The sequence below is a fragment of the Pinus tabuliformis genome, chromosome 6 (assembly GCF_031772625.1).
Source record: "Pinus tabuliformis cultivar Carrire ecotype Pingquan chromosome 6, CPIR1, whole genome shotgun sequence".
Classification (NCBI taxonomy): Eukaryota; Viridiplantae; Streptophyta; class Pinopsida; order Pinales; family Pinaceae; genus Pinus; species Pinus tabuliformis.
The window spans coordinates 469,931,313-470,003,401 of NC_142292.1; positions in this window are offsets into that span (position 1 = coordinate 469,931,313).

The window sequence follows — 72,089 nt, forward strand, 5'->3', positions numbered from 1 at the left end:
GTTGGCAGTCAACTTGAAAGGAGTAACAGAACAAGATGTTGTTGTTAGACTTTTCCCTTATACCTTGCAAGGATCAGCAGGATCCTGGTATTTTTCTTTACCCTCTGGTTCCATTACTAGTTGGAACACTTGCCAAGAACATTTTCTTACTAAGTATGGAGATGATAGGTCTTTGGCTACACTAATAAACGATCTCTCCAATCTTAGGATAGAGCATAGGGAACCGATTAAGGAATTTAATGCCCGATTCAATAAACTCTTGAATAAAATCCCAACGGCCTCCAAACCAAGTGAGAAAATTCGAAGCGAATGGTATATAACCGCCCTACCTGCCAATATAGCTATTTTTGTAGACAGGGCTGGGAAACCTACTTTAGCTGAAAACATGAAAGAAGCACTTGCTGTGGAGAAACGCATTAATGCTCTAGAAAAGAAAGCTGCTCTGGAAGACAGAAAAGCCAAAAAAGTTTCTTTTAAAGATGATTCAAGGAAGAAAACCCCAAAAGATCCATAGGACATGGAGGGTCTGCAAAAGGTCCTCAAGACTTTGTCAAACGAAATGGTTGAAATCAAAAAACAGGTAACCGAAACCTCAACCAAAAGACCCTTTAGAAATTATAAGAAAACTGAATCAAAACCACCAAATGTTATATCAAATGCAGATTCAGATCTTGAAGAAGGAGAAGAAGAAACAGTTACACCTGCTGATGAAGAAGAGGAAGTTGTTGAATGTCATGGAATGTGGCATTTCATATTGCCTAACTCCGATACCGATAATGAAGAAGAAGCGTTTCCTGTCACTACTAGGAGTAAAAGTACCTCTGAACCTGTTCAGGCAACTTCAAAGAAAAGGAGTGCAGGTGCTGCTACAACAAAGGAAAAAGTATCTACAAAGAAGCCACCTGCAGCAGTTCCTCAAAACCAACCTTCAACCTCAAATACTCCTTCAACATCTAAAACTTTGGTAGTATCCGATTCAATGGATTACAATATTGTTGATGATATGAAGAAAACTAAGGCAAACATTACCATGTTTGAACTTAGCAAATTAAAACATCAGCAGAAATTGCTTCTCAAAGAATTAAATGCTGTTCCCACTTCACCTCTTCCCAGTGCTAAAGCTGCTAATGATACAGGTCAACCACCTTCTGGTATGGTCGAAGCTACTGATGCAGTCCTAATAGGAGATAGATCAAACTCTCATACTCCACCTTTCCTTCTAACCTATGAGATCTACAATAGAAACCTGCACAATTGTTTGATTGACTCAGGGGCATCTTCTAACATAATGCTAGCTTTAGTTTGTTCCAAACTGAACATTGAACCCCAGAAGTCTGCTATTCACATTGTACAGTTGGACAGGACTAAAGTACAGGTTTTGGGAGAGATTAATTCCGTAACTATCAGGTTATCTGCTGATCCCAGAATAGTACAAAGGATTGATATCCTAATAGCCGATATACCTGAATTTTATGGTTTGATCTTGAGTAGGGATTGGTCTGAAAAACTACATGGGTATATTTCTACTGATTGGTCACATATGTGGCTTCCCTATAAGGGTAAGCCAAATCAAATAAGGATCGATCGAGAAAAACATATGACCCATACAGTTACTGAGTTTGAGCAAGAAAACCAACCAATAGCATTTAATAACAACATTTTGGGGAATTATTCATCTGAGTCATTCTTTGGCAACTTCGCTGCCCAGCCATCCCCTTTCTTAGTAAACCATTTCACATCTCAGATTGAAAATTTTTCACAAACAGATAGGTCAAGATGTTTCAATGGTACTGAGAAAACTGTAAATAAATTTGCTAATACTTCTTTATTTTGGTCGTTATATTTCGATGGGTCCAAATCTAGTGAGGGCTCAAGAGCAAGATGTATTTGGATTAGCCCACAAGGGGAAAAAACAATGCTGTCCTGTAGGTTAGAATTTGAATGCACAAATAACACAACAGAATATGAAGCCTTAGTCCAAGGACTATATAAAGCCATCAGCCTCAAGGTCCAATATTTGAAAGTGTTCAGAGATTTTGAAATTATTATCAAACAGGTAAGGAATACAATTCATTGTATTTCCACCCATCTCAAGCATTATCAATCACTGACACAGGAACTTACCTCCCACTTTTTGGCATTCAATATTTCTTCTATTCCCAGGTCTCAAAATTCGGCAGCTGACCTGCTAGCCAATGTTGCCTCCAAGCTCCTACCTTCCGAAGACTACAGCCCAGATAGATTTTCAGTAGAATTGCTTTTTAGGCCATCAATTCCTGACAATGTTACTAACTGGAGAGTATTCAACCATGATGAAGATATTTTACAGTTCTTAACTTTCGAAAAGTCCTATAATGATCAAATCATCGAGGAAAACGAGCATGACCTTCAAATGAGGGGTAAACCTGAGGAAAATTCAATCCCTAAGCCTGTGGTGAAACTTGAGGATCTTTATGATATTAAAGACAGGTTTAAACCTGTGACTAATGCAAAGCTCCATAGTTCTACCCTAAGGTTTGAGTTGATAAACCTTGGCACTGAGCAAACTCCTCAAAACATTAATTTAGGATTAGGACTTTCCTTGGAAGAGAAGGAGGCATTCATTAGACTGTTAAGGAAGAATAAACAGGTTTTTGCTTGGAAATATGATGATTTAAAGACATATGATACATCCATCATCCAACATACCATTCCAATGCTTCCCGATCAGAAACCAATTCAGCAGAAGTTGAGGAAAATACATCCGAACTTAGAGAGTCAAATAAAATCTGAACTTAACAAACTCTTGAAAGCTAAGATTATTTTTCTCATTCGGCACTCAAACTGGGTCTCCAATATGGTGCCAGTCAGAAAGAAAAATGGCGACATTAGGATTTGTATTGATTTCAGAAATTTGAACAAGGCAAGCTTAAAAGACAATTTCCCATTACCTACTATGGAGCAGATACTCCAATCAGTAGCAGGCTCTGAGTTAATGTCCTTTCTAAACGGTTTCTCAGGATACCAAGTTCTGGTCCATCCTGATGACCAGCTTAAAACCACATTCAGAACAAAATGGGGAACATATGCGTATCAGAAAATGCCTTTCGGACTTATTAATGCAGGAGCGACGTTCCAAAGAGCGATGGATATAGCTTTTAGAGGGTTGATTAATAGAACAATAGTCGTCTATCTAGACAATATTACTGTATTTTCTAAGGAGAGGTCCAATCATTTGCATGATATAAATCAAATATTTCAACGCTGCAAAAGATATGGTATTTCTCTTAACCCTAAAAAATCTTTCTTCGCTCTTGACCAAGGAAAGCTCTTAGGCTTTATTGTGTCTAAAGATGGCATTTATATTGATCCTGACCGGATCAAAGAAATCTCTGAAATCCCTTTCCCTCATAATAAAAAATCCATGCAGTCATTTTTAGGCCAAATCAATTTTGTCAAAAGATTTGTTCCAGATTTTTCTCAAATTATTTTCCCACTTCAAACTATGATAAAGAAAAATTCAGTCTTTAAGTGGGGATCAGCAGAAAAAGAAGCGTTTGATTTAATCAAGCAATCAATAATCAATGCCCCAGCCTTAAATACTCCTATTTTTTCTAATCATTTTACATTGTATACTATCGCATCCAACTTGTCTTATGCAGCAGTACTCACACAACTCAATGATCATAATTTGGAAGCACCCATTTCATTTTATAGTTCAAATCTTCAGGGTGCTGAATTGAATTACTCTGAAGTAGAAAAACAAGCCTTTGCTGTATATAAAGCTGTCAAACATTACAGACCCTTCCTTTTAAAAACCCACACAAGAGTTATAGTTCCTTTTCCTGCAGTAAGGAAACTATTGATCTAAAAGGAACTAGGTGAAAAAAGGGCAAATTGGGTTACAACACTTCAAGAATATGACTTAGAAATTAAACCAGCAAATATTGTTAGAGGCCAAGGTTTTTGCAGGTTATTGGCAGGAGCATCCAACATTCCAGAATCAGGTGATACAAATCAAACCGAAGAAATCAACCAGATAAGTATTACTGATTCTGAGTCACAATATGCTGACTTAATCTTTTATTTGAAAAATGGATATGCACCTCCTAACCTGTCTTACAAAAACAAAAGGGCCATTAGATTGAAAGCAAAAAATTTCACAATTATTGATGATGTGCTTTTTAGGAAAAATTATGATTCAATCTTATTAAGATGCCTAGAAAAACCTGAAGCACAAAAGGTTTTGCAGGAATTACATGATGGACCAGCAGGAGGACATTTTGGAGCTGACACAACAGCCCATAAAATCATTCATGCTGGCTATTATTGGCCCACTCTGTTTAGAGATGCTCATGAATATGTAAGGAAATGCCAAAATTGTCAAACTTCTAGTGGAAGACAAAGAAAATCAGCTTTTCCTTTGCAGCCGGTCAACATTGAACAACCATTTGAGCAATGGGGATTGGATATCATTGGGGAAATTACTCCGCATTCTTCCAAACAACATAAGTATATCCTTACTGCTACTGATTATTTTACTAAGTGGGTTGAAGCAATTCCTTTGAAGACAACAAATTCTGAGGCAATCATTGAATTCATAGATCAATTCATCATTACCAGGTTTGGTGTCCCAAATGCTCTTGTTTTTGATAACGCATCTTATTTCTCAGGCAATGCTATGTTTGATTTCACTATTAAAAGAGGATTTAAATTAAAATATTCTGCTAATTACTATCCTCAGGGTAATGGCTTAGCAGAGTCTACAAATAAAAATCTGATTAAAATTATTAAGCGAACTATCGAACAGAACCATAAAACATGGCACAAATCCTTAATATTCGCACTATGGGCTGATAGGCTAACACAGAAGGCTTCCATAGGATCTTCTCCGTTTAACCTTGTGTATGGAAAAGAAGCAGTGTTACCAACAAATCTTGTTCTTCCTTCTCTAGCCTTAGTTCAGTTTATTGAGGAAAGCCCTTCCTCTTCTATTCAACTTAGACATGACCAAATTCTAAAATTAGAAGAGGAAAGGGAAAAAGCCAAGGTTATTCATGCAAAACATCAACAAATCATCAAGTCATCCTTTGATTCAGTATCATCCGGTTCAAAACAATTTCAAGTCGGTGATTTAGTTCTGAAATGGTACAAAGCCCATGAGGACAAGGGAAAACACACCAAGTTCCAGAAGATGTGGCTTGGGCCATTTCAGATCTGTGAGAAGATAGGCCATTCGACCTTCATATTACAAGATTTATCAGGTTTGAGAGATTCTCTCCCTGTTAATGGCCTTATCTTAAATAAATTCTTTAATTGAGGAGGTAACCCCTTCTCCTTTTTAGTTTAATAGAGTTTTGTAGTTTGTAGGACCATTAGAAAATAAAAGTTGTAAGGTATCTTCCATTGACCTTTGCTGTATTTAAAAGTTGCTCAACAGAAGTAGTGTAGATATTTACTTTTAAATAATAGAAGTCTTACATAAGGGGGATAAGTTCTAGGAAATTAGGTATAATTGCATTCCAAAATCACAATTCAATTTTTGTGAACCCTTCTCAAAGTTTAGAAGTATTGTAAATCATTTTATGTTTTCAGATTGGCCACAAAAGGGTTATCAATATCAAAACAGAAACTAATCCAACTTCAGCATCTTTAACTCTTACCTTGTCATCCATTTACTCTTAAGGAGAAAATTGTCCATCCCATTCACCAAAGTTTATGGTTACTCAGAGTGTAATTCTAAAATATCTGATATTAAAGATAAGAGGTCTTATTACAAGCCTACTTACCATGTTCATAGGGAAATAGTTTAACCGACATTACCAATACTGCATACCAAAATAGGGTAATGGCTTAGAATTATAAGACAAGGGGTCTCATCACGAGCCAGCTTGTTCGGTTAGATTACTACCAGTGAATGGCATTGTCAATAGCTGGCCACCAAACCTGGACAATGGCTTTTTTATCTTAGCAATAAAAGAAAATGAAAGGAAATACAAAATATGAAAACATGTTTTGAATTCATTATGTTAATCACACTCTTAAATGGATGGGACCATGGACAATAATAAGGTTTAAAGGTATCCCTGTCGAAACTATGAACGTTTGCTGGCAGCAGAGGCTCTACCTATGACAAAGAAGTCAATTTTAAAAGCTGATTGGGAAAGGTTCTCTGTTTTATCATTATAAACCAATAAACGCCAATTTAAAACTTAGAATGTATCTAATTTTAAACAAGAGAGGAAATTAACAAAGATAGATTCATTTTATTTAGAATGCATATATACCTAGTTATATTAGAATTTTCCCCTTTAATGAGAACTCTATTTTGAAAAAGTTTAAGTATTTCCATACTTATCAGAGATACCTGTTTCTTCCAGTGAATCGCCAATTGTTGTGCTCTACAACAACCCCCCATTTCATATCATTATTTATTTAGAAAAACTATCATATGAAATGGGTCCCTTTAGTTTTGATTGGTATCAATATTGTATTATTCAAAAAAGGTCCGAAAATAAAATGAAAAACATTATGAAAACCTTTTCGATAAACCCATTTTGATCTTAATAATACAAATAATCAATCTTTTATCATTGCGATAAAGCGATCGCAAGATCACATATCGCAATGACATAGGAAGCATACTTAAACGACCCATTGGTTTTCGCCGATGCGATATCGCTATCGGCTATCGGCAATATACTATGCATGTTCTTAAAGCGCCCCAGGTAATTCACCCTGATGCGATGCGATATCGCTATCGGTGATCGGCGATATGCTATCCATGTTTTCGTAGAATGCCAATACTCCCGATGCGATGCGATATCGCTATCGGCGATCGGGGATTTCAAAAGGTATCAATTTAAGAAGTTAAGTTTTCCCCGATTCCTGATTGCAATAAAGCGCCAATTTCAAAAAAGCCGTTAAAACAGAGGGATATTACGATCAATTCATATTAAAAGCTTGATCTGTCGAACAATGATTTACCTGCGCTCAACCGCCAAAACATCCAAGGCATGCTTAAACAAATCATTCGGCCGATTAATGATATGATGGGCATTTAAAGGATTGGCAGGTTTTAAACGGCCATTTAATGTAATAGAAAGTCCTGAAATCTTCCTCATAGATTGTATCCACAGCCACTTTAAAGGTTAATCCCTCATCACGCATTGATCAATTTACCTTTCTCATATTATTTTTTCATTACCAATTCTCTGTGTTACGTTTACTTTCACTCCTGTGAAGAATTCTTCCAAAGCAGAGAACTCAAATAGAATGGGGAAGAAGTCTAAGAAAACCACAGTCGCTTCCGCTGCGCGAGCCACAGGACAAGCCGTCACTGATCCAACAAATAAAAAGAAAGGATTGATATCTGATACTACATGTTCTGGTCTTGGCAGAACTACTTGGCAAAGTACCTACAATCTAATTGAAGCCGAAGAACCTAAAGTGACAACAGTACAAGCCTCTGCGGATTCAACTCAGAAATCTGATGGTACTTTGAAAGACTTAGCTGACTCCTTCCTTCATCGGATAACAGCTCGGGAACAAATTCTCCCATATACGGATGTAGTGCGATGGGCAATTGAGGAAATCCCGATCATGGACATAACCTTCTGCACCAGAGACGGGAGAATTTTCGGGTCATTCAAGGCTGATGATTTAAGGCAAATGTATCATTTGCCTGAGCCAGAGAAGAAGTACAACAAGGCGTTTTTGGAGAAATTCCGAAAAGAGAATGAAGTTGAATCCGAACCCATTCGGGATTGGAGACAAAATCCGGCAAAACACAAACATGAATCTTCGGTAAGTACTCGGTTGATTCCCTATGTTCTCCTTATTGTTATGCTGGAATAATGATGTGTAGATTGTGGGGGTTGCACGACTCTTCTAATTTCACTATAGAAATGGTTCCCTTGATGGAAGTGGCGTGTAACAGTGAAATAATGGATTGGGCCACTATTCTCTCAGATAAACTAGCAATAGCTGTTCTTGAGTTTAGAAATAAGACCCGTGTTACTGAAAGGTTAATTCCCCCATTCTACTACAGTGCCTATATTTTAGATACCTTGTGTTTTAACTCTGAATTTCCTGTGCTCGGCTGGAGGTGGACACAACAAGACCCCATGCCTATTCACATATACCATCAGAAATTATGGAAATCCTCTTATAAGCACCATTTATACCAAGTCTGCAATGGCTTTATGTTACCCATTCATTACTCTATTTTTGATAAACCTGCTCCCAAGATTTCCTACCAAGTCGGGATTGACTTAACATCAGTAGGAAGATGGTTCGGGGAGGAAAAGTTCACTTATATAAGAGTTTTCAGTAGCCAAGCCGAACCTCACGTCCTTCCTTTATACATACCTGATAAACTGCTGGCGAGGGAAATAGCTTATCAGATCATTGCTGAGAGTGTTACACAGACTCTCAAGAAAAATAAGAAGCAGGGCTGGCCCTCTTTTCCTTTGAGATGTGGTGTCTACACCTTGCATGATCTCAAACATGCAGAGAAAGAAGCCACAAAGATGAAATCATTAACTCTAGCAACTCTCCCTAATAGGCAATTTGATCCCAACAAAGTCGCTTATAATGCACTTGAACAGGCCAAATTGGCAGAGTTTGATCATAAAGAAGATATGTTCGATGACCTGTTCTCCTCAGCTGAGTCAATAATGCAGGTTAAGGCATTTTCCAGAATGAAATATCAAGATGAAGGGTTGGTTGAATTCAACAGACTTAGGGAACAGAGGTTGCAAACTCTGCCTCTAGATCTGTTAGCAACAACCCCAACAACATCGTCAAGCGAGCCTGAACGGGAACAGTCAAAGGAGCCTCCGGTTACAACAAAAGAACAAGAAAGACCACAAGATGAAACTCAGACTAAAGAGCAGGAGAAAGTGCGGGAGGAGACCCAGACTAAAGAGCAGAAATAGACCAACATTGAAGTAAATGTGGATACTCATATTGATCCAAAATTGCTCCAGGAATGGCAGCAATTTGATTCTATTATCAGCAATCTGGAATGTTCAAAGGACACCGAAACTTCGAAAGCAACAGACACACAGGAAACCACTTCACAACAGGTTCCAAATGGAACCAGTGGCCCACCCATTTCAAAAGAAGTAGAAATAATACCAAAAGACCCCTCCGATCAAATCATTTTGCAGATAGAAGAGATTCCTCCCTTGGATGTCTTCTACAGCCCGAGGCATAAAGCTGTAGTAAAATGACAGAGGAAGAGAAGAAGGACTGATCAACCTTCCCTTTTCCCAGAACAGACGGTCACGGGAAATGTGGTTTGGAAGGAGGAATTTGACCCCTCTGATGACCTGACAAAACTGTCACAATATGCTGGAGCCTATTCGGCAGCAACAATAGATAAGGCATCAGAGGTTAGTCTTTTATTGAAAACAAAAGACCAAGAAATCTTCTTATTACAGGCACAGCTAACTGAAGCAAAGCAGAAAGCAGAGCAGGCAGAACAACAATTGTTGACACAACAACAAGTAAATAATCAACTAACTCAACAATTGTAGGCAGAGAAACAAAGGATTGACCACAGCGCAATCCATAAGCAGAAAGAGTTGTCAGAGGCTTTGGCACAACTGAAGGCAGCAAATGAGCAAATGCTGAAAACAAAAGATGAGCAAATTGCTCAACTATCAGCACAGCTTCAGAAGACAAAGGGCATTCCACAAATAACTGAATTCAGAGTAGAAGCACTACAGATAAATACGACATTGATAGCCCAAATTAAGCTTCTATTTCAACAAATCGCCCAGGCGGAGCCACTATGTGAATTGACGACATCAATAAGTGAGAAAATAGAAAAGGCTAGGATGGAATTGGATCAAGTTGAAGAAACGATAGCTGCATTTCTTGACTGGCAAGATACTGATCAGGGACAAGCGGCGAATTTACCAAGAATTTTAGAGTCACATAAAGATATATTATTCACAGAATGGCAGTCCCAGTTAATGAAAGCAGAGAGGGCAGTTTCAAGGTGCAAATCAACTACAAGCAATTTGGTTGAATTAGTTAATAACACACTCTACTCGTCAAATATGATTTCCCAATGCACGCCAGGAAAATTGACAGCAATGAAAACATTGGAGCAGTCATGTTATCCAGATCTAGAGGAAAAGGGGAGATTAATTGCTGGAATTAACAGTTTGACATGGGACACCTATTGGTTCTTCTTGGTAAAACCACACACTCAAAGAGCCACCCTCAAGTGCCTTACAGATGCAATCGGGTATATTATCCTCGATATTCAGGATGCCACCTATGCCGCCCAGCTTAGCTCTCGCCTCAACAGACCACCCGAAGTGGAGCCGATGCTTGCGATAAGTCAGCTCAGATTTAAAGGCAAACAACCTACTTGATGATTCATGTCGCCGACTGCCAGGTTGCTGAGGAAAATATGATCAAAATCAATTGATACCAATTAAGTAGGATTTGAGTTTCATAGATAGTTAGCTTAATTAAGTATTTATAGACCCTTTCATTGTTTTGGAAAGGGTCGTAAAGTTTTGTACTTGACTTAAAGACTAAATTCGCACTATTGTGCTTTAGCCATATTCTTTTATAAAACTGGACCAGCTATTCTAATTTTGACAAGGAAGCTTTTATGCAAATGTGCACTACTGCCTTTGTTTGAAAGTATTTCTGCGTTGGAAGAAGAATCTCAAATAGCGATTGATATTGGGAGTGTCTAGAAGCTCATATGGTAGTATTATCTATGTCCGAATTCATTCTTTTCATATGAATTGTTATCTGATTGCCTTTGCTATTATCGAATATATGTATGTGTTTTAACAACATTTCTTTATTCCCTCCACTATTGGATGTTTATGGGATGCTTTTCCTTTTTTCATATATGTATCGATGATATATAAAGTGTAGCAATATTGCGCTAATCCCTTTGTTTAACGATTTAACCAGAGTAATTCTTGAATGAATAAAAGTCCATGTTTATTGAATAGAGTCATCTACATGCCTGTTTATAAACATAGATCATCAAGCGCTACACTTTAAAAAATACAATAGTTCCCGGGATTAGTAGTAGTTCTTTTTTTATTTGCCGATAGATTAAGTTATTCGCCTATCATTAGATTAGTCAACCAATCATTCATTCATCCCGTTTATCCATTTCTTGGGAAACTGGTCCCATTATCCCCAGTCGGAGCCACCATTCCAAACGGAAAAGGAGCTGTGCTAAGGTCCGGACCGGGTGGTTATCCCCCAATGTTGATACAACGATTTTCGGGGCATCAACACCTGCTTATAGGTGATGAGTGAATGAACCACTTCATGCACTTGAATTATGTTATCCAGAATTTGTCTCCCTTCCACATAGCCCGTTTGCTCCTCAGACACCAGGGTGGGGAGGAGAGGTTTGAGTCTATTGGCAATTACTTTGGATATTATTTTGTACACCACATTGCATAATGCTATAGGTCTAAATCTGTCCATAGAGGTGGCCTTTTCCTGTTTGGGAATTAAGGCTATGAAAGATTCATTAAGCACCCTCAAGATTGTTTTAGATTTGTGTGAGTCTTCTACTACCTCTAGAATATCATGCTTTACAATCCTCCAGCATGTCTTGAAAAAGTCCACATTGAAGCCATCTGGGCTTGGAGCTTTCCCATTGTGCATCTCTGTGATGACTTCCTCAAGCTCTTCCTCTGTCACTGATCTATTAAGATTGTAATTGTCTTCTCTGGAGACCAGTTTAGGAATGTATTGTGTAAATTTTTCAATAAACTGTGATCTATCTGCTGTAGTTTCCTTAGCAATTCTCTGAAAATGCTGAACTAGAACCTCTTCCATCTCTTCATGAGTGTTTCTTTCTACACCATGATGATATGTAAGTTTCACAATTCTATTGTTGTTTCTGTGAGCTATGGTGGATCTGTGAAAGAATTTGGTGTTTTGCTCCCCTTCCTTAATCCATTGGACTCTGGATTTTTGTCTCCAGAATATTTCCTCTTGTAGACATCTGTTTTCCCATTCATGCTGAAGTGACTCTGCTATCTCTTTCCTTTCCTCTGTGTAGCCTTCTGTGATAAGGATTTGATTTATTTCCTTCAGTTTCTTTTCCACTTCTCCTTTAGCTTTGAAGATGTTACCAAATTCATTTTTATTCCACTCTTTGAGTCTGCCTTTAATGTGTTTGAGCCTGTGATGTAGAAGGAACATCTTTGTACCTTGCAAGTGTAGCTCTTCTTTCCACCATTTTTCAACATTTGTGAGGAAATCTGAGTGTGTGAGCCAAACGTTCTCAAACCTGAAGGGGCTATTCCTTGGTTTACCAATTAGAGAAGCTTCCAATTGGATGGGCTAGTGGTCTGAACCTCCAAAAGGAAGGATGAACGCTGTCAGGCCACTCCCCATGAGTAGAAGTTCCTTTGAGATAATAAATCTGTCTAATTTTGAGGCTACTTGGGTAGAGCCACCTCTTTTGTTATTCCAAGTGAAAATACCATTGCTAGTGTCCATATCAACTAGTTTCATATTGGTGAGAAAGTTCTGGAAGGCAACTGAATCCCTACCAAGTGTTCTAGTTCCCCCTTTCTTCTCCGTGAGTGATTTTATCATGTTAAAATCTCCCCCTAGAATCTAGGGTAAAGCTTGGTATCTCTTTTTCATATCTTCCAGTGTAGTGAGGAGCCGAAGTTTGTCCTCCACTGGTTGAGGACCATAGACATTGGTGATCATGTAACACTGCCTGTCACCTACAGGTTGGATAATCAAGGAGAGGTGGTGTCTGGACGCCTCCGCGTCAAGCATACCAAATTTCTGCGGATCCCATAGAGTGAGAATGCCACCAACAGATTTATTTTCCTTGACCTCAAGATATTCATATCTATTTAGCCATTTGCTATGTTTTTCTCTGACCTTCTCCATTGAGCATTTGGTTTCCTGTATAAACACTATGTCAGGTTTTTCCTCTTTGATCCTATTGCTTAGATTCCTCTGTTTTCTTCTACTCCCTAGTCCTCTGATGTTCCAGGTTGTGATATTCATTGAGGTGAGGTTTTGAAGGAGTAACTGGAAAGGTCTCTCATCCTTCCTGAGTCAATCATGAGTTTGCCACACTCTAGCAACAATTCTTTCTGTCTCTTTCTTCCTCTCTTCCTGCTTGGGTTTTTTGCCAATTTTCCCATTATTAACCCTATTGAGGAAGCCCCTTTGTTTTCCTGGTTGTCATGTCCTCTTTTGACTCCTACAACTTTTTGGTGTAACTTGTTAAGGAATATTTGTTGTACCTTGTCTACTTCCTCCTGTGGTATGGAGTTTATTCCCAGGTTTTCTCCTTGTTCTAGAAACTTTTCTAGCTCTAGGTTCTCCCTTTCCAGGATCTCCTGTAAGTCTTGGTCCTCTGTACCACTTTCACTTTGAGTCATTTCATGGTTCTCAGTGGGTCTATTGTGTGTTCATTCTGTTTCTGTGTGAACTCCATGCCGGTCTCTTGTCCTTTCCCTCTTTCTCCCTGATTCTCCGTTTTCCTTTGATTGCCCTCAGCTTCTTCTCTTTCTTCTAAGATCTCAAATCTATTGTGACTTCTTGTTTTGTTATCATTGGGATTCTTTTGTATCTTCCTTCCCCCTCCTTTCCCTTTCCCTCCCACTTTAGTAAAACCTGTATGGTCTTTTTCTTTACTGGTGCTTATATGTTCCTCCCTTTTATTAAGAGGACAATCTCTGAATAGGTGTCCATGCTCATGAAATTTGCGACATCTGAATGGGATATGCTCATAGTCAACTGTCTGAACCCATTCGTCATCATAGACTTCTAGAATGACCTCATCTGGAAGAGCTCCTGATAGGTCCATCTCCACACATATACGGGCATAGGAGGTATACTTACCTCGTAGTGTTGCCTCTGAAATCTTTAAAAAATGACCTAATTTATTGCCTATAGCTTTTAAAGACTCTAGCATCCAATAATCTAGAGGTAAGGAGTAGAGTCTAATCCATACCGGTACCGATGTGAATGTTTCTCGCTCCAGCACAAAGTTCATCGTCCATGGCCGCATATATAGACCAGCTGCCGCATAGAAGTATGGTCCTCCTTCAAAAATCCTATCTCTGTCCTCCATTTGTGAACACCACTGTGAAGAAACCTTTGGATCCAAGATGTATATTTAACTCCCCTTTTGGTTTCCAGTTGTATTTTATCCAAGTGTACAATGCTTTCTCTGTCGGCCAAATTCCCATAAACTTGCATATTATAGCATAGTTTTCCATATGATCCCTGTGCTCTTGCAGAGCTGGATCATTCAATATTACCCGCGGTTTAGTATTGGTCTTGGGTTTACAAGGCCCCATCTTGGTTCTATTCTCTGTTCCCTGACCTCTGTCTTCTGCTTTCTCCTCCTGTCGGTCTTCCTCATGGGTCCCTTGCTCTGCATGGGTATTGTTGCCTTCCGCCTTCTGGGTTTCAGTATTTTTTGTCGTGTCCTCCGAGGAGTGTAGAGGCTTGTTCTTTTTCCCTACCCTTCCTCTATTTGAAACTACATTACTGTAGGAGGGAGTGGAGCTCCCTCCTCCCTGCGCTTCCATGGTTACCTATTTACCTCTGTCACTTCCTTTGTTAAACCCTAGAACCAGGTCTTCTTCCCCCGCTCGTCTAGGTCATCATTAGTTCCAATTTAAGTGACATATTATTAATCAAGATATTTGTAATTTATGTAAAATATAAGTGTAAAGGTGGGAAAAAAATGTATAAGAAAATAAGGAAGAATAACTAGAAATTGCACTGAGAGGTGCAAAGGAACGCCAATAGAAGGAGTAGGGGAATGTGGAAGGCAACAATCAAGCAAAATATATGGACAATGAAATACAATGTGAGGTGTGTGGGATTTGGATGGAGATAGGGAGGAGGAGATTGTGTAGTGGCCCTATCAACCCACTCCAACTCCACAAAGGATTCAGTATGACTCATAAGTCTTGGGGGGTCACAATAATGCATCGTGAATTATCAATTTATAGGTTCCACCCTTCTATAGCATGGGGACCTGCATTGTTCATCCAACCAAACCAAACCCTGAATGGTCAGTTGGTTGGAGAACAAGTGAAAAGTATAAGCCATAATTAAGGAAAGGTTTTGGAACTAACTTATCAGCTGGGTCCTGCACATCTTCAATCGTTGGAAAGAAGGGATCGACCTCCCATTAACATAAATCAGAAGCCATCTCCAATTTCCAGATGCAAACAAGCTCCAAAGAGACACTCCAAACAATTTGCAACCAACAATACCATGAAATTTTTGTGCAATCTCACAAGCAGCAAAGTATAATACAAACCGACAAATTGACAATTTCCAGAAAATATTGCAATTCCTTCTGCTCAATTCTGTGAAAACAAAAAACAAAAAATTGAATAACATCGAACCAATATCATAAGAACTCAACAAGTTCAACTTCAAATGGCCCATCACGATCATATTGAATCACAGTGAAAAAAGTTTAAACCACAGCCTGTGAGACTAGGGATCATCTTTCTATTTGAAATTCTATATCCCCACAAAAACCAATAAAAAAGGATAGTTACGAAAAAATATTTAAAACTTAAGATAATATAAATAAAATGCTTAAATACTAGGAAATATTTTGACATACTTACCAAAGCGAAATTGAGGGCCTGTCACGTCGTATTTTGCATAAAAAACATCAATTTTCTTCAAATTTTGTGATCAGTAAATTGTCGTGGATATTCCACTGGATAGTTCGTCACAACAAATATGATAATTTTATATTAAAAGTCTGAGATTCTACACTATTACAATTTTATTAAACTTCAATATATGTAGATTTAACTGTAATTAGTGCATGCATGCGAATGGAAATTATGCAGAAAAGTAGAGAACGACAAAATAAACACACACACACACACACACAAGACACAAGATCTGCTCTCTTGGAAAACCTTTCGGGAGAAAACCCAACTTGAAGGTGAGGGCACTTCACTCTCTTTCTCTGTCTGGAAATATAGTTGCATGTACAAAGAAGTAATGCCTATGGCCCATGGGATGCTATAGTGCACAGATCCTCTGTGTGTACTCTTCCTCCTCTCTCTCCCTACTATCTTTGCTCAACTATGGAACAAAACTGTCTCGAAAGAATGGAATGCCTCTTCCTCCTAGTGTCCCGGTTTTAACAGAACCCGATAACCTACTAGTGGTTAATTTTGGCTACATCAATTCTTAACTAGAGTTACAATATAAACTCTTCTAGAGCATTTTACAACATAATCATGTGGCTAGCCCCTTTTCCATGAATAATGGGGGTTGACGTTGCATCCTCCCGAACTATAGGTGTGAAAACAGGAAGGTCAACTTCTGAGTGGCATGACTTTTTCATTTTGACGCTGATTGATGCGCTTATTGCACCGTTAGAAAGACATTTGTGTGTAGAATAACATGAAATCGTGCGACATTAAAGAGACAAAGTTTTACCCCCCCAAAAACGTCATTTGATGCCTCAAAATACTCTTGGAAGGTTTCAGACCTTGTTTTGCCAAACTGACTCTTGTCAGTAAAAATGGCCCCATGAGCTGATTCCTCCACTTTTTCCACTCCAAATGCATCAAGATGGATGAAAAACAATATAATGATCCAATCCATATCATACCTCCCCATTTTGGGAGTCTTTTGGTCCCCAAAATATTCTACTGAATGAGGTGAGGAAATGTTTCCTCCACCTTCTCTCTGGTGTACCGTTTAGCTTTGCCTAGAAGTTGTCCCTTCAATCCAATCAGCCAAAGGTAATGTTGCCCCTGTCATGTAGTTCTGGACCACTTATGCAAAATATTATCTTTTGTTAAGTCTGCCTAAGCATCAAGTGACAAATCCTCCACAGAAGGTAGGACCTGTTCCTCTTCCTGATCTAGCATGGAAGGCTCATATAGTTTCAAATTCTCTACATTTACAACTGAGTAAATGTGCATATATGGTGGTACACTAAGTCCATAGGCATTATCACCCACCTTTTCTAGTATCTCAAAGGGACCATACCTCAGAGCCTCTATTTTCTTACCAGGCCCTTGCAGCCTCTCCTTTTTCAATTGTAACCATACTCTGGTTCCTGCCTTGAATGACTTCTCCTATGACTTTTGCAATGTTTCTTGTACCTGTAGATGGATCTGCCTGATCTTCTCTATAATTTTTTCAGCCCTTAAAGAATCTCTTGTAAGATCTTCCCTCACTCCTAATTTTTTCACATATGCAATATCCAAAGATAAAGGTGGAAAATATCCAAAGCAAGTCTCAAATAGGGACTTTCCTATAGAAGTGTAGACTACTCCGTTGCAAGAATGTTGCATATATACCATATTTTCATCTCGGGTCTTCTGATGCTTCTGGTTGTATCCCCTTAGAAGCTGCACCAAATTCATGTTGACTACTTATGTCTGTGGATGGAATGTTGTAGATCTCTTCAACTTTGTGTCCATATTCTCCCACAATGTAGTCAAGAATGCACTGAGAAATATTGTATCCCTGTCTGAAATGATGCTCTTTGGTATCCCAAAGTGCACCTAGACCTGTCCAAAGAACATGTTTGCTTCTTCTTTCCCGTTGATGGTATTTTTACATGGCATCAAAACATACATCTTTTTGAACCTGTCAATTACCATGAATAGGTAGTCATGTCCCTTCTTGGTTGTCAGTAAACCTCCCAAAAAGTCCATGGAAATTCTTTCCCAATGATGAGTAGGTTCAGGTAAGGGATGATATAGACCCTGTTTCCTTTTGCTAGGCCTGCTGGTACAACAAAGCATGCATCCTCTTATGAACCTAGCTACTTTCCCTTGTATCTTGGGCCAATACACATACCTCTGCAAGTTAGCCATGATCTTCCCTACACTAAAGTTCCCTACAACCTTGGAGGTGTGAGCCTCTTTGATCAGCTGCAATTGCTCACCTTTAGGAAGATATAGCTTATCCAACTTATAGAGTAACCAATCCTAGAGATGGTAGTAAAAGATGTTATCATCATCGTGCACATGAATGTGACTCTGCAACTGTTGATGCACCTACTGGAAGTCCTCATCTTCTGAATATGCCTCTTTGTATGTGTTATCACTTAGAATTGCAGTCAATGTAAATGGCAGTCAATGTATGTAATGTTGTCCAAAAAAATTTCATAGTCAAAAAAGAGTTGTCTAGTGGTTATGTTCCTATGTGTGTTACTTAGGGATAATGTTTTAAAAAGGGTATTGATGTGAGTCATTTTCAAAAACCGTTTATCATCCTTCATCATAATTGTTTAAGCATGTCTTGTCTTGTTTGCGTCATTGGTCCTTTGCGCAGTTTCGCAGCGCAGTCTGATTGGCCAATTTGGCAGCGCAATGATGTTTCTGTTTTTTCGTAGCGTGTCATCTATCAGCCATTTCGTAGCGCATTTCGTTAATTTTAAATTGTCTGTGCTACTAAATCGGGGATTCAGGGATTTTGCAGCGCGTTTTCTTGAGATGTCAAGTCTGGGGGGTTGAGTCATTAGGTCCGTGCATATGTTGTCAGTTGATGTCCTCTCCAGGCCATTATGGGTCATCATTCCGCCATGAGGTTCAGAACCACGCACATAAACATCATTCAAAGTGATTTTATGATGTATGGTAGTGTCATGATATTTGTTATTTGTGCGTAAACTGATTTGCTTGTATGACAAGACTGTTGAAGCGCAAAGGGAGCCCGAGTTTTCTTTTAAAAGGACCTGATTGCAAGCGAGCCTGCATTCCAAAGTTTGAAGTTGCATTCTGAGTTGAAGCTGCTGTTAGTTCTCTGTCTGAAAGTTTTCAAAGAAAAATGGAGAGAAGGGAACATCGATCCGGTAGGTGCCAAAGAACAGAACCGGAGGGGCTTGATATTACGTTAAAGGATGAAGGTGTAGCAAGAGCTTTTAAAAGTGCTGGTTGCTGGAGGTTTTGTGAGAAGTTGCAAGGAGGGCACACAGAGGTAACAAAAGCTTTTGCATTGAATTTTACTGGTTTAAACTCTAAGGTGTCAATGCTAGAATTCCCTGTATCCCCAGAAGCCATTTCTAATGTGACAGAGATTCCTAGAGGTGGACATGAATGGTTCAAAAATTTTAAGTTCGACATGAGCCCCTGTAAGGAATTTTTGAAGGAACCTTATGTAAACGAAGATCTCACAAAAGCTGTGCCAAGGAGTTACGTGAAGGAACATTTTGCCCTGCTCCTCACATGCATCCAAAAATATTTAACCTGCGAAGGAAGGTATAACAAAGTTTATTCATATCATTTTAAACTTTTGTTACATTTCACAGGCAAAGCATCAATAGATATCCCTTTCTACTTGTTCAGAAGCCTAAGTAAAATGTGTGATAAACTTCAGCTGAAAAAAGATGACTGTGAAACATCACTGTTTCATCATGGTTTGGTGAAGTTGTTAGTGTTAGATGGTTTGCAGAAGATTGGTAAAGATTGGGACTCCTTTATTTTTATGGCTGGCTTTCAGAGCAAGACAGGCCTTACTCCATTGCCTGTTAGGGAAAGAGAAAAAGCAATTGAAGAACCTACTCTTGCTGAGCTCAGAAAGGAGGTGAAAGATCAGAAGAAGTCCAAAACCAAGTTGAAGAAACCAGTGAAGCCTTTGGTGATCAAGGAGACACCTCAATCATCATCAAAAGAGAAGGTCAAACAGAAGAAGGATGCACCTGCATCAAGTGAAGTTGAAAAGGTATCAAGAGTAAAAACCAGAGGTCAGTTAAGCAAGGAGAAGGGTAAGTCAATTGCTGTTGAAGAAAGTCCTGTGTCAAAAGCTAGTTTAACTGATTTACTTGAAGCAATTGAACTTGAACAAGATCAGTCAGTGCAGATTGAGCCAATGGAGCTTGAGCAGGACCAGCCAGTGCAACCAATGCACATTGACTTAACCCAATCCTCACCAGAGAGCATGAAGAAATCAAAGGCTTCGAAAAGGTTACGGTTTGAGGAGCCAAGTGAAGAATATGTGTTCAAGCCACGGAGGCCAATTACAAGAAGACAAATGAAAGAGGCCGAGAAAGTGCAGAAAGAGGAGGCAGTTGTTAAAATGCCTAGTACAGAGTTTCTTGAGGTTTTGACTAAAACAGTGCATGCAGTCAGGAGTAAAGACAAAAGTAAAAAGGTTATTATTAGCCAAGGAGGGAATGTCATTGCTATCAAGAACTAGGCAGGAAAAACCCAGGAAGAGGTGGCTCAGATAAGGAGTTTTTCTAGAGAACGTGCAATGAGATATGCTAGTTATAGAAGGGCTGTATTAAAAGGCAGCACAAGTCTACTGAAGCAAGCTGGCTCAGGGTCTGATGTATTTTCATGGATGATACCAGCACTTAAGCAAGCAAAACACGTAAGAAAGCTGAACCTGTGTCTGAGATCAGAAAATAAGGCTTTGAAGGAAGAGGTTAGCAGTTTGAAGAAGAAGCTAGGGAAACTAGCTCACTGACTTAAGAGGAAAGGTACTTTTCAAAGTTTTGATAAATTTTGGTTCAAACTTCCATCATTTTGAAGTTATTTAGGTCCCTAACACCTGTATAAAATATCTGAAGAAATCATGAGTTTAAGCAGAAAGCGCTGCAAGATAAATATGTTTTGTTTTGACAAAAACAGTAGTTTCGTAGCGCGCTACGAAACTACTGTAGAACGCTGTTTTATAAGAAAACAATGAAATTTGATGATGATGTCAGCAAATTTTGAAAGGAATGCCTCGAGGACAGGAGGGAGATCATACAAGGCTGTCATAGCATTTCAAACAGTGACAGGTGTAAGTTTTGAAGAAAAAGTGAAATATTTTGGTTTTTTGCTAAAGTTTTCCTAAAGGCACTTTATGACCGAATTACTAGGGTTCTGGTAGGGTTACCGGAATTTTTGGTTGGTACACCTGTTCAGTCCACAAGGCATCCAGATCATGAGGCATATGGTGTTATACGTTGGTATTGAAGGATTAAAGAGCTTGGAGCGTGGTCTTTAAATGTTGAAGAAGAATGGAAGACAGGGACCGTGAAAATAGGGTGCTCATCTTTGCTAATTAATGAGCTATCTATACAGCTAGCATCCGAGGCCAGCCTGTTCAGTGAATGTTCCTCAACATATCTCAGCCACAACAGAAATTGTACAGCTGTCAAGGATCCAAGAAGAATCATGCATACGAGGAGATAGAGTTGGATTTTCAATGTAATTAGGACTCTATGTATTTACAGCACAATACCTTATGTATTTAATAAGTTTGTTTAGAAATAGATAAGGTTAATTAATGGTAGATCATCGAGCTCTCCCCTCATGCTTGTTGAGGAGACTCAAGATAGTTTTAGTTTTGGGTTTTCCTATATATAGTGAAAACTCTGATGTAAGTAGGGTTGGAGATTTATGAAAAAACAGAGTTTTTATCAGCTTATGTAAAAAGGCTTTTTGACAGTAATATAAGGATTACTTTTTCTTCCCAAGATTCATCATGTGTTCAATGCTCAGAATATGTGTGGTTTTGTCATTATCCTCTATATATTTTACAGCTCACTAAATATGCAATCACTCTGAATTCACCTAGTGCTCAGATTTCCTGTGTATATTTATGAGTTGAGGTTCTTTTTGAGAGATGTTTTGAGTGTTAAACATTATATGCCTTGGCTTCTATGATTGAGTGGTTTATAGTTTACTGCAGAAGTATTTGACTCCATGAGCCCAATGGAAGAGATGTTATTTTGTTGTTCCAACCAGCTTGTTTTCATAAAATGTTTTAAGAATTAGCCATCTTTTCTTGTTAATAATTCCTATCACAAATCTGTGAGAGAGCCCTCTCTGACTAAGGAGGCTAACCTTAGTCTAAAGCCTGGTCTGAAGTAGTTACATAAAATCTAACTGGTAGCAGCCATCCGTACATGATTTTGTGATAACAGTATGCATCATGGGTGAATGGATCCATGTGCATAAGAGTCCCCAAAGTTGTGATCTTTGATGTGGGTGGCCTTGAAAGCATTTCAACCAACTTGTTTTTGCTTCCTTTATTATACTTGATCGCCAAATGAAACTGTTGTAGAAACCCCACCCACTTGTAATGCCTGGTCTGCTGTAGCTTTCTCTGGGCCTGCAAGTACTGTAATTACTAGTGATCTGTGTGGATTACTGTCTCCTTTCTCATCAAATAGTTCCTCCACTTCTTCACAAATTGCACCATGACATAGAGCTCCTTGTCATAGGTATGATAGTTAAGGACCGTCCCATGAAATACTTCAGAATGGTAGTGTACATGCCTTTCTCACTGCATCAAGACAACTCCCATAGCATACCCACTCACATTTATCTCCACTTCAAAGGGTCGCTACAAGTTTGGTAATTCTAGAACTGGTGTTTAGTTGACCTTCTTCTTTAGATCTTCGAAAGCCCTTTGCTGACATTTTCCCCACTGTAAAAGCTTGCCACTTGCTGTTATGGTGTGGAGCGGTGCTGCTACCCCTAAAAATGAGGCTATGAACTTCCTCAGGTACTATGCTGCCCCAGTGAAACTCTTGACCTTAGAAACATTAGTAGGCACTGACCATTTCATGATGGCTTCTATCTTGGAAGGATATATATTTAGTTCTCTTCCATTGAGCACATACCCCAGATACACTACAGACTGCTACACAAACTCACACTTCTTGAGATTTACTAGTAGTTGGTGCTTCTTCAATGTTTCCAGTTCCTAGGTCAAATGTGACATATGCTCCTCCTAGGTAGCACTATATACCAGTATATCATCCAAATAAACAATCACAAATGAATCTATAAAAGGGCGTAGTACATCATTGATTAATCTCATAAATGTAGTTGGTGCATTAAATAGGCCAAATGGAATGAATAACCACTCATATAAACCTTTCCTAGTTTTGAAGGAAATCTTCCATGTATCTTCTTCTTTGACTCAAACCTGGTGATATCCGGAATTCAAGTCTAGTTTGGTGAATTACTTTTTTTGCTGCAACTGATCTAGCAGATCGTCTATCCTGGGAAGGGGGTATTTGTTCTTGAGTGTTATTTTGTTCAACGCCCTATAATCTATACGCATCTGCCAAGTCCCATCCTTCTTTGACATAATGATGATGGGTGACCCACATGGTGATGCACTCGGTTGAATGACACCCTGTTCCAGCAACTGCTGCAACTATTTCTTCACCTCACTTGTTTCTATAATGGACCGCCTGTACAACCCATAATTTGGAAATGGGGAGTTTAGCAATAGTTGGATCTCATGCTCCACTTCTCTCTTAGGTGGTAACCCTTTAGGCTCTCGGAACACATCTCCTATAATCGTTGTTTCTGTTTCTTAGTACAACCCTTGAGGGATGCCTTACCTCTTATTGACTCCTCTTCAGATTGAATTTCTCTTAAAAACAATAAAACATACTTCTTACTGGAACTGATCAATTTCTTGGCTTGGTTAGCACTTATCAGTGAGATTTTCGACTTGCCTTTGTGCACGTTGATGATGAACAATTTTCCATCCGTGACGAGATGATACAGATTGTATCTCATCATGAATATTGCATCTCGCATGTAAATTTATGGACTTCCAAACATGACTCCACATACATCAAGGGGAACCAAATATAGGTCTAGTTCATCAATAAAATCAACACTGATAGCAAATCTAATTTTACACCATTTTTTTACCTTCAACTCTGCATCCTTATTTACCCATCCCAGTGGATATGGGTTTGGATGATCACGAAATTCTAGCCCCAACTTCTTGACCAACTCTATTGCAATGAGATTCGCCTACGATCTTGAGTCAAATGTATCAATCTTTGTCTTCTTGACCTATGTCTTTATATGGAAGAGTTTGATCATTTCTTTCTCTTCCTGTTGCTGAAAGCTACTCCGATTCACCTCCATATGCACTGATGTGCAGATGATCTTCTCATCCACGTCTAAGCTACTTTCAACTTGGTTGGTTGAATCCATAGACATGGGATTCTTCTTCTTATTATCTTTTTTCTTGTTCTTCGGGTTTAGCTCTGGATGCAACTTCTAACACTTCTCCTTTGTATGGCCATCAATTTTGTAGTGGTTACACTGGTTGCTAGGATCTTTTCACTGTTGTGTTGTGGCCGTTGTCTTTTTATCTTTCCTCCCCTTTTTCTTCTTCTTCCCTTCCTTAGATGCTTCCTGTTGCTCCTTCTGCTTTGATCCACTTGATTTCTCTCTTTTTGGGCCTATGTTTTCTAGGTATTGTGCCTTTACACAAGCCTCGTCCATCGATTTGGGATTGAACAACATCACTTACTCATGTAGATGGTGGTGGACACTGATCTAGGTGGATATTGGTGGCCACCCACCTATTCCACCTACACTCCCCAGTTAGTTTCATCTGTTTCCTTTTTCATTTCAACATTTACTATTTTTAGTAGTTTTCGGGTCCTGAACTTCCGGAGCAGTTTTGACCCCCTAAATGGCGTTTTTTTGGGGTCTGCAATAGACCCATAGCCAAAGGCAAGGACCTATGGTGAAACTTGTAATACTCGACGAGACCTTTCCAACAAGGGATCGTACGTGCGAAACAGAGATAATATGACCAAGTTACAACCTCGAAAAGTTGGTTGCCTAACTAACCCCAATGAGGCCCACAAACTCTTGGTGTTACATCTCCTGGGGTTAGGGTTTTAGTTGTTTAGAATTTTCTATTGTTTTCCAATAATAAATAGGCCCTTGAGCCTCATTGTAACACAGTTCAGAGGCATGTAGCCGCCACATCTCTTCTCAGAGATAAGCTACCATCGCCCGAGCTATCTTATTTCCATCATGTTTGTAAGCATAGTTAAGTATTTTTCTATTAATGAAATGAAGTGTTTTTCTACTACATCTCTGTGTTTACGATTATATCTGTAAGTTGTTGCGTTATTGTTTAAGCTCATATCAAAGACCCCCCAAATAATTGAGGAGTACATCTAGGTTATTTGGAGAGATACCCAACATTATAGCCATCTTCTTGAATTTCGTGGTGTATTCCTGCACACTTTGGCCCGACTTTTTCTTGAAGTAATACCACCGGATCCACTAGTCATCCACATACTCGATGGGATAAAACTGTGACTTAATGAGGGTTTTGAAATCCTCCCACTTAGTCACTGGAGGTTCTCCCTCCAACCTCAGGGTTTCTGTGTGGCTCTCCCACCAAGTCAGTGCATGGCTCTCTAATTTCAGTCGCGCTAATGAGATCTTTTACCCTTCCTCGATTTGATGGACAATGAAATAAACTTCTAGTTGTTGCAACCAGTGGTTCAGTTTTAGAGAGTCGATCTCGCCATGGTATGGCTTGAAATAGACTTTTTATTCCATTTTGAACAGGGAATGATTAACGACACTCAAACTGGGTTGATCGTTTTTGAGTTCTTTGTTCGACTGGTTCTCCATGTCTTCTCGATCTCTCGATCCCCCTTCTGATTTGTCCTCTGCATTCGAACCCCGATCTTCTCCAAATATCCCCAACTTGTTACTTAGGGCCACCATGAGTAGGTTTACATTTCAGTTTACATTCGTGACTTGTTGTTTGAGCCGCGAAAACCTCATGTTTGTAGGATCATGATGTTTGTTTACAGATTCACCGACCATGAATAGGGTTTTATGATTTTCGATCCCACCAACCTAGATCCCTTGAAAATATCCACAAATACCCAAATAAACCATCTCTCATACCAAATGATCCTTAAACTTCGTATATATTCCACTGGACAGTTCGTTACAACATATCTGATAATATTATAGTAAAAATCTAAGATTCTACACTATTACAGTTTTATTAGACTTTAAAATCTATAAATCTAACTGTAATTAATGCATGCATGTAAATGGAAATTACGCATAAAATTATAGAACAATAAAATAAGCACACACACACACAAGACACAAGATATGCTCTCTCAGAAACCCTTTCAGGAGAAAACCCAACTAGAAGGTGAGGCCGCTTCACTCTCTTTCTATGTCTAGAAATATGGCTGCAAGTACAAATAAGTAATGCCTATGGCCCATGGGTTACTACAATGAAAAAAATCCTATATGTGTGCTCTACCTCCTGTCTCTCTTGGCTATCTTTTCTCAACTATGGAACAAAATTCTCTCGAAAGAATGGAATGCCTCTTCTTCCTAGTGGTCTGGTTATAACACAACTCGATAACCTACGAGTGGTTAATTTTGACTACATCAATTATTAACTAGAGTTACAATATAGACTCTTCTAGATTATTTTACATAATAATCACATGGATAACCCCTTTTCCATGAATAATGGGGGTTGACGCAACATCCTCCCAAACTATACGTGTGAAAATAGGAAGGTCATGAGTGGCATAATATTTGCATACAGACTCTGATTGGTGTGCTTCTTATGCCATTGAAAATATATTTGTGTGTAGTATTAGCCTCCTGCTGCAGCAGGTATTCATTTTTCATGATTGACATTTTCACATGCCAAATATGTCATACTTTGCAGGCTACAGTGTTCCATATTTCCAGAACAGGCCAATGAAGATGCCATGAAAGTATCCTGGTCCAAATGCCACTGCTGTATTCCATTTTTGATCACAGTTATCAGGCAGTTTTGCATTCAAAGGAGGCACTCAAGTTGGAATTCACTAACCTCCCCTTCTTCTCATTTCCCCCAAGTCACTTACTAACATCCCCCAAGAGGTCAAGATCTGCTTGAGCCTCTCAGTTTCATCATTTCCATGACATTCGCCTTGGTAAGGATTTGCTTTACTCAAGGACTGCTCACTCATCATCTGTGAGCCTTCTTTTCCCCAACAAAGCCTAAGGTCTCATACCTTAGTGCCCTCTTTTCATCTCCATATTAACTATTAACTTTATTATATAACTCCCTATCAGTTTTTCCCTTTCCCTATTAAAATCATGTATATAAAACTCCCCTATGCAAATACCCCCTCCCTGGCAAAATAGCCATATTTCCTATAAGTCCGGGGAATCACAGTCCATCTGGGGCTGTCTTTAGCCCATCCGAGTCATAACAGGGATTAATCTGACACCTGGCCAGATTAATAACCTCTCCCCTAGCCCTAAAACCCTCAAAAAGCCACTTTTGCCCATATCCTAAGATTTCGGGCGTAAATTGCTAAAAACCCGCGCTCAAAACCCATACTTTACCCCTTACCCTAAGCCCTGAGCACAAAAAACATACTCCGCCTGTTTATGATCCCATAACCCACTAAACTTATAGTTTTTACCCCCGTCGCGCTATATTAAAAATGGAATATACTGCGTATATTCCCGTCCTAACCTCCCGCCGCCTCGCACCTACCGCCAACCGTTGGATCGCCCGCCCCGCAGATCAACGGTGGGCGGGCCGCCCCACCCCCGAACCGCCCGAGCTTTAGTGTCCGGGAGATGGGCGGTATTGCCGCCGTACTCCCGCCACGCATCAAGCTCCGGGCTGTGGCGGAGCGCCCCCTCACGAAACCACCATCCTCAAAAAGCGGTGCGCCACAAAACCATTTACCGCCCGTGACGTCACATCCCACGTCACCCTCTGCCCAGTCACCACTTGCGTCACCCCCTTTGCCTAGTCACCATGTCGAGTCACCTGCCTGCGTGGCCTCCTGCCACGTCACTGCCACGTGTCCCTGCCATGTCATCATCCGTACATGATGACGTCATGCTGATGTCATCTTGCCACGTCGTCCTGCTGACGTCACCTTCCGTACAGCGTCATGTCATGCTGACGTCATCATCAGCTTTTTTGCGCGCAGAGGCGAAAATCGCACTTCGGAGCCCCGGAATCCGATTCTGAGGCAGTTTTTGATGAGCGATTTGCGCCTCGCTAGATTTTTTGGGCCTGAATGGGGAATCTTCAGGGAATCTTTTTATTCTGTGGCCCCCAACAAGCCCGAAAGGCGCCGAATGACCCATTTTTCTTCAATGAAGCTTGCTGGAAGGAGCAGAAAGCAGTTTTAAAGGAAACAGAGGCCGAGCAACGGCCATTAAATTGTGAATAAGACCCACAGCACGGCAGAACAACATCAATTTATTGCCAAAGAGTATCAGAGGAGGAAGGAGAGCCAAAGAGTATCTGCCGAAGATTTTTAGGGGCTCGAAGCACTTGAACATTGATGAGCCCCCTAGAAAGTCAAATCAAGAGGAGTAAGCCCATCCTAGCTCTCAAATCACAGTCAAAAGCATTCAATACCGACGAACAACAATGGTGCAAAGACCAATGCACAGTTATGATAGATGAAAAGCACAGAGCCACCTGGACAAATATTAACTCATTTTGATACAACTGCCCCCAGCATAGCTCAAAGATATTTTCTGGCATTTATTTCTAGATAGGATTAGGTTAAAGTAATCAATTTTCTGTCGGACCTGTTAGGTCGGCTGTAATAGATAATTTCGGATAAATCTTCCCTATATATACCACCCTCTGTATTGTTTTAAGGGTTGGTTGGTGGATAGTTTTTCAGTAGAGACTCGCACTGTATACCTGACATGTTTTCTGTGATCAAAGACTGCTGAAAAGCTTGGAGGAAATGCTGTCTACTCTGTGTCTAATGGTTTCAAGAAGTGAATTTGGAATTCTTGTGCTGCAAAATGACTCAATAAGTTTTCCTATCTCTGTTTTTTCATTGGTATACCGTCTAAATAGCAGAAAGAAAGAATAGTCTAGAATTGGTTAACTGCCCTCTATGCTCATTTTCTGTTGTTTCTTTATGTTTTCCTCTGGATCAGTCATGAATATGAATTCCCTTTGGCTCATATTTCCCCTAGTCCATTCATCTTTGACAGTTGTCTAGGAATTCTTAATTTCTCCTAGATAGAGTTCATTCACTTTCCCCCTTTTAAGCTTAATGAGAGATTCTTTGTTGCCTCTCATTCCTTATCCCTCATCCCATCCTTATAAGCTTTCAGTGTTGTTTCATGAGCAACTACCTTGCTCCTTATTTCTCTTGTGACCAAGAAAACGCACCAGCCGTCTCACTCCTTGACTCCACGCCCAATGGTTTGAAAACTTACCAGACTATGTCTTGCCTCTCTACTTGAAACGTCTTCCTTCCCACCAAAAACAATACAAAACCCCTGTGCATCATATCTAGCCTAAAATCATCCATTAAACAAAGCTAAACCTAAAAGAGAGAGCCCTCTCTGACTGCAGGCAGGCTAGAACCTGCAGTCCAAAGTTGGTTTGTGGTTACCTCGGCCGTATCCTTTTCTGGAGCTTTAAGGACAACTTGAGTGTTAACATTTAGAATAAAATGAAATGGTGTGGTGCTAAATATACATAATTTTACCCCCAAAAAATGTCATTTGATGCCTCAAAACGCTCCCGGAAGGTTTCAAACCTTGTTTTGTCAAACTGAGTCCCACTGGTAAAAATGGTCTCGTGAGCTGCCTCCACCACTTTTTCCACTCGAAATGCATCAAGATGGATGAAAAACAATATAATGATCCAATCCAGATCATTTTTCATTCAAAATCTCAAGCTGCATGTGACGAGAATCATGGAGCAAGCTCCACAAGTTTATTATAAAAACTTGGAGAGAGATGTTGCAGTTGCCGCACATTCTCCTCCTTCTCCTATCTATTAATGTCGTATGAGGGTTTCAAAGAAGAAATGGCGTAGGTTGTAAAATAAGGGAAAGGTACCCTGGACACAATACGAAAAAGAATCGAGAATAAAGCATGACTAGATTTGCATATGAATACGTGTCTAAAACTAGTCCATATTTCCAGGGCGATTGTGACCTCCTTCGTTGGATTCAACTGTAACGATGCATTCTTCAATATGACATGGAAACCAAATACAAGACTCCAATATAGAATGAAAAATTGGTATTAGATTTGTTTGGGGACTTAATGTGGGTTTAGTGCAATCCTGGAGTTGTTTATTGATCATCCACATACCTTCCCATCACATGTCACCCTCCCCTCTACACTGCCTTTGGATATTCATTATACGGTTGTGGGCATTGAAAATATGTGCATATGTGAAAATAATATGTGAGTTGAAGCCTTGATAAATGCAGTCACTGGGACAAAGTTATTCATGCAGAACTCTCTCAGGACGTAGTGACCTTATCCACAATTGAAGGTAGCAAAGCTAATTTACCATAGTTTGCTTTCATCTATGCTCCACCTTCTCTATTGTGAGGGTTGGCCAGAGGTGTATCAGGAATATCAACAATGAATTGGGATCCCTTCGCCTTGCCCTTTCAACGCACGGTCTCCCTCAAATTAGATGGAAAATTTAGCATATGCCTTCCATTAGGAAATCAAGTGCGGGGAGTAGTTTTCTTTAGAAGCCCCTCCTTCAACCCTAACAAGGAAAATGTTAAGAACAACTACATATTTCATAAGGTTGCAACTACACGTTCCTGCAGGTTTTCAGTCATCCTAGGGAATACTTTCTTGGAGTGAACAGTGCCATAATCAACCAAAAGAAATTAGCAATTGAATTCGATACGTGTCAGATTTTCATTGGAAGGAGGAGGCAGAAAATGATATTTTGTGATTAGTTGGGGTGAACAGTGTTTTCTCACCCCAAGCTTGCAGAGGAAACACCTATTGACGTAAATAAATATATATGTAATTTATGCGATACATAAGTGTGTCATTGGAAGGAAAAATAGAATATTTGTATAATAATTAAAAAATATTATTATAATTAAATATTTGTAATGAAGTGAAACATATATGATGGAATAAAAACAAAAACAAAAAAAAACAAAAAATCGATCCCCTTAAAAAATTGGGATATCTATCTTAAGAACCTTTATGACTCCCCATACACCATGGGAAACATCTTAAACACTCCTATTGGTGAGGATATATTTTCTTTGGAAGACATTGAATTTGGGATTAAGAATCTCACTAATGAGAATGCTAGGTATATTGAAGGCTACCAAGCTGAAATTTTCAAAATGGGAAGGTCTATCCTCATCCCTCATATTCACAAACTTCTCAATTTAGCAGTAAAACACGGCTTCCCTAAGCCTTGGATGCAAAGCCTTATTGTTCCTATCTTTAAAAGCGGGGATAAAAACATCCTTCTAACTATAGGACCATCATGATTAGCCACATTTTAGCCAAAATGTATGGGATCATATTGGAAAATAATATTAGCCTCTAGCTTGAAATCCATGGTAAAAGAGCTAAAGTGAAAGATGATTTTTGGATACATCACTCAACTATTGACCATCTTGTAACTTTTAGGATCATTTCCAAAGAATGTTACAATAGTAAAATTGATTTCTTCTTTTATTTTGTTGACTGTAAAAAAGCTTTCGACATTGTCCCTCAGGATAAGCTATGGAAACGACTAGAAGAGGTAATGGTTCCTCTTTAGTTAAGGGTTGTGCTATATGTGAATGTAGTCACCAAGGTTAAGACCACCGAGGGTTTGTCTCAAGATATTAAATGCAATATCGACATTAAGCAATGGTGTCCCCTATCCTCTACCCTTTTTGGCATTTACATTGATAAGCTAGAAGAGTGTTTAGAAGATGCAGGGTGTGATGGCTCCAAGCTCGCTGATATGGTCATTATTCTTCTAATTTATGTTGACAATATCATTCTTCTAGCCAAAATTCATTATGATCTTAACATAGATCATGGGTATGACTATTAATACCGACAAGACTAAAGTCATGATAATTAAATCCAAAAAGACCAACTGTAACACACCCCCTTATTGACCAAAGGTAGTTATTATGTCACTCAACTCCCAATGTGTGGTTATGAAAGTGGGTTGATATATATATATATATATATATATATATATATATATTTTTTTTTTTTTCTTATAGAAAGACAATAGGCACTTACTTCTAAGTAAGACTGAGAAACTAAGTCATGGACTATCACTTTCCACCCAACCATAGATTGAGCTATACTGTAACACTTCTTACAACTCAATCACCTCCGTGCTAGATTTTATGGCTTGAGAAGGCTACTAAAAGGAAAAGACCAATCTGGAAATTGAACCAAGTATTCCAGAGGTATAGCCTACCTCCACCCCAGGACTTCAAGGAGCAACATCCACCCTGACTGGGTAAAATTCCCACATGAAAATATCCCCAAATGACCAATGAATTCTAGAGTTCCAATAATTTTTTCTAGTGAGCAATTTTTTCCAACACATAATGAACGTAATATTGTAGAAGGAAGTTCTCCGAGTTTTGACCCAATTGAATTTACAATGCCCAACAATCATTCATATATTTTAGTCATTGCTGGGAAGTTGGAATCAACCACAAAGAACCACATACTACCCTGGCACACACACACACACACACAAATGCTGCTCCAAGAATCATAGAAGAGTTCTATAGGAAATCACAGTCACATCCTTGTATTAACACTCATAATTATAGCTTTCAAATGAGAAATAGACCCTGATAAAAATGTCATCCAAGGAATTCCTAACCCACAGTCAATTTCATTCAGATCATAATCCTCTGAGCCTACTACAAGATGATACACATCTTCGATATTTAATTTACATTCAACATAAAAAAATATGGAATATATCAGTTGTAATTTTGAACTCCAATCAACAATTTGTTCATATCCCATTTGGCCAGCAAAAAATTATAGGAACTCGCCCCCTTTTCATAACTTTGTCCCTCAAACAATGGAGATGATCTTGAACTTAAACTCATGTAAATGTATCAGTACTCGTTCTTACCAAAAATGAATACATCCAAAAATTTGTTTAGGTGACTATGACCTCAACATCAAGGCAAGTTCATCCTCCAGTAGCAAAACTTGTTGAAATGTCTAAGTAGGCTCGACCTTCATAATGTCTAATATAATCATGATTTTATGTATTTGATGTAAAGAGAAAAATAATTATAATTATTATTTTTTAGCATGGGTTTCATGCTCAAGGTTATTTTATTTATTAATTCAAGCACCCATTATGTGCTTCTAGGTTTTGTCATTGAGTTAAGAAGTCTATTGAGTCATCGATATATTGCAAGACACTATTTGGCATCTTGTATTACGTAAGAGAAATTTATTTGAGACATATACTACAACAAAATAGGCAATTTACGCGAGATTTAGCACCAGATTTTAGTGTATTTTTCTCTTCATTGGGATGAGCAGCCTGGCGCTAAATCTGGCTCTATTGTATAATTTTTAAAGCGTCCTTTTTTGCGCCAAATTTTGCATTTTTTTTTACGCCAAACTTTGCATCATTTTTTGCATCATATTTTGCACCAAGATTTGCATTTGGTTTTACAATAGGTTTTGCTTCTAGTTTTGTGCCATTTTTTGCGTCATTTTTTGCTCCCTGTTTTGTGCCATTCTTTGCTTCTATTTTTCTGTCGTAATTTGCATCGAGTTTTACACCATCTTTTGCATCTGATTTAGTGCCTTTTTTTGCATCCAGTTTGTGCCAGTTTTTGCATCTAGTCTTATGCCATTTTTTGCTTCTAATTTTGTACTTATTTTTACATCTATTTTTGTGCCAATTTTTCTACCTTTTTTAACACCATTTTTTGCATCTAATTTTGCACCATATGTTGAATCTGATTTAGCGCCAAAATTTTCATCTATTTTTGCACCATTTTTTCATCCTCTTTTTTGTTTCATTTGTCTCCCTTTTTTCATCCTATTTTGCACCTAATTTTGCATCATTTGTTGCATCCAATTTAGCATCACTTTTAACAACATTTCTTGTATCCAATTTTGCATCCTTTTTAGCATCTAAATTTTCACCCTATGTTGAACCATGTCTTGCATCCACCTTTGAATCTCATTTTGTGTCTAATGTTACGTTCAATTTTGAGCCATTTTTTTCATCTACTTTTGCATTTGTTTTTGCACCAAGTTTTGAATCATTCGTTGCACCTCATTTTGCATCCAATGTTGCATCCAAATTTGAGCCATTTTTATGCCCATTTTCACACCATTTTTTCTACTTTTATGTCCAAATTTTCACCATTTTTTATGTCCAATTTTGCATCCTTTTTGGTGTCTAATTTTGCATCCTTTTTGGCATCCAAATTTGCATCATTTTTTCTGCCATATTTTGTGTCCACACTTGCATCTCATTTTGCAATTAGATTTTAGTTTGAATTTTCATCTAGTTATGCATCATTTTTGGCATACTTAGTTTCACCCTTTTTTAGTCCCATTTTGCATCTTGTTTTGTGTCTTTTCTTACATCCTTTTTGCACCCAATTTTGCATCCTAATTTTACACCATTCTTTGCATCCTCATTTTGGTGTCCATTTTTGCATCCTTGTTTGTGCCAAATTTGGTATCTTTTTGTATGCCATATTTTGTTCCCTTCTTTGTGTATAGTTTTGCACCATTTTTTAATTCTACTTTAAAAACCTTTTGTGTCATTATTCACGTCTTGTTTTGATGGCTAGTTTAACATCCAATTCTACTCCCAATTTTGCATCGATGGTTACATCCACTTTTGGCTTCTTGTTTAGAGTTTTACTTTTATTTCCATTTTACTAATTTTTTTTTCTAAGTTAAGACTAATCTAAGTACCCACGGGGGATTTGAACCGGTGACCTATCGCAAGGAGTGCCTTAACAAGGCACCCATTCACCGTCAATCCAAAGCCCCGTGGGCTCCATTTTACTAATTTTATTACATAGTGAAATATATTATAGTTTCTAAATATCATTTTGTTGTAGGGTTTAATACACAGTTAGATGAACATAAAACCCTCTTAGTTTATTGCAGAAACCTAGGATAGACTGATTAAGAGAAAGGTTGTTCTAAGGCTCAGGATTCTTAGTAGATCAAGATGTAGAGTATAGATTAAGAAAAGGAGAATGAATTCATGTGAGTCCTCGCATGCAGGTCTTGTTGGATTTTTTAGTGTAGCTGGGAAGTCCTCCTAGTTAGCTCCAAATCTTGGTCCTACACACAAGAGAGAGAACAAAGAAAACTTCACAACATAATATCTTAATAATTGAAACTATCATAAACATATAAATATCACTGAATAAATAAATATCAACCAAAATCCCATACATTCATTAGTTAAATAGGATAAGTAAAGAATGAATAGTAGCATATGGAAGGAAGAATAATTAATCTATATTAATAAAGGAGTTGGAGGAAAGTTACAACCATCAGATGCAGTTGCAACAACACCTCCCTCAACTCCTAGCTCCAAAACTCTCCCTCTCAAGATAGATCTCAGCAGCATGACAATACACGAATTCCCATCCTTTCCCCAAGCCTCCAATATATAGGAAAGTGAAGGCTATGAATATTTCTCAAATTACTCATTAGTTCGATTTTGGCAAAATCTTTTGGGTGAATAATGTTTCCTCATATAAAAATGGCATTTTCCACTTTTTAGATGCTTTTGTGCTTAGGAAAAAGCTTCCCCATGCTTTATGGCTCTTTCCCACTATTGTATGCTTTTATTTTTTAGGAAAAATCTAAAGATGAGGATAAAGAGATCACATTGTGCCATATGAGTTTCCGAAAGTGAACAAGAGTGTCAAATTCTAGTTAACTCGAGATTTTTTCCTCGTGACTGAGCATTAGAGGAATTTTCATTTTAAAATGTTAACATTGAATTTCCATGTCATAATGTGTAAGCCAATCAAAATCCTTTAAAATTTAAAAGACATATAGGTGTGACTAGGCACCAGATTTTTTTTTTTTAATAATATAACTTACCTAATTTAACTGTGATGGTGCCCAAGTGACCCAAAACTATATTAAATATTAAAAATAAAATTAATATCTTAATCTATAAAAGTTAGAATATAGAGAATATTTTCAATGAAAGGTAAATCATGGTGTGCTAAATAAATAAATTTAAATATAAAATCCTAAATCCTAAATTTAATTTAAATTTTAAATTTACTTTCTTAATTTAAATTTTATTAAATCTTGTATTGATAAATTAACTTAAATATAAAATATAAATATATGGTTATTTTGATAAAAGTGCATTTATTTGAGTAACTTAAATTTAAATTTAACTTTAATTTATATTTTGAATTTTCCTTTTAAACTTAATTTTTCTTAAATCTTGTGTTAATAAATTAATTTCAATATAAAATACATGTAGACGGTTATTTTTTATGAAAGTGACGTTTATTTGGGTAATTTAAATTTAAATTTAAATTTCCTTTAAATTTAAATTTAAATTTAAATTTCCTTTAAATTTTGAATTTGCTTTTCTAATTTAAATTTTATTAAATCTTGTGCTAATATATTAATTCAAATATAAAATACATATACATTTATTTTGATAAATGTGACATTTATTTGGGTAATTTTGGTAAAAGAATAATAAAAATGATATATTAAAAGGTTGTCTACATGGCATTATTTTATTACTTTCTTAATTTTTTCTTAGGTGGTTATTTTTGAGTTGAAAATTCCTCTAATGTGATAATTTTGTTAAGAAAAGTTAGATGAAGGGGACAACTTGTTATAGACTAGGATAACGTGGTCCTCATGGTACATAACTTGTATTATAGTCTTATATAGTCTAGGAGAAAGGGGTATTTCAACCAACAGAAGTATTTTCCTCAAAGATGATGAGAAGGTATTTTCATGTATAACACATTTAAGAAGATATCACAATTCAAATTGATAACTTAGTATTTGTAAAGAAATTTATGGGTAATTGACAACATTCATAAAAAATATAGTAGTATCATCATATATAACAATTCTCCATCAAAAAATAATTGACAATTTTCAATATACATATATTACTACTAAATCAACACTTATCACAGATATCATTATTCCAAGGTAAATTCATAACATTACATCCAAAAATAGTAATATCATCATACATAATCATTCTCCATCAAAAAGAATTGACAGGTTTCAACACATATATAAAGTAACAAGATAATACTAATAATATCCTCATCATCTTTAATCAAATCAACTAAGATTCAAATGTGTGATTATCATATCAAAATATTTCATGAACACCATTATTCTAAGGTAAATTCACAACATCCATCAAAAGATAGTAATATCATCATACATAATAATTCTCCATCAAAATAATGTTGATAATTTTCAATATATACATAAAATAACAAGATAAAAATGATAATATCATCATCATATTTAATCAAATCAACTAAAAGTCAATGTATGATTACCAAATAAAAATGTTTCATAGATATCATTATGCTAAGGTAAATTCACAACATCCATAAAAAAATAGGAATCTCATCATACATAATAATTCTTCATAAAAAAACTGTAAACAATTTTCAACATATTCATAAGGTAACAAGATAGTACCGATAGTATCATCATCATTATTCAAATCAACTAAAATTCAAATGTATGATTACCATATTAAGACATCCAACTAAATATAAAAAATAACGCATGGCTAGCTAGCACCACAAAAATCATAGTCAAGCTCATCCTCATGATCATTTCCATGATCATCATCCTGACCATCCTGATAATATCATTCACATAGTCATCACCAATGCCATCACCATCCTCATCGTCATCATCTCAGGTATACGATGTAATCTAAACATAGTCTATATCATCATCTTTGTGGTCATTACCTGTAGCGTTCTGGAAAGAAAATCAAGATTACATGTTAGTACTAATTCTATAGAAAAATGCATATTTTTATTACAATGCTAACAATAAAATGAGGTAGGAGATAATAACATTTAATAGTACTAAAAATAAAGTGAAAATATGGCTTAAGATATATTGGAGATCCAACTAAGATTACACTTGTAATTCACATTAAGTAGTAGAAGCATTTTTTAATTCATATGAAGTAGGTACCCATTTGTTTTTCATATTATATTGTGAATGTTTCTTATGATTTCCATGCACAATTGGTAAATTAATATTTATTGGAACCTTTATTTCAAATTACAATTGTAATTCAGATTAGAAATAGAAGAAATTTTAACAAAAAAAGAATGTCACATGAAAAAGTAAATTGTTTTTAACGAAAAATAAGTCGCATACAATATGAATGTCACATGAAATATTGAGTTGTTTTTAATGCATGTACTTTTCTCTGTAATAAAATGGATCCTAATGTTCGTTCAAGAACAAATGCTCACAAATAATTACTTCATTTTATCCATTGTCACACTTAATCCATTATACCTAGTGACAACAATGATTCCATTCAAATTGCTTTGAACTCCCTAAATATAATGTAAAAGAGAAAACTCCACGACCATGACCATGATCGCAACCCCCTCCCTTGCCTCATCCACCATCAGATACAGTGAACTTGGAGTTATGACCATGATAGCAACCCCTCCCTTTCCTTGTGTCCACCATTAGAGGCATTGAACTTGGAATTAAGAATACCCATGTTTTCTTTGCTCTAATTAATCTCCAAGGAATCAAAACTTGATCAATATATCAAGGACTCCATCAAGGAATAGATATATCATAATAGAAGCTCAATAGGCTTTGCCAAAAGAGTGTGAAATAACACTTATCTCTGTTTTATGAAATAACTCGAGTGAGTGGAATGAATGGTGGGAACACTTACCAAGGAAAGGAATATTTTTGGTTTGTCCTTATTTCTATTATTATTTTTGATTCTTAGAATGGAGGGGAGTGTCTAAAAAAATTCTAAAAAATATTTTAAATTAAAAAAAATAAAAAATTATTTGCTTAAGTTTAGTTTTCGTTTTTAATATATATTCAGTTTAGTATTTTTTATTTTCTAAAAAACATATATTTAGTTTTTGGTTTTTTGTTTTGTTTTGTTTTGTTTTTTTGTTTTTGTTTTTGTTTGTTTGTTTGTTTGTTTGTTTGTTTTTTTGTTTTTTGTTTTTGTTTTTGTTTTTTTTTGTTTTTGTTTTGTTTTGTTTTTGTTTTGTTTTGTTTTTTATAACAAAAATTATATTTTCTTTTTATAAAAATGGGTTTTAAACATCCATTCATGCGAAATTTGTGATTTTATGATATAAGTTTAAATTATCTATAAAAAAGTAACTTAATGCCATGCGTCATGTCGCTGAGATGGGTATTATACATCTCTTCCTTGCTAAGTTATATAATGTGCTTGGGTTTTCTTAATGCAATAAAATTAATTATGCTCTTAATTATATCTTGAGATGTTCAACTTGCACCTAATAAAACAATTGTTGGGTTGTGTTATATTCTTTCCACGACTAGTCCACGTAGTTAACCGGGGGGTTAGAAGGGGGGCAGAGCCACCCCTTCGTTGCACTGATTGCGTAGCGGGGGGAGTCACAGGGGGTTTGAGGGGTGCGGGTAACCCTACTCTATGGGGTCTGGGGCAGTGCCCCGGAAAATTTTGGTTTTGGACCCTATGTTAACTTGGGTAGACCTACCTATGGTTTTGTGCATGATTTTTCGAACATGGTTTTGGACGCGGTGGTTTTCGGTCCATGGTTTTGGACGCGATGGTTTTCGGTCCATGGTATTGGATGCTTCAGCATGTATAAATATGTATTGTAACATTGAAAGGAACATAATGAAACATCAAGCTGGTAATCCCGGTTTTGGGATCCAGGGGAAAATCTCTGTGTATATGTGTTTTATGTGTTATTCTCTCGCATTGTTTATTTTTTTGTGTTTTAGAATTCGTATGCAGGTAATTTCTGTATGGGGTTAAAACCTACAACAATAAAGTTAAAATAGGTTTTCCTTTGCCCTTTGTAGATTTTTTCCCCATTGATCCTTGTCTTAATAGATTAATTGTCTTATGGTGGCCTTGAGTGGTCACTCCCATTAGTTGCATGCTTTTTAGTTTTATGTTAGTGACATTTCTTAGGATTGGTAACATGTTATTTAATTTATGAAAATGTGTTATTGTCCATATTATTGTTAAATAGTAATATTAAATATGTTGGTTTTGAACATGGTTTAGCAAAAAGTTCCCAAAAAGTTTATAGATTGTAATTTATAATGTAATGATTCATTGCTTGATGAAATTGTTTTGGATATTGTTTTTAAAGATTCATTGATTGATGAAATTTTTATGGATATTTTTTCTAGTATATTAACTTGTATGTGATAAAGTCAAAAGTCACCTCTTTTTGAGATTTTCAATGGTTGATTTCCCTTAAGGCTATCAAGTTCACCATTAAGTCCCAGGTTAAGGAAATATAGGAGTCATGAAGTGGCATTGTCCAAGAACTTAAATCTTGGAACATGTTTTTTTTAGTCACATTATACTTCCTTTCTGTGTAAATTCTCCATGAAAATAGTCTCATAGAACATGAGGGGCCTCAATAGTAAAGGAAAACAAATACTTATAAAAGAAAAATGGTACACAAAGCACCCATCAATAACGTTGATATAAGAAATAAAAATATTAAGTGAGGTTCTACCTCATATAATTAGAAAATGGGGGAGGAATTTCCAAGTAGTAGTGATTGATGACTGGATATACTCAGGTGGAATGGCTATTATTTGGAATGATTAGGACATCAGGGTTACCAATATTTTTACCTCTTTTCACATTATGACAATATAATTTTAGTTAATTGACATCGAGGACTACTACCATGTATCCAATGTCTATGACTCCAATATCGCAAATGGAAAACCTCTATTTCTCAATTCTATTTCCAGCACAAGTAGTTTATACTCCACATCTCCATGGATTATTGGGAGTGACTTCAATATTATCAAGTGTCTCAAGGAAAAGAAAGGATGAATCACAATGTTTACCAAGAGATTTTGTAAGATATACCATCAAAGCCCTAAAGTATTATCCATTAAAGTTCTCAAGCTATGAGTCTCCAACCCACACATGTGGATCAATGAGATGTAATTCATGTTTGTGTGGTGACTAACTTAATACATTGTTCTAATAACTCCACAAACTTAAGTATTTCACTCCGTCACATTATTGACCGTAGTGTGACATAAGTAAACCAAGAGTACACATGAAACCCTTAGGCAAGAAAAATTCCCTAGATCCTCAATTAGGTGCTTAAATGATGAAGTGAAAATGAAAGGGTAAAAGAGGACTTCATGATTTAACCATCACAAACATGTGATCAAGTGTGACTAGGAGTGTATATATTCATATGTTTTCCAAAGAGGATGTGAATACATGAGTTACCATTCATTAGGCCTTATTTTTCTTTCTATTGATTTTTCTTATATATAGGACTTAGGGAATAAGGTTTTCATAAGTTTTGAACAACTCATAGATATAATATTTACATAAATTTTCACTTCAACCTTAGAGTTTAGACTTAGATAAATCATTATAGTGTATCTTTAATGATTTTGGCTTTCACTTTTTGATTTTCTTTCATTACAAATGACAAAAGGGGGAATATTTTGCCACAAATCTATGAATGCTTAATCATAAAGGCGTCATGCGATGAAAACAAATTAATGATGTTATTCTCTATGAAAATGATGGGTATTCTTGAGAAACGCTTATGCTTGTGGATGTCTCCTCCCTAGTTGAGAGGGAGTGAGCATTGACACCATATTATCCATTTGTTGTGTACTATGGTTGAGACTAACATTTGTAAGCCTACCAGTAGGGAGAATGGTGGATTAGATAAACATCTGCGACCAATATTCTTTGAGAATTTGTGCTTTGACTAGGACTAACCGCCATAAGTCAAGTACATTAATCCAAGATAAGAATAGTCATGAGGATCAACATATCCTAGTGTCAAATATTATGACAGTGGATTAGGAAATGATCATGCAAGGAAATGCCTGATGAACATCCTAGTGGGGTAAGTTCCTAAAGAGGCAGTGGTGTCCAAATTTATGCCTCTCAACATTGTGCTATGATCTAATGGAGAGATAGAACTTGTTAGTCAAGGCCTTTCTATTTTGACAATGTTGGCTATGATGATGTAAATCATCGTTGATGCTTATCAATCTAGATCCCTTCTTATATGAATATTTCAACTTGAGAGTACTTTTTTGTCTCATTATGAGTACCTCCCTAATTTAGAGGGAGTGTCATCATCTTCATTGTCATCATCATCACCACCATCAATCTCATCATTGCATTATCATCATAATCACCATTCATGTCGTCATCATCATCATCATCATTATGGACATTTTCGTCAATTGTTCATAATTTTAGGTGTCGTAAGAAATACCATCAACCCAAAAAATATTACGAGTGCTCAAAAAGGGTTGTTAGGACACACGATATATGCAAGATAAATGAAAAATTTAGTTTTTTAGAGATGATCGATGATCATCATCATCACTACCATTATCATCGCTGTTATAATTTTTATCATCCCCATCATCATAATTAATGTAATTTCTATCATCATTGTTGTCAACTTCGTCATGAACATCATAATCATCATTCATGCCATTATTGTTGTTGATGATTACCAAGATGAAAATAATTATAATGATGATCAAATGATGATGACTTGGAAGATGACTCCAAAGATAATGATTATGATTATGACCATGACAACATTTAAAAATTGGGAAGATTGTCCAAGGTCATTAGCATCGCCATCATCATTTTCATTGTAAGCCCCATCGTATTTATCATCATTCTGATTATCATAATAATCACAATTCATGTTATCGTCATCATCTTCATTATCATCATCGTCATAATTATTGACATTGTCATGAGTTGTTCATAATTGTTAATGTCATAAGAAATATCATCAATGCAAAAAATATATGAGTGTTGGAAAATGGATGCAAAAGTCAAAAAAAAAATGGGGGCAACAATAGACATAAAATTGGATGAAGAGTGGACACAACATAAGTAGATGCAAAACAAGACAAAAAAATTGACACAAAAGTTGATGAAAAAGTAGATGCAATAGTTGATGCAAACTTGGACACAAAATACGATGCAAACATGGATGAAAAAGTGGAAGAAAACATGGGTGTAATAGTAGGCATAAAAATTAGCATGAATTGTTGTGAAATAAATGTGGATACAACAATGAACAAAAAAAAGACACAAACTTGGATGCAAAAAGGAGGCAAACTTGGATTCAAAAATGGATGTAAACATGGACCAAACATGGGTGCAATAGTGGACACAAAATTAGATGAAAAATTGGACGCATCAGAAGTGGATGTAAACGTAGATGCAAAATGGGATGCAAAAGACATAAAAAAATATTTGATGCAAACTTGGACACAAAAGAGGATGAAAATGTGGATGCAAAATTGGAAGAAAATGTGGGTTTCAATGATAGGCACAATATATGGTACAAATTGTGGCACAAAAAAAGTGGATGAGAAAGTGGATGTAATAAAAAACAAAAAAAAAAGATGCAAACTTGGATGCAAGACAAGATGCAATAAGGGATGCAAACGTGGATGCAAACATGGGTGAAACAGCGGAAACAAATTTGGATAAAAAATATGGATGCAATGGAAGTAAATGCAAAAGAAGGTACAAAATGAGATGCAAAATCCAACACAAAAGTGGATGCGAAGATGGATGCAAAATTGGAAGCAAACGTGGGCACAACAGTAAGTACAAAACATGACATAAATAGTGTCACAACAAAAGTGGATGTAATGATAGATGCAAAAAAATAAGCAAATGAAGATGAAAAATAAGATGAAAAAAGGGATGCAAAAGTGAATGTAAACATGGGTGCAACAATGGATGAAAAATAGGATGCAAAAGTTGATGCAACAAAATTCGATGCAAAAGTAGATGCAATATGAGACACAAAACCTGATGCAAATCTTGACGCAAAGGGGATGCAAAAAATGATGTAAAAATGGATTAAAAAAATGATTTAAAAAATGATGCAAAAGAGGATGCAAGAGATGATGCAAAAGTTGATGCAAGTGTAGGCGCAAAAAGTGGATGCAATAAAGGATACAAAAGTTGGTGAAACAAAATTAGGTGCCAAACTTGATGCAAAACATGGTGCAAAGGATGGCACAAAACTTGGCATAAAACCTGGCATCAAACCTGGTGCAAAAACTATTAAAATACCTGGTGCTAAACTTGGTGTAAGACTTGGTGAAAAACTTGGTGCAAACTTTGCATCAAGTTTTGCACCATATTTGATAAATGGACACAAAGAGCACCAAAAATGGGCTCTAGACGCAAAAAGGGAAGAAAAATGGACGCTAATCACAGGGGTTTGTTGTAGTGATAAAAGACCCTCCAATACAAGTCAACCTTTCTACCACAAGTCAACCTACATGAAATAACAAGTCAGCCTCATGAGGGCTATTCGACCACCTTGTGAAACCTATAACTAAGAAGAACTTGACCTCACTTTAGAAGCATCCATCAAAGTTTGATTTACTAAGAGAAGAAGACATAGAACCAACGAATAAATAGAAGAAACTAAGAAGTAAGAGTGAAGCATTTAGAGACCCTTTTTGGGCCATCTCCATCTCACATGTGCAAAAAAATTAGGGCAACAGTTGCAGCAACAAGACCAAAAATTACAGTCATCTTGAAGGCTAAAATCAAGTGTCAAAAGAGTCAAGATTGTAGGCTGAGTTATCAAGGAATAAAGAGTAGACCAAGAGAAGGAAAAAGGAGGATATATTCACCATTATTTCCTCACATGTGCCAACTAGGGTTTTTACAGTAGAACCTGAAATTGCACTCTTGAAGCAACAAGTTGAAATTCTAAAAAAGGACCAAAATCTGAAGTATTGGAGCAAGTTTGACTAGCGTTGAATTTGTGGAAGAGAAATTCATCAAGAGGATATTAGACTTGTTCTTTGAGGGATATTTTTCAATGGTTATAGGTCTTGGAATTCATCATATGAACATTCGATAAGAAGAGAAGAATCCTTGTGGGGTTTCCTCACAACAAAAGAGGTTTTGCCCTGCCTTGCATCCTACATTTTGTGTCCTCTTGTCTCTTTGATCTTCATTGTTTGATATTTGTTTGATGATAAGAACATAATAATAATCAAGTGAAAGAAGAAGCTAATAGCAAGTACATCAAGTTAAGTAAGAGAACATCACAAACAATTATCAAGGTAAGAGAAATCACTTAATCTAGCTTCCCCTAGATTTCTCAACACGGTATAAGAGCTAAGGTGAGTACAACATGAAGAAGAGGAAGCTTGAAGATCATCCAACTGAAGAAGAAGGATACATAAGGATTGAGCACAAGGAAAACATCAAGGAGAAACAAGAGGAATCAAGAAAGACTATCCATCACATCACAAGGATCACATCATCACAACTCTTGGAATAAAATGAAGACCTCAAAGACCCTACCTCCATTCAAGAAGGACTTAACACATCTTGAAGTATCCACATTCTAAATTTCTTCATCCAGGGAAACAAGAAGAAGCATTTCCATCATCATCAAAGAAATCAAGGTAATCTCCCTCCCATTGAATAAAGATCTCATCTCAAGCATACTTGAAGAAATACATCTCTTATCATCTAGAAAAAGAAGTACTGTCATATTTGAAGAAGGAAGACATTATCAAGGAAGAAATCATCTTCAATTGTCAACATCATCAAGACGACATCAATTTGAAGGCATCTTCAAAGGAGCATCTTCACTTGACAAGTAAGTATTCTATATTTTTATGTCTCAATCTACAAGCCAAATGACTTCATTCTACAAGGAAAACAATAAATTGGTTGGGACCTCAAACTACATTGCATGGAAGAAGAGAATTGATTTAATTCTCATAGAGAATGAAGTTAGTGAATATGTCACAGGATATATCACCAAACCACCACAAGGGAAATCTCAAGCTCTATCAGAGTTCCTGAAAGGAGAAATAAGGGTTCAAAGGATCCTCATAGAGTCAATCAAGGATTCTCTCATCCCTTATGTTGCAAATTAAAGACAAAAAAGGAGATCTATGACAAATTGGTGGAGTTGTTTTCTGTAAGCACAACAAGAGAAATCATATCCTTAAGAATTGAACTATATAAGATGAAAATCTCAAGGGAAGAAGGGATAGCTTCATATTTTATGAAGGTATATGAAATTAGAGACCAACTGCAAGAACTTGGAGAAGTAATGTTTGATCATGAGATGACCATGATTGTGCTCAATTCACTACCTGAAGAAAGGGGCAACTTTGTGTCAAGAATCTATGGGAAGAAGGAAACCACTCCTTTCAATGATCTGTGGTCATTATGCAAAATTGAAGAATCTATATTGAAGGCAAAAAATGATGTTGGGTCAAATGAACAAACTTAAGCATATGCAACATCAACAAAGAAGAAAGGAAAATTTGGGAAATTTGAGCCTTGAAAGAAGTTTCACAAGATCGATATGTTAAATATCCAATGCTATGAGTGTAATGAATATGGGAATTTCAAAAGTAATTGTCCCAAACTCAAGAAGGACAACAAGAAGAGAAAGGAGAGAAATGAAGCCCATATCATCAAAGAAGTAGAAGAACCTGAAAAGAAGAAATCAAAAAAGGAGGAAGTGAAAGATCTTTATTATGACTAATATAAACTCCTTCACTTAGTTAATTTCAACATATAGAAGCTAGCAGTGATGATGGAAGGAATCAAAAGTATTATAGGATGCATGACATCATCATAGAGACATGAAATGCTAGCTGAAGTAGAAGTTAATATGGTTGAAGTAGTCATCATGATAGAACGGAAGTAGCACATCGAATCTTCATTGAAAGCATATAAGGACAATTGAAGGACATATCAAGTTTTATTTAAAAAATGACTCCTATCAAATAACTAAGATAGAATTTTTGGGATGAACACATTCCTATTTAGACCTCTTCTTTGTATTTGCTACATAGAATATCAACATATGATATAATAAAAATATTAATATAAATATGTAAATGAAATTAACAAAATAAATTACTGTGCAAAGTATATTCTCATCTACACCACTTAATGAACATGTGTTTGCAAAATATAAGCATGTTTTAAAGTTCTTTCCCCATGTGCTAGTTCGAAGTGATGTCCACCATATTTTAATACCTCATATAAAGTTTCTCATCTTCATCATCATACCATACATTCTTATGGACATTATTAAAACCATACATATATTGTGTGTTAAAATACCGTAGTCTCTTTCATTGAGTATCCCTCATGTATGCTAGATTTTATTTTTTCACTATTACAAGCATTTTTTTTCAAAACCTTAATATACCATTCTATAGGATACATCCATGTTTTTACTAGGCCACAATGTTGTAGTTCATATTCTAGATGCATAAGAAAAAATGTATAAATATAAAATATTGTCGGAGGAAATTCCTATCCTAGTAAATAAAAGACTTCAATAACATGTTCCCTCAAATTATTAAAGTTCAAACTATCTAACGAATGTAAATTCATTCTCTTTAATATTAGGCACAACCATATAATTTCCAATCTTAGCTCATTTGACAATGACATGATAGTCATGGTCCTTGAGGCTTATTAAGATATTACTATCAAATTGCCTTCTATAATTACTACTTACATATCTACTATGAAAGTGAGTATGAAACATAAATTTTAAGAATTGTGCATGTTGTTCCTTTGGCCACACATAAGAATCACCGAATTTTGAATATTTTCCATTACCATATTTTTCAACTCAAAAAAATTAATGGATTATTAGTTCTTTAGAGTTTTGATGGATGAAACTGTAACAAATACAACAAAAATAGTTTCTATCATAACATAAACTATATTTCTATTAATACGCATAAATTTGATAGCATACCTAATGGATATATTCTTAAAGTGTGGCCACTTATTAAATATGAACAAATTTTTTACACTTATTTAATTAGATGGATACTTTCTACTACCACAAATACCACCACTTTCAATTAACTATATTTTTTTCCATGCATTATGAATAAGGTAATCACTTATTATTTGCAATGGTGCTTCATGATTCTGTTTCTTAACCATTAAAATGTGAGCTTTGTTGATGATATGGATTCTCCATTATAAGGTAAGCATGATGCCCAAGATAAATATGTTACACAAACACTTGATTGCCTCACAAAATCCATAAAGATTTAGGTAGGACATCCATAAAGATTTAGGTAGGACATCCATGAACACCAATAAATGTACTATATGTAGGAATATTGTGTATTGTAAATAAAATGAAGCTCTTAAAGTAAATTCAATCAAATCAACATTCCCTAAAAAGACAATTTCTATTGTTTTCTACAATTCCATTACATCAACAAATAGTGTCATTAAATAAACATCAATTGTATTTAAAGACACTTTCCCAGTATAATCAATGATATCTATAAGGAAAATGGTTTAGTTTCTAACCTTGAAGGTAAGTTATAATCTATTAAAATACTAGCCAAGTTAACCATTTAGAATTTTGTCGTGAGAATGGGTTCACCCCATATAGAACCAAACCCAAACATATATTATAAGGATATTGGGAAAAGTTAGCCTATCTATTATAAAATAGAATCAACATCTTAGAATGATCCACATAGGTTCAACAATGTCTTAGCACCTATATATTCGAAGTAGCTATGTGACTAGTGGAAAATGGTAAAGAACCTTTCTAGAAATGATATTTCATTTCAACCCTCGTCTAAACTTCTTTTTTACATTTTAGACATTTAATGTTACTTTCCATACTTTTATGAACTAGTGCAAAACCATTTACATATGTGTGGAGGGTTTAATACCCTAATGCTACCTCAGTGATTTGTGTTTGTGTTTTATATTGGCTTTGTTTTGTTTAAAAGGTAGAGTTAGGAGGTAATATCCATTTAGTACTTGTAAGACAATAATAAGGAATGCTACAAATGACTTAAGTTCCAAGTACAATACATGCATTGTCTATCAACTTGTTTGAATCACACATGATATACCCCTTCAACGTTTTGCCAACTTCATTCCCTTAATCTAAGGTTGGTGTCTCTTCATTTATTTTTAAAGCCTCTTCATATCTCATGTTATGCAATTATATCCTATTTAAATGGTAATTTTGAGACCAAGAGCTTATGCCACTACGTGAAAATATTATCACATGTCAATAAATTAGATTTATTTTTTCACCTTCCACCACAACAATCTTCACATGGGTATGGATGTTTATTCAAATTGTTCTTGTTGGCCATTTTCTCATCATCATGGGCATGGTATTCATTAGTTGTAAACATAAGATGTTGATTCATTTTTTATGATCTACATTCAATTATGTATATGGTAGGTTAATTAACAAATCTCAAATAATTTAGCTAATACAAGGACACAAAATCTAGGACCATGTGAACATTGCCTATAATCATCTAATAACATGGCCTATAATGCATCATAAACCTAAAATTTGTAGATCATCAATTGTAAAAAAGAGAAAACAAATATAGAACCAATGGAATGGTTTCTAATGCCTTTATTTTGACCTCACTCAATAGAACCTATAGATAAATATGTGCACTTTGATAGGTGAAAATATGTTTTGATGATATTTGGATTTGTATTGTTCCCATTATGTCAAAGGAAGGCTTATTATATGCTGGAAAATTAGGGATATAAGATCTATCATGGTTTCAATTGTTAAGAAAATTTATCCAATTCATGCATAATTCTATTTTGTTTCAATTTTATTGTGTATAATTTTGAATTAAAACATTCATCCGAGACCTCAAATAATCAAGAAACCTGAAATATCCACAATAATATTATAATATGAGCATGGGAGGATGTTTTCTTCCATTTAGAAAATGCTTAATATAGAAACTTTGTAACAAATCCCTAAGAAAATGATTTCGGTAATAACCTAGGGAACTATATTTTGCATAGATGAGATATATTCTAGAAAAATTAAACAAATAAGTCCACTTGAAAAATACATTTGGGATAACTAACATACACTACTAATCCTTGATATTATAATGCTTCTGCGTTGTATGAACAAATGTTGAAATAATGAGGTGGAAATATTTTTTTTTATATCATTCTCATTAATCAAGCTTTTATAGTCCGCATGCTAGATATTACTACACTAGCATCCCTAACCACATATTTGCATCCCTAAACATGTCTCCCAAGTGTCACTGCCAAGTTGACGTAGAAGCCAACAAACAAGAGTTGACATGACAACCAACATGTCCTCTACTCTCCTATGACACCTACACAAGCTACAATATCTCTGAACATACCTGTAACACCTCTACAACACCATCAATAGACCAACATATTGCTACACCAAGTCTCCTCCAGTTCCTGAACTAGGTCATGAGGACCACTAACACATGAACAACCATCATCCACATCATTGCCATCATCCTACATCAAGGTTGACATCATAATGTGACATCAATGCCTACACAACCAGCTCAATGCCAACTCAACCAACTACAACCATGCTACAGGGAAGGCATCAATACGTCAACTAGGCTACATAGGGTTGACATGAATGCCAACATGAGATAACTACCATCATGAAACCAATGCCAACTTTAGCTAACTGGAACCATGCACACCATAATGCCAACATAAACAACAATAAATAAATTTATTTAGAGTTGAGCACCAATACTTGATAATAAAAGAAATAAAGTATTTCAAACAACCAAACAAAAAGTTGTATACTTCATTTTTGAAAATATTTTTCATTGTGAGTAAGTGGGGGAAAAAATCTTATTTAAAACCTTAGGTTTCCTTCCATCCTTTCATGGTCTAAAATTCAGAAAATAATTAGCTAATAGAGAAAAACAATTGAAGGCACCATAGAAGAATCATGGAATTAGAGACTTCAAACATGCATAAGTAATGTGATGACTTTTCCATAGGATTGGAGAGAATAGATGAAATATATTCTAAGGTCTAAGAGTTGATTGTAACTAAACTCTATTAACAAGATCCAATTTTTTCCTTTTTACTTTTCTAGTGTGATTTATGCCCACATTGAAGGTTTGGTAATAGGACAACAAAGAAAGTGCAAATGTCATCATCATTCTTTGCTATGGACATATACTCCCACTCTTATAATATTGGATGGAAATTTTGAATAAGTGGAGCAAGTGGATTTTCTCATTAATGAAGCTATGGAGAAAGCAGAAAGGAAGAAAAGTATGGAGTTTTAAGGATGTCATCAAAGGAAATAAAATTAGTAGAGGAAAAATATTCTAAAGAGATAAATAATCCCAAGCATGTTAGTTTATTATGAAAAATGGTGTAAAATGATATAGAAGGATGATTGTAGATGATATAGGAACTAGGATTCACATAAGAGAGAAAATGTTGTTATATTGGTTAAGGAGGTACACAAATTTCTTATGGAGAAATACATGATTTCCTTTCATAGATGGTAGAGGAACATAATGCTTTTAAGGAGGAGACAAATCGACGCTTCATAAAGAGTCAAGTTACATCATAAATTATAATGTCAAAAAATTCAAATAGTAAATGACATAAATTATATCAATATAATTGTCCCAAAATAGGTCTATTATTCTTTCATAACTTATCCAATATAGATATCCCATATTGCGAATCAATAAATATATGTCTTAGATCAATAATCCTTTCTTAACACGTCCAGGCTTATTTTTTGGTTCAATTTTTGACATATGCCATTACATGAGTGTAATAGTTTATATAATATTACAGATGAGAAAATTCAATAGTATCAACTCTCTAGTTCTTAGGGCTATTCAAAGGGAAATTCAAGGTTATTAATTCTTGGTTTCTTGGAGATATGAAAAGAGAAATTATCTTGTAAAACTAAATTATGATCTTGAATACAAGGACATCCATTTCAATCCATTAAAAATAAAAAATAAATTTCGTAATTGAAAAGGAAACAAAAAACTACAACTCATGGTGTTCCAAAATATTTGAATATCTCTATATGTGTAATTATAGGATTAACATGTGTTTTCAGTTTATGTGTTTCCACATTCCTTAACGTTCCAAGAGTCATTGTCCTTAAATTTTAATATGTGGTCCTCTAAATTTAGTGAAGGAATTTTCTTCATGTTATGGCATATACTATTACTCCTTTATCTCTGGACTTTCTAACATAAAGGTGCAATGTTCTAGTGATCTTCCTTGACTACAAAAAATTATGATATTCTCTAGGGTAAATAAGCATTTTCATTTCTCTATGTGTTATACTTATGATGCATATAAACTCCCATAAACTATCTTGGTTAGGAGTAAAAATAAAGGTATCAAAAGATAAAGAAAAACATTGATAGCATAGCCATGTGAGGTGAGTTGATAACCCGCCTCTTTAAGAATTAATACTCCACTAAGAACCCTCTCTTGTTTGAGAGGATTTACAACCCATTTCATATCCAATTATAGAAGCCATAATGGCATAATCAAAGATAGATTATGTTCAAGATCAAAACCCAACAACAAATACAATACTATGATTTACAGAATCCATTAGAGAATTAAACCATATTCTAAGTGATTATCCAATTATGTATAGTTGATTGGGACCCAACAATAATTGAAGTAGTTTAACAAGTAGTAGCATATTCACTAGGCACAATTCAATATCCAGAGCTTATTATTGTATATAAGATAGAGGTAATACCATTTAGAAATACACATCCATACCATAGCCCATGGCATACCTTCATGTCCCAACGTATTACCTTTGCATGGATGTAGTTACAATTGTAGCCTGAGATTTACCAATTTTAGGTCAAGTTACTAGAGCATTAGTATTATATAAATATCACATCAGCTATCTATGCCATAGAAGCAAAGCTAGTAGTATCACCTGTAGTAGTCGTATCATCAACAAAACCTAGAGGAGCAACACCTTTTAAGTTGATGGAGTAATGGAAATTTAAGTTCTAGATATAGATGTATAGGTATAGGAAATAAGCTTATAATATATAGACTGACAAACTCATTAGTATCTAAAGTCATATTAGGAGCACAACTAGCTAAAATAGCCATTTCAAAATCCCAATCATTAGTGGAAGATCCATATCAAAATCAAGTGGATGTTTGGGTGGACATATTCCTAGGCAAAGTGGAAGGAGAGGAGGAAAAGGTAGTTTCTTAGTTAGACCTGCCATATTTTGTCAATGCATATAGGATATTATAGATCTATAAGTCCAAAATTGTATGTTCTAACATATCCTATAATTGCAGTGCATTTGAATGTGTTTTTTCTTATGATATTCCTAAAATTTCCATCATCGAATAATCGTAGCTTGGTCCAGAGGCATTCAACTTAGCAATGATAGAAGATGAAGGAAAGTGACTCATAGGTAGAATCAACTTATCTCCTTATAGGCCCTTCATAAAAATTGCATAGATGTTTCATAAAAAGCCAAGTCACATCACAAACTAGAAATTCACAAAATTCGAATTGCAAATGCACCAAAATATATATCACCACATTTGTCCCAAAACAAGGCTAGCGTTATTGTTATAACCAATCCAAGTTAGATATTTGAACTTAATAGTGAATACTGTTATGCTTAATGTCAATAGTCCCTTAGAAATACACAGAAGGCTTAGATTTTGATTCAAATTTTGATATATACCAATACTTCAAGGCTTAGATTTTGGCTCAAAATTTTGATATATACCAATACTTCAATATAAAAGCTTATGCAAGATTGGAGATAGGAAATAGGAAATTGTGAGGTATCAAATGTCCAATTATTATATCTATGTAAACAAAAAATCTCATGAAAAATTTAATTACAATGTTGATTCCAAGTACACCCATTTTAAGTGATTAGAGGCAAACGGTAAATTTCCTATTACAAAAGGAACACATCTACACTATCACTTTGTTAGCACAACTAGATCAATATTTAGGACAAATAGAGTTCCTTCTAAATAATTAGGATGACTTCATGTTTAAAAAGGTGAGTGTGAGTATAGTCCAAAATATTTAGCAAAAATGATTCCTAAGTTTCCATGATACTAAGGGGTTTGTAATTATGCGCATGCTTTCTATATTTTCTTTTTCCATTTATGATTAAACCCTGCCATGAATCAATCTTATTCCACTGCCATTAATGAATTGAATCTAGCTTCCAATGATTCCTCATCATACATCTTATTAGAAACAACAATCTATAAGTTGGAAACAATATGCTCCATAGGCATGGAAACTTCCTTTCGATATACTAGTATAAAAGTGGTATGTTTAGTCAATCATTTACAAGTGGTCCTATATGCCTAGAGAACTACTGACACTTCATGTTCTATATAGTTAATTTTGATCATGTTTCAACATTTTATAAAATTAAAGTAAAATAGGAAACTTATTATTTTAGGCTCAAGTTTTTGACAACCCATGGTGTTTCCAATGATATTCTTAGCCCATGATTTTTACCATGTTATTCTTCTCTAATGTAATCTATTTAAAGACATAAAATTCCAATAAATTTTATTTTTATGTTGTAATGTCCTATCCTGTTATTTAAACATTTTGTGTTGGTCAAATTTCATACAACGCTATTCTTAATCTATGATTTTTCCCATGGTATTCTTTTCTAATGTAGCTTATTTAAGAGCATAAAATTCCTATAATTTTTTATTTTTTTTTCCAAATAGAAAGATCTGATTGGGCATTGAATCCTATTTATATTTACTCTATCCTTACCCAAAATAAATTATGTAAAATTTATGCTCTTTTTTTTTCCTTTTTTTTTTTGCAAGAAAAAACGACTGTTTTATATTATATAAAAAATAGTACATAATTTAGAATATTGGGCAACTGTGCCCATCCTTTGTGTGTATCCATCATCAATATTTGACATATATGTATATAAAAGAAAACTCCCTAATCATCATACAGTTTGTATTCTTCAATATGTTCATCAACACTATGTGGCACTAATAAGTAAACAAAAAAAGTAGAGTATCCAACTTATCTACATGTACAAAAGAACTATATACCCCCATTTATATATGTGTCATATACAAAAAAGGAAATGTAAAATGAAAACATATAGATGAATACTTACCTTTACTGGCAGCGTCCTTCATTGTTTTGTGCCTGTAGTATATGATCATTACCTTGGTATGAGGAGGCTTCCAGCATCTATGGTGAGTGTATCCATCTTTATCTCGATGTACATATTGTCTGGTTCGTCCAGTAGACCCTTTTTGGACATTTGATCTGCATTCTGGTTATGGTCCCATTCAATATGTTGTATAGTGGAATCCGGAAAAGTGGCCCATTTCTTTTCAATCAGTCCTAGCTAGCCTTGAAGAGTGCTTTGTAGAATTTTATTTTTTCCTAGAATATGATCAATAATGGTCCGCGAATCCCCAAAAAAGCGCATGTGAGGGATTTCCATGAAGTTTGCGGACCACAATAAGCCCCATAAAGTCATTGCTTCATCTTTCATGTTCGTGCCACTTCCAACATTCCAGTGTACCCAGTACTCTTGCATTTCTGAAAACTTGATCCAAAAACCACATCTGCACATCCCACTTTGTGATGCCCCATCAAAAAACCCTGCGGGGTAAGTAATGCATGGACCATCCCCCATATCAGTCTTTTCCTTTGGCATGTTCTTATTATCACTATCAATGTTGATCCATTGGGTAATGTGAGCTAGAACCTTCTCTTCTTTTACTTTGACATTTTCAAAAATTATTTGGTTACGCCACTTCCATATTTCCCAGAAAATAACTAGTGGGATCATCCTCCATGTGGGCCGTTGTGAGCTCCACCAATTTAAACAGTCAAAAATACTAACATGATGTAGATATGGAAAGCCCATATTAACAGAAAAGTGTCTCCATATGCGAACCATGCATGGACAATGTAAAAAAAGATGATTGTTATCTTCTCCTTCATCCCAGCATAGATAGCAGATCCCCGGTCCTTATCGTTGTCTCTTTTGTAGGTTGTCCCATGTAAGGTTTTTGTTATTCCAGGCCAGCCATAGGAACAAGATGATCTTAGTGGGCATATGCGTGCACCAAAAACTGTAGAACCAACTTACCACATTGTGTTGTAGCTCTTGTGTGCAGAGGTAGAAGTAGGTGGCCACGACCTCTATCTCACCGATCTTCTTCTTCCAAACCCAAGTGACCTGGTCTCCTCGACCATCTCGGTAAATTCCAAGTGATTTCATCATGATTCAGATGTGTTCCCATTCAAGAGAAAATTGGCCAGTCAATTCCAGTTCATTGGCCCTCTTCCAAATCGGTATGCAACCAAGCCATTCCCGGATGATTTCATTCTATATAAAAATACCTCTGCAATTGAGAATATGTAATAAGTCGATAGAAATGTATGTACTCCTGCACATACCAAGGATCCGGTCCCCTCCAATCAAAATCCGGTGCCCAGTATTAAATTGCCAACATAGATTTTGGAGAAAAATATTTTAATCTTGTTAAAGCTAAGCCATATTGTCGACCCCGTATTGCATCCAATGGACCCTCAGTGCATGTAAAATACAAAATCTTTGTCCTTGATATATTTGAATCTTATCACTTTACTCCATATACCCTCTCCGAATAGCCTGCACCATAGCGACTTCAGCAGTAATGCCCATCCAAATCGATGAAGATTCATGACTCCCCATCCTCCCAGCTTTTTTGGTCTAGAAATATGTTCCAATTTGACCAGGTGATATTTAAAATTTTGCGCAGCCCTAGACCATATATAATGTGCCATAATATGGTTCAATGAGTTGATGATGAGTTGTGGAAGTTGATATAGATGGGCCCAATAGACCCCCATCTGGGTAAGCACAAACTAAGTGAGAGTAATACGTCCCCCAAAAGAGAGGCACTTGAATTCCCACCCTCAGATTTTCTTATGAAAATGATCAACCAACCACATCCAGTCGATGTTCCGGTACTTACAAGGCTTTATGTGATACTGCAGATATTTCATGCCCACATCTAGAGGATCTGCACCCACCCCAAATATTCTCTGTATATATGCAATGCCACTTAAATTACATGTGTCATATAAATTTTAGATTTAAGAACATTCATAATGAGGCCCATGGCTCGACCAAATTTGTGAAAAATTTGAAATAATGTGAGCCATTTAAATCTGTTAGTCATAACCACGATCAGAATACCATCAACAAAAAAACTATGTGATATAGAAACATGTCTACCTATGTGCAATGCTTCAAAATGTCCCTCTGCGGCAACTTTTTTGATGTGTAGACTTAGTCCGTCCATATCAAGAATAAATAAAAGGGGAGAGAGTGAGAATCCCTGTCTCAGTCCCCTACCCGCCCCAAAATAACGGGATGGATATCCATTTACAACAACTACGTACCTAACATTTGTAACGCAGGCCATAATCCATTCCGCACCATTGGTTTGTATCCCAATCTTGTGAAGGACCATCCGTAGATATCCCCAGTCTAGGTAGTCGTATGCCTTTTTAAGATCGACCTTCATAATCGATGCATTCACTTTATTAACATGTATGGAGTGTAGACTTTCTTGTGCAATAGCCACATCATCGTGTATTTGTATGTTCTGTAGAAAACCATATTGTTCCGGGGAAATGTACTTTGATAATATGTGCTTCATCCTAGAAGCAATGGTCTTTGAGATAATTTTATAAATGAGATTGCATAGTGAGATAGGGTGGAAATCAGAGAAAGTGCTCGCAGGTACCTTCTTAGGGATGAGATAAATGTATGTAGAAATTATTTTGTTGGTGTATAAACCCCCGTAATCTCGACTCCTCTACCATGGCATGAAGATCATCTTGGAATATGTCATAAAAATGGACAAACAGTTCAATAGTCCAGCCATCAGGACCTGGGATTTTGTCCCCCTTCAGCGTTTTAAGAACCTGATGTATCTCATCAATCGAGACAACCTTATAGAAATCCAAATTTTCTTCCTCATCAAACATCAAAGGGTAAGAATTTACCCCCCAAACTTGTTCCTCCCCGCAATCAAGCACCCTGCACCTATAGGCTTGTTCAAAATGTGAAACTGCGAGATTAGTGATCTCCTGTTATGACTGAAAGCAGTTTCCATCTACATCTGATATCTCCCAGATAGAGTTTACCTTCCTTCTATGGTTTGCATAGCGATGAAAAAACTTAGTGTTCTTATCACCCTCCCGGATCCATATAGCTCGACTCTTAAGATGCCAAGTCATTTCCATTTTATGTAGGATATCCTTCTTCTTGAGCTCTAGTGCACGAATTTGGTTCCGCACCTCAACAGATGGGAGTTGTGTGACCATGTGAGGTTGGAGAGACTCCAGGGCTGCGACAATCTCATACAATTCTTTTTTCTGCTGAGACTTCTTCCCGCGTTCCCATACCTTGACCACATCCTTCAAGGCACGAAGTTTGTGCAAAATATCAACCATGGGCGAGATATTGGCAGTTTTGTCCCGAATCCAGTGTGCTCTGATCAGAGTCTCAAAATCAGGGTCTTCCAACCAGAACCGATTAAATTTAAAAGGCATACCAAATCTTATGTCCCCACGACGCCATGAAATAATGATAGGCCGATGGTCCAAGGTACAGTTACTTACAATACTAGATTGAACAAAGCCAAGTTTCTCCACCATTTGTTCGTGAATTAGAAAACAGTCCAGTTGCTTTGCAGTGTATTCCACACTAGCCCTACCATTCTCCCAGGTCGGTGCGATTTGTGGTACAAGGTTCAAATTCGATTGGCCATTTTTACATAAAAATCCAAGCTCAAGCCACAATGCTAATATCCACAAATGGTTTCTTTCTTATGGGGTTTAGATTTCAAATTACCAATTTATAATTTTAATTTACCCTATTCACCCTCATAAGATTATTTGTGATGATTTACCAGTATCATCTGCGATAATTTGCTACTATCATCCTCAACCGGTTATAGTAATGAAAATCTAGTAGACCATAAATTCTTCCCACCATTGTTTTCCAGTGTCTACCTTTAGATGTTGGGAGTTTCTTAAGTAGGTATTTTTCACGTGAATTATAATTCTTATGGTTAAAAAATTAATATATTATATATCAATTCTCTTAGAATGATACTCTAAGTTGTTTTATTATAATTCAAGAAGAAGTCAGTACTTTAAGGTTTATTTAATTTTGTGTATTTGGACATTAACTTAATTGTGATTTTGATAGGTTCTTGCAATTTTAACAATAAGTAATTATCGACCATAATTTACTACTGTCATCTTTAAAATATTATTTGTGAGAAGCTCTCACTAATTACCATCTAATCCACCCATAAATTCTTACCACCATTGTTTTCCACTGTGATCCATCTCTGTGTTCAGATGTTGTTGAACTTCTCCAAGTATGCATTCTTATTGTGAAACACTAATTCTTAGAGTTCCGAAATTAATGTACTACATATGAATTATCTCATAATGATACTTACATTAGTGATAACATTAGACAATATGCTAATTTTTTTATAATTAAATTAGCTATTCTCTTAGAATATTGTTTAAGATATTATAATTCAAGGAGAAGTCATTACTTAAAAAAAGGTTTATGTAATTTTGTGTGTTTAGACATTAATTTAATTGTGATATTGACAGGTTAGTGCAATTTTAACAATATGTAAAATTAGTTAAAGAATATATTCAAAAAATATTTTAAAATGTAGAAAAGTTAAGTTATAACATTAAATTTAATTAACACAAAACTACAACTATATATGAGAATATGTTCCAAATTTTAAATGTTTAAATTGAATATATAAATATATATTTAAAGAAAAAATTATATATTTTTTAAAATATACAATGGAGAGAAATTTATGCACAAATATCGTAATAGCTTTAATAATAACTATTAATTAAACTAGCATAGATCCATCTTAACTCCTCATCTACCAAGCGCCAGAGATCAAATCTCTTTTTTACTTTTAAAAAATGTTTGCAACCCAAGGGACTTGATCCCTCTGAGTGCTTGGTAGATCTAAAGTTAAGATGGATCTAAGATGGTACCTAATGGAAAAAGTGTAAGATCATAGATGATGTTCTAGAAGTGATATTTATCATTTGAAATATTAACATAATACAAACAACCAAGTAATTCAAGTAAGAAATAAATAATTTTATACTTTATTTTTCAAATGTAATGTTTGTTGTCTTAGGGAATAGCTTAATTGGTGATGGAAGTAATGTGAAATCGTGCAAACCAATAAATCCAAGGTTCAATCCCTAGTAGTGATTTTGGGCTTAGGCTAAGCTACAAGAAAATTACAAAGATAACTAGAGATTAACATATTATGAAGAATTCAATGCATGAATTAGAAAATCAACGATCTTATATTAATATTAAAAAAAAAGCTACAACAATTTCAATTTTCATTAATAGCTACAAAATGAAATCCTTAACTAATTCAATTCTCTAAAAATTTCATGACAAAATGCACCAAATTATTTATATGATTTTTGGACGAGGAACACATAACCATCTATAAAGGATCAAGAACCATATCTAATAATTATTCTTCATTTTTCCTTGTGTAACCATATAAAACATCAAAACTGATGTATTAATTGAGTAATTTCTTCTAAAATTATAATTCTTATAGCAATGTGAAATGATATTCAAGTTTATTTACACCTCAAATGGTGAAAGACGTATAAAATATACCTCTTAGAATCCTTTTTGATATGCATATCTTACTTAACCAATAAGAATAATATGATAAAAATAAGTAATAAGTAGGTACATGGTAAAGGATTATAGCTTGAGAAGTATAATTAGAATAAAAAAATGATCAAAAAAGAACCCAACAAGTAGTACTTTGAATTTAATGGAATTTGCATTAATTAATTAATTAATTATTTATTTATTTATTTATTTTTTATTTTTTATTTTCTATAAAAAAATTTACATAGTATTACATACAACATTAAAGGGGGTTCATTGATTGTGTTGGTAGGTTACACCTTTATCCATGGAAGTCAGTATTGAGAAGGAAATTATTTTAGCATTGTGAAAGCAAGGGAGAGAGATAGTTGGTGTAGTTAAAATTCAAGTTTGAGATAGTTTATATGAGTAATAATGCTTGAGCTTGGATATTGTGAGTGGCATGTAGTAATAAAAATAAAATTTGGGGTGTTGAGAAGTACAACTTTGTGAAGGCATGAGAGAGACAATTGGTGGAGGGAGAATTGACATTTGTGCCACTTTGTGCTCATAATGATAATTGAGCTTGGATATGATGAAAAGCATGGATTTAAAAAATAAAAGTTAGGACCTTTGTTTATTGTCAGAGTCCCATGTAATTTAATTTTCTGGAAATAAGAAAAATGCGTTTATGATAACAAATTTCACATAAGGCTGGCATGTAAGCAACTCTTGAAATGGTAGTTGTAATATGTTGCAGAGAATGGTGCATGTTTGCAAGTTCACAGGAGAGCATGAAGGGGAGGTAATGATTCCCATAGTTGAAGGCAACTTGTGAAGAAACACATTGGAAGTGACTTACAAGGTGAATATAATTAGTTTCTTTGTCCAAAGATTTTGCTTATGGATGATTGTGATAAGTTGATTGTTTTTTTTTTAAATTTGAAAGGGATATAGGTTATTTGGTTGAATATAATAAAGGAGAGACAATGTTCATGATTGTTAAAAAAAAAATAAATATAAATAGGAAAAATTTAAGAATGTAATTGTATAATAGCAAAGACAAGGATCATGGTTGTTAAGAAAAAGATAGATATTGTTTAAGAACACTTTTAAGAATGTAATTGTATAATAACAAAGACAAGGATATGCAAGAATACATATGCCAAACTCATTTAATGTTAATGTATCACATAAGTTATAACCATGAAAAAATACCAAGGCTATTAAAAAAAAATATACTACATAACCATGAAAAAATACCAAGGCTATTAAAAAAAACTATACTACTCAACTTTAGCATAATCATTTTGCTAAAACTAACCCTTTGGGATACATATTTCCCGATTTTTTTGGCGCATTTACCTTTATTGCCTCTGCTAACATAATAGTGCAATAATCCCATTGGGTTACATAAGGGAGATATTATTCGGTTCTAAACAATTTGCTTGCTCCCTAATGTAAATAATCTGATTGATAAAAGTTCACAACCAATAACATCTTTACCATCTAGCAATAAGTCGAAAAGCAACGTGTATCGATGGAATTTGATGACCCATACTCCTCATTTAATGTTGTGTTGCCCAAGATCTTTTTCATGGAGGTTGCCTTAAGAAAAAGTACCAAGCATGAACACTGATTTAGCATGTATTTCTTGTACTCGTGTAAGTCACTTGGATTTGTGTAACTTCATGTTTGGGGTAATTATTATTTTCGCTGCATTATATATATGGTTTGTAAGACTTGGCGGTGGGTCACAACCCTTGAATTATTGGCCTTGTAGGGTGTTTGTAATTCAGGCCATGTATAATGATATCTCCATTTTCCTAGATAAGAAGTAGGTATGTGTAATATGTATAATGATATCTCTATTCTCCTAGATAAGAAGTAGGTATGTGTATATTACTCATGAGATTTTAACTAATAATTTATATAAATGTGGGTTAAATGTATTTAAAATAAGTTTTTAATTTTTATTTATTTATTATGAAATTGTAGATAAGAAGTAGATATGTGTATATTACTCCTAGATTTTAACTCGTAATTTATATAAATGTAGGTAAAATTTATTTAAAATAAGTTTTTATTTTATTTTATTATATGAAATTGTGATTTTCTAAATTAATAAATTTGATAATAATATAGCTTTGGATTAAGCAAGTGAGGTCCAACTGCAAATTCAACACGTCCATTTATGAGAATGGAAGTCAAGTGAAAAGAATTACAAACATTGTTACAAACCACTGAAACTAAATCGACATAACTACTTAAATAGATTAGTTAGCTCTGTTTTCTAACGTAAGTAGGACTAACCCTAGTCCCGGTCTCATGCATCCGTCTTTTCAATCTTCAAGAACGTCCATGAATGGCTCCTTCCATTCAATGCCATCGTGAACCTGACAAGCATTAATATTATTGTCAACCACAACTTCACTGCGTACAGAAATAAAGCCCTTAAGAGTCGGTGCTAAATTCTACCTAGTTACTGTTCGTGAACATTGAAAATAAATTCTCTCTTGCTACACAACTAATATCCTGCCTTCCGAGGAACCCAAATCATTATAATAATAATAATACAATAAGACCGTGAATAAAAGGTATATCCACCGATTCTAGCGGTAGGTTTCTGTCGTGTTGATGAAGGAAATGGCGAGGCTCGGAATTTTCATTTCTCAAGTCATTTTACTTACTTTTCCAACAGCTCAGTAGTGTCTCTGACTCCATTTTCTACGGCTGTCAACGTCCATTGGAAGAGAAGAGACAGCAAATAACGTAAATCGAACGCAACTTTGACTGTGTCCGCACGCTACACCATCGAAGTTGGTTTTTTTTTCAAAGACAACGTTGATTGAAAAGGAAATATATATAAATTTTATATATAAAACGGAAGTGTGGATCCTCCCTCTCCACGTTCTTGAGATTTGGGCTGGCTCTTGCTTGTGATGTTTTGGTGTTCAGAGACAATGATGATGAAGAATTTAAAAAACTCACCAACCTTGTTTTATGACATTTGATTACACAAGGATTTTCTACTACAGAGGGCATTAGATAGAGACAGTTACAATCAGGGTTCTGCTATCACTAAAGTTATTCACAGCTAGTGTGATGCATGTGTGTGAGGGCATGATAAACGGGAAAATGAAAGATATTCACAGCTACTGTGATGCATGTGTGTGAGGGCATGATAAATGGGAGAGTGAAAGAAAGACAAATCGCCCTGAAAGAGATAGATTATATTGACTGTCTTTATTTAGTTATGTGTCTATTAAAGTTTATATCCGCTCATTATTTTTTAGAACAGTGATATAATTATATGATTTAAATTATGAGTTTGGTTTACTATTTCATTAATTTGATTTTTATTTTATATATATTAATTTATTATATCTGTTGCAAGTATGGTATTAGGTATTTAGTTTTGTTTTTATTTGGTATTAGTTTGGCTTACATCAATAATTTAGATTATTTATTCATAGATTAAAAATTTATTTTTTGTTATTTTTATTAAATTTAATTATTTGTAAAGTGATTGGTTTTAATTTTTTTATATTATTAATAAAAAATAAAATATACACATTATATAAATGTATATATGTTAGTATAAACAATATTAGTTAATCATATTTCTAAATTTTTGGTGTTGACATTCAACAAGTAAGTATTTTATTAATTGTTTTATTTTTGTGATAAAATATTTGTATTTATTATTTTTTTAGTTTAATTAATCTATGTTTAAATTAACAGGTACTAGCTACTATGTAGCCCTGGTTGGATTTGAGTTTTATTTTATATATTTTTATTTTGTTTTTAAAAATATAATTGAAAATTAGGTGAATTTTGTATATAAGTAATTATTATATAAAAAGTGTTCTAACCTATTAAACTTGATGAATGCCTTTTTTTTTTTTAATTATTGTTATTAAGATCTAGTTATTTCATTAATTTTTTTTTTTTTTTTTTGCTTTATGTAATGTATAAATTCAATTTCTTTTTAATTTAAATATACTTAATAATATTAATTTTTTTTTTTTAATGTTAATTGCTATAACAAAATATTGTTAAAAAAATTATTAATATTTATAAAATATTTTTAATAAATTTATATAATAATTTTTTCCAAACATTTTACTAATTATTTATAAAAATATTTATAACCAATTTATATATATTTTATATAATATATAAATGTAATTAAATTTTAATTTTAATATTTATATAATATATATATTTTAAATATTTATATATATAATAATAAATAAATAATAAGAAAATTTATAAATAAATCTTATTTTTCATATAAAATAAACCATTTTCCTATATCTATTTTCCTATATATAAATATAGATATATATATTTTAAAACTAAAATAATGAGAAACATACAACTACTAACTCTTAAGGGACTCACTCTTCCCTCACTAACATTTTTAATTATCTTCACTTATTCTTAATTACTAAATGCAATCTATTAGGATGAGTTATCATATATAATTTTTTCAATACAATTATAAATAAAAACTGTTGTGAAAACTTTGTAAAGGGTGAGTGAATACATAATGTTGTGGAGATTATGATGTATGTGGGATATACAGATACACAGTATGATTTTAAAAATGTTGTTTAAACTTTGAAAGGGTAAGTGATTACATTATATTGGGAAGATTATAATGTGTTTCTTGTTTTTTGTTTTTTGTTTTGTTTTTTTTTTTTTTTTAAATTAAAATTTTGTTTATGATATAGTTTTATATATTAGGTTTTTATATGATTATATTTTGAGGAAAATTAATTATTTTAAATGAGTATAATGTTGTGAAGATTATGATGTATGTGGGATATACAGATATACAGTATGATTTTAAAAATGTTGTTTAAACTTTGAAAGGGTAATTGATTACATTATATTGGGAAGATTATAATGTGTTTCTTGTTTTTGTTAATTTATTTATTTATTTATTTTTTAAATTAAAATTTTGTTTATGATATAGTTTTATATATTAGGTTTTTATATGATTATATTTTGAGGAAAATTAAATATTTTAAATGAGTATTGTGGTTTAAAGTTGTGTTATGTTTATTTTTTTTTATGTTGTTGTCATTGTCGTTGTCTTTGTTGTTGGAGAATATAGACACTAGTTGAGAGTCTTGATATACAATGTAATTTTCAATTCTTTTATATTAAACATTTTTTTTTGATTGTTATAACTATAGGTTGCAATGTAATTTGTGGTAAAGAAACATGGAGTTGGATTGCTAATACTTAATTGGATCTCATCATTTTTACTTGGCATTAACGACTAGCTACCCAATTTTAATATGGAGTAGATTATTATAACATTTTTCATAATTTTGGTAATATTCAATGTAGTATACCTAGGGGGGATAATATGGGGTATAGAGGGAGGTACCCAAGGGAACAATGTAATAATGAAATGGGCCCTAGTAATAAATAAAGTAGTTAACCTATATCATGTAAGGGACCACAAGTAGTTAGCAATAATGTAATAAGCCCATTGTACTAGTTAGATGGTATTGAGAGAACCACGGTAATGACCCATGGTATTGTATATATGAATCATATATAGAGGCTAGAGACTCCCCCATTGAGATGTTAATGAATATTGTATGGACAAGCATATGTCTTGTGGAGTGTTCTCATTCCTTAAGGAGTGAATGTATGGTGTTACCCTACCTTAATGGTTTTGATCAATAAAGAGAAGCACTTTCATGTTATATTATTGCATTGATCTTATTATTTTTGGGTATATTTGTATTCTCATATATTTGCAGGTCAGATCTATTACAATTGGTATTAGAGCACTTTCTTGGGCAAAGCAATATTTTTATTTTTATTTTTTAAAACAATAAAACAAATTATCATAGCTATAGGTTGCAACTTAACGGTGGGATCCAAAATATGGACTTGGTTTATTAATACTTAATTGGATCAGGTCATTTTCACTTTACATGTATGACTAACTACCCAATTTTAATATGAAGTGGATCATTATATAATCTTTCATGAATTTTCATAGTTTAAAGGTGGAAAATGTAGAAATTCTCACTGTAGATCACCTGATAATGCAATGTAAATAAAGCAAAATACTTGATGTACTTCTACTATCAAACTTGTGGAAGCCTAATTGAATTTGAGCAAGATCAAACAGAACACATATAACGGAGAAGAAGATTAAATCACACATGAAACACAGAAGAATACTTTGGGGAAATCCTCGGCTTAAAACCCCACTATATGTATTATCATACAAGTGGAAATATCTCAGGATTACACAAAGCTTTAGCTCTCAAGCTATCCAGCTCTTAGTACAATCCCTCACTGCTGCTCATAGATAGAATAGAAAACACATATGCCTTCCTTCAATCCTCCAAGCCTCCTATTTCCTTGTGCAGTTTCTCCTGGGTCCTCCAGTTGCCACCTGTGTGATTCTCACCTCACACATTGCTCTGACCTCTATAGTAACTGCGCAATCCTCAAGGAATGAATTCCTTCTGCATGCAAGAGATATTCAGATGGGAACATTCTAGCAACTGATAGTACACTGTCCCTTCCTTTAATCTCAACTGGGTCTTTGTCTGAACTGACATGCATGAGTTATTTATGAGAGAATATTCAGTTATCTGAAGTACACTAGTTGCATGCATGCATGCATTAACTAACTGAACTCACAATCAATTCCACAAACTGTTTGGAACTAATCTAGCTAGACTTAACTCAGTTAACCAAGCTAACTAATTACAACTCAAATACAACTCATCCTTATCTCCTTAATTAAGGGATAACTTCCTCAATCAAAGGGATAACTGTTGCATGTCTTCACAAATACTTCATGTTTGATTTTCTCCAACTAATTAACTCAAGATGAATTAATTAATTATTTTCAAATAGCTGTTGAGACTAAATTCGAATTTTAATTCAGGGACTAATTAAAATTGGAATATATCCTGAAATGCTATCTATAACAATGCTATTTTTAGCATTTCTTGTTTCTATTTTCAACACTCCCTCTCAACAAGAAAGGGATTATTTGTCACCCTGATCCTGTCTATGTGGAACTCGAATTTACACTTTGACAATGCCTTAGTCAAAATGTCAGCATCTTGCTCCCCGGTCAAAATATACAACAACAACATGATCCTCCTCGCCACACAGTCCCTGAGATGATGATACTGAATGTCGATATGCTTGGACCTATCATGAAATACTGGATTCTCAGAGAGTTTGATACAACTCTAATTATCACAATAGATCATAGTGGGATCCATCCTCTGATCAAACAAACCAACTAGAATTTTCATCATCCAAATGGCCTCACATGCTGCCTAACTCGTAGCCATGTATTCAGCCTTTGCTGAGCTAAGTGAAACAAACCTTTGTTTCCTACTGTACCAAGAAACTGCAGATGAACCAAGGTTGAAAATTCCTCCTGATGTGCTCTTCCAATCTGATGGACTCCCTGTCCAATCTGCATCTGTGAAGCCCTGTAGCTTCACTCCCTCTAACCGTCTATACCATAATCCAAACTGAGATGTGCCTCTGAGGTATCTCAAAACATGCTTCGTTGCCTTCCAAAACAGCTTGGTAGGTTGAACCATATCTTGACTCAGCTGGTTCATTGCATGGCACAAATCTGGTCGTGTGTTCACTAAGTACATCAGTGAACCCACAAGCTGCCGATATACAATAGCCTCTGCTACCTCACCTGAAGTAGCATCCTCCATCCTCCAGTTACCTGCTAGAGGAGTTTGCATGGGCTTGCACTTCTCCATGTGGATTCTCCAGAGTATCTCATTGGCATACTTGCCTTAAGACACAAACACTTCCCCATCCTTTTGCCACACTTCCATGCGTAGAAAGTAGTGCATGAGATCCATGTCTTTCATCTCGAACTCTCTTGCAAGGTCCTCCTTGCAAGACATGATCAACTGATCATCACTTGTCAATATCAGATCATCAACATAAAGAACAATGATCAACTGCTTACCTTCCACCATGATGTGGTACAAGTTCACATCCGCTTCACTCTTTGTGAAGCCCAAACCAGTGAAGTAGTTGTTGATCCTGGTGTACCAAGCATGAGGTGCTTGCTTAAGCCTGTACAAAGCTCTCTTGAGTCGGCACACATGCGACTCACAATTTAAGGTCTCAAATCCTTCTGGCTGCTCTATGTACACCTCTTCCTCAATCTTGCCATTGAGGAATGTTGTCTTCACATCCATCTGATGGATCTTCCAACCCATCTGTGTTGATACTGCCAACATCAATATGATAGATGAGTACCTTGCTACAGGAGAAAAAGTCTCATCATAGTTGATCCCCTCGACTTGTGAAAATTCACGGGCAACAAACCTTGCCTTATGCTTTTCCACACTACCATTAGCAGCTTGCTTTACCTTGTAAAACCAACGGGAAATCACAACTGACTTGTTCCTTGGTCTTGGAACAACATCCCCAAACATTGTTCCGAACTATGGAGTCATACTCCTCCACCATAGCATCAACCCAAACTGGCTACTGCACTGCTTCCTCAAAGGAATATGGTTCGGTCTCTACACATTCCCCAACAAGGGCCATGTAACTAGTGTACTGCTCAGGTGACCTCCTCTGTCTACGTTGAGAAGATGGTTCTCCCACATTCTTTCTTGCATCCGACAACAATCTGTTAGCTTCTCTTGTGCGCTTCCGCCCAGCTATGGAAGACTCTGCATGAGTGCATGTATCCACTCCTAAAACCTCTGCATGTGGTTGCTCCGCATCAATCTGAGGCTCCTCCTCCTTAGGAACCAAAAGTTCCTCCTTTGCCTACATCTTGAGCTCCCTTTCAAGGGAAACTTGCATGGCCTTGAGCTCGTCGAACTTAAGATCTCTGCGAACCACTATCCTCTGAATGGTAGGCAAATACACCTGATAGTTATGGGGAGTATCAGTGTACCCCACAAGTATCCCTAACTCTGTTGTCGGCTCTAGCTTCTTCCGGGCATCCTTGGTCACATGGAAATAAACCGATGAGCCAAAGATCCTGAAGTGACTCACATATGGTCTCTTCCCGGAGAAAGATTCCTCTGGCGTCTTCATCCTAAGTATGCGATGTGGGCTTCTATTCTGCAAGTAAACTGATGTGTTGCATGCCTCGGCCCACAAATGAAGTGGTAGGCCTTGGTCATGCAGCATCGCCCGAGATGCTCCCGCAATCATTTTGTTCTTCTTTTCGGTCACCCCATTCTGCTATGGGTTATGGGGTGTCGTCAACTCCCGTTTAATTCCTTCTGCTGCACAAAAGTCCTTAAACTCTTGAGAGACATACTCTCCACCATTGTCGCTTCGCAAGGCCCTAATCTTCTTTCCTGATTCTTTCTCAACCAAGGCTTTGAACTCACAAAACCTTGAGAAGGTTTGATCCTTCTTCTGCATGAAATAGATCCAGCATCTACGAGAAAAATCATCAATGAAAATAACATAGTACCTTTGTTTAGCGGTGGAGGTTGTCGAGAATGGTCCACACACATCTGTATGAACTCGCTCCAAGATTGCTTCAGCTCGACTGTCTCGATCCTGAAAGGAAGATTTTGCATACTTACCCAAGGTACAACCTTTGCATGTGTCCACTTTCTCAAGTTTAAATCTGCTACATTATCTTCAAGGCCCCATGATGCAAGTGGCCCAACCTTCTATGCCATAAATTGCCAATATCTTGGCTTTGCACCAATTCTTCTTTGGAACTTAATGCATCACAGTCATCTATCTCCAGCTTGTAGAGATTCTTCACTCGAATCCCAATCATCTTGGTCTGACCCGTGGCTATGTGTCTCAGGAACGCCTTTCCTTTACTGAAGACTACATCATAACCTTTATCTTCCAACATCGTGACAGATACCAATTTTTTCTTCAGTCTAGGCACATACTTTACATCAGTTAGGGTGAGAGGAGCTCCATGCTCCCTCTGAAACACAACCGTACCTTTACCTAAAACACGGTACTTTCCATCATCGCCCATCTCTATGCGCATTTGGAGGTCTTTCTCCTCTAAGGTACTGAATAAACTCTTATCGTCGGTCATGTGGAATGAGGCTCCACTGTTCAGGTACCAAGCACAACCCACCATCGATGAAACCATGCATGCGATGAGGGTAAAATCCAATTCGAACTGTGAGGCCAGTGCCTCACCATCTGATCCTTTCGAGGATCCATTCTTTGATTTCTTCAACGCACAATTTGTTGCATAATGGCCCACCTCATGACAATTAAAGCATCACACTTTAGATTTGTCAATCTTCTTCCCACCATGGGAAGAACTCGATTTGGAATGGGAAGCCTTCCCTTTCCCTTTCCACACCTTACTTGCTAAGGCTAGATTATCTTCATCATCAAGCTTTGATGAAGAACCATCTTTGGTGCTTCTCCTGATCTCCTCCTACATCAGATCTGACCACATTTGTTCCCAATCTGGTAGTTTCTCTCTTCCATTCACTGAGTCCTGGTAGCTATGCCAGCTCTTAGGAAGACTGAGGAGATCAAGACTCACCATGTCATCATCGACTGTCGTGATTCCTACACTTCCAATCTCATCTCTGCAGGTGGTGAGCTTGTTCAAATATGTAGAGATCGTGTCGCCTTTTCACACTTGATTTTTTGAAGCTTGTCCTCCAGCGCCAACTTCTTCTGGTCACTTTTGTTTTGATATAGATCCTTCAATATCTTCCACATTGAAAATGGTGTCTCCTTCCCATGGAGATTCGAGACAATATTGTCTCGAACTCCCTCCAGAAGAATCCTCCTCGCTCTCGCCACACATTTCTACCATTTCGCCAATTCTTGGGCATTAGCTGTTGCTAGCTTGGGGACTTCTTGATCAATGAAGTACTTCAAACCGTTTCCCCCTAATACCACTTCCATGTGATCCTTCCAGGCTATGTAATTCAAGCTGCCATCCAAGGCATACTCGAGTCTCAAACCATTGAATGCCATTGGTGAACTTTGAGATGTGATAAGAAATCGATTTTGTACCTACAATCAGGAACTTCAAACTTCAAACTTCTCCCTTCTTTGTATACTGTTCTCCACTTTGATCACCTTTGCTCTGATACCATGTAGAAATTCTCACTATAGATCATCTGATAATGTAATGTAACTAAAGCAAAATACTTGATCTACTTCTACTATCAAACTTGCAGAAGCTTAATCGAATTTGAGCAAGATCAAATAGAACACATATAACAAAGAAGAAGATTCAGTCACACATGAAACACAGAAGAATACTCTGGGGAAAGCCTCAGCTAAAAACCCCGCTATTTGTATTATCATACAAGTGGAAATATCTCACGATTACACAAAGCTTTAGCTCTCAAGCTATCCAGCTCTTAGTACAATCCCTCATTTCTGCTAATAGACAGAATAGACAACACATATGCCTTCCTTCAGTCTTCCAAGCCTCCTATTTCCTTGCGCATTTTATCTTGGGTCCTCCAGCTACCACCTGTGTGATTCTCACCTCACACATTGCTTTGACCTCTGTAATAACTACGCAATCCTCAAGAAATGAATTCCTTCTACATGCAAGAGATATTCACATGGGAATATTCTAGCAACTGATAGTACACTGTCCCTTCCTTTAATCTCAATTGGGTCTTTGTGTGAACTGACATGCATGAGTTATTTATGAGAGAATATTAAGTTATCTGAAGTACACTAGTTTCATGCATGCAT